The 72,089-nt window shown below is 39.4% G+C and overlaps 2 protein-coding genes across 3 annotated transcripts; one reads left to right on the top strand and one right to left on the bottom strand.

The window, feature by feature from the left end:
• The first annotated feature begins 38,101 nt into the window (after positions 1–38,101).
• On the top strand, positions 38,102–71,837 carry LOC120420014 (transcriptional regulator ovo-like). 2 transcript variants are annotated; one of them, XM_039583031.2, is made up of 5 exons: positions 38,102–39,369; positions 61,008–62,881; positions 66,053–66,426; positions 66,501–66,711; positions 70,934–71,837. In XM_039583031.2, exons 1-5 carry the CDS (start codon positions 39,189–39,191, stop codon positions 71,117–71,119), a joined length of 2,826 nt encoding a protein of 941 aa, XP_039438965.1. In that variant the 5' UTR covers positions 38,102–39,188; the 3' UTR covers positions 71,120–71,837. The 2 variants fall into 2 exon arrangements, with proteins under 2 accessions (XP_039438965.1, XP_039438885.1); XM_039582951.2 differs by having other exon boundaries at positions 38,104–39,369; positions 61,008–63,061.
• On the bottom strand, positions 53,983–55,646 carry LOC120420148 (RYamide receptor-like). The gene has a single exon (XM_039583144.2). The coding sequence runs from the start codon at positions 55,185–55,187 to the stop codon at positions 54,045–54,047; it is 1,143 nt and encodes a 380-aa protein (XP_039439078.1). The 5' UTR covers positions 55,188–55,646; the 3' UTR covers positions 53,983–54,044.
• Positions 71,838–72,089: the final 252 nt, after the last annotated feature.

Raw genomic sequence — 72,089 nt, 5'->3', positions numbered from 1 at the left:
CAAAACAAATATTTTTAGAAACGGTCACTCATGGTCACTATTTTTAAAAATTGAAAAACTGCAAATATTTCGCTAAAATCAAACTTTTGGTGGCTATATCTTGAAAACGGAGCCCTTTATCAAAAAATCTGTAAAGTACTTTTATATTGCAATTCTATTTTGCATTTAAAAATAATGTCAAACTTGTTTTTGCATGAAACTTCGATTTTTCCAAAAATTCATAACTCGGCGGCAGATTTTTTGACCATGTTTCTCTATGGCTCAAAAGTTGCGGTTTTTAGTCCCCTAAAACATATAAAAAAATCTCGAAAATCAAAAAATAAGTATTTTGGGAAATTGAGTTTTAGTGAAAAAAAAGTTGATTAAATAATCTGCAATTTTTTTTTCGTGTATCTATTTTTTTCTCAAAAGTCCTCAACAATACCTACAACTTTGCCGAAGACACCAAATTGATCAGAAAATTCCTTCAAAAGTAACAGCTGTTTGAATATTTACATACCATTTTTGTATGGACAGCAGCCAAAATTGTATGGAGACTTGTATGGGTGAACCAATGACGCAAAATAGCTTATTTGGTCATAGGGAAGGCCCCCATAAAGTTTGAGCCAAATAAAAAAATACAAATAAAATCCATTTCCGGTTTTGGTAGAGAATTGCTCATGTATTTTGTCAATAAATCGTTTAAATCAAATTTTTTTTGAAAAGTGTTACTTTTCAGCATTTATTTTGAAAACTGTTGCTATTCGTTTCTGTTATTTTTGGTACAGAAAAGAAGGCTATTTCGTCGGTCAAGAATGACAGGAAAAGTGAGAAGTTTCACGACGGAATTGCAAAAAAACGCTTTTTGAATTGAATTTATATGTCAAACATCCATGTGTTGAGTAAATTCAGTAACAACATTTCAAAAGGGCGAAACCTACAATCCTGCCGTTTCGGGAAAATCAACATTCAATATTTTGCAGTTTCGATCAATTCCCATTTCCTTTTGTGTTTTTTTTTCATTTTTCGGGTTTTTAAGGAAAAAAGTGGTTAGGGAGCGTTTTTTTATTACGTAACGCGAAAAATCGGACTTTTAGACCCCCTCCCCCCCCCCCTCATAACAAAATTTCCATACAAATTTTAAAAATTTTGTATGGAGCGTAACACGGCCTCCGACCCCCCCTCCCCCCCTACTGCGTTACGTAATAAAAGAACGCTCCCTTAAGCAGCTATTTTATCATTCTGAAACGTCACAGTCAGTGAAAAATGGGTCTAGAAAGCCTTCAGAACAGGGTAGATGAATTAGCACAGTGCAGTGCAAAAAACTAAGGGGCCGTGCTTTACTTAAATCATAGCACCCACATTTTTTAGTGTCTATGATGGAACACAGCACGCGATTCGTTTGGGGTGCTTGACATTTTCTTAAGCACGTCACATTACAAGCACTTCACTGCACGTGTGCTTATTTCCTTCCGGCCAAAACTCCAAGTTTGTTTTAATTGAATTAATAAGCGAAGCGAATTGAATATTTTTTTATCACTTCAACACTGCTTTTGGGTAGCATAACTATTGGATCCAAAACAACCAACGCTAATCATACACATAAATTTCCAAAAAGGGGTTGCATCCCGGCGAACTCAGGTTGTCTTATTTTTATTGGAAACAACCGCAACGGATGGACGGATTGGTGAAGGAAAAACATTCTTTTCAAATCCAGCTTTACTCTACGATCTATGTAAATCATTAATTCTCTATATCACAAAACCATTGCTTTCACACAACACCACCAGCTCTGCTTTCTTCACGGACCATTTTTTACGTTCTGGAACGAGAATCGAACCACAGCCAATTGCCAAATTTCTTGACGCGTAGTGGAGTCTTCTCCAGGAAATACTTGGCGGAGACTATCTCGCCGGGGGCCCTGTTGAACTTACACCGCTGCCCTAGGGAGAATCGCAAGGCGGGACTTGGCCACAATCTAATGCAGTGTGAAGATTTGCATCTCGACATGTGATGGGATCGGATTATTTTCCTCAGATGTAAATTTGCAGTTTTTTTTCCAAACGTGAAAACAGGTCAAATCAACACCGGTTGCTATAAGCACCAAAAATCAAGAGCACTGCGTGTAACTGACAAGCACCTGCACTGCACGCAAATTTTTCGCGTGCAGTACAATGTCAAAGAGCCCCCAAAATTTTTGGCTGTGCCTACTTGTCAACCCTGCTTCAGAAGGAGTCCGACTCAGGCCAAGAATCGTTGAGCAAGGATCACGGCTATGATACACAGTAAGTAGCAAGTTGGTTTGAGGATGCGATCTATATTGAAGTGACGTTCCTTGGGGTGTCCCGGCCGGAAGTGGGAGACATGGCAGCTGACGACTAGGCCACCCCGCGACACCATCCTGTCTTCTCAATCTTTGCATAGCTTCAATGGTTACGGAGGCGATGTACGGCATTCCTCCTAAACCTCCCTACGCTAGCTTTCTGTCCTGCAACTGCTCGACCCAGAATCCTCGGATGTCCCAAGAACCGGTAAATTATGGACCTTCTTGTCTAGATTGTGGGAACCAGACCAGATTTTAACATGTTATGTATTTGGGGTCATCAAATCTGTGTGTGTTGTGGAATTGTGGTCAGATACATCAGAAACATACATTCACTAAAATATCACGAAAATATAGTGTTTCTAAATGTACGTCGGAACTTGCAGAAAACACTACATCCGCCATCGTGATCAGGTGAAAACACAAGGGCGGAATCTCAATTTGGTTTGTTTTGATTGATGTTGTTGATTAGCCCTTTTGTTTTTTTGCTTGTAAAACTCGTATTTTCAGAATTTTCAGATGTTGGAGGGTGTTTTAGAATCAGTTTTGTTCGCTTTTCATGATTCTGATGAAAATTTGGTTTGTTTACATCTGAGGGTTTCGCCCTTTTGAAAAGATGTTACTGAATTAACCGTTAATAACAAAAAAATACTAAAAAATGTTACTTTTCCATACTGGTGCTGAAAGGTAAAACTATTGAATGTTGAGTGCATTGAGTCAATTGACTTAAGCCATTTCAATTAGAGTGCCACGAAAGCCGTTCCACTCAACGCGTCTCTCTTCGCCGAACAAATTGTTGCAATTTAGGGAAGCCACGCAGGCTCAATCCCACTTAAGCCGATCACATCACAAACCAACCATCACAAGAAGTTCAAAAAGCTGTGATAACTGTAATTTCGCTTACGACGTCTTATAAAGTCTGTACTTAGATCAAACCTCTGCTGAGCTTCTGGCTTGTTCCGCGCAAACGTGTATAAACACATGTTCAGATTACACGACAATTAAAAACTGCTCAGTCTTGGTCTCTTCGTCGTCGCCATCAAGCTTCTGCAGACTTCTGGCGGTCATTATCCGCCCGGGACGGGGACGTGCCGCAATTAAATGCGGCAGGAATTAATGATAATGTGATTTTCAGCTACAATTTCACATGTATTAAGAACATTTTTTTTCTGCCTGCCTCGCGGTTCGAGCTTCAGCCAAGTGATTTATTCGACAGCCGCGAAAAAATGCGCTCATGAAAAGGCAGTGCCTTCCCTTCTCCAGAATGGCCGGGGTTTGGCGGTTCCACCTGCTGCCGACCGGTGCCGTACTGTGAATTGTCGGCCCAATCTCGGAACGCACGGAACCAGAACCGCATGCACTGCACATATAGAGGGAGAGGTTCCTCCGGAGCTCATCATCATCATCAAAGGCAGCTGATGTATGGTGACTTAGAATGCAGGGTTGCCAGTTTTCAAGGATTTGTTAGTTTCTTTTCTGGTTGAATATCAAAATTTAAAATTTATTTATTCTTTTTTAAGATTGCTTTATGATTTGACAAATGATAGCATTCAACTAATTTCAAAATTTGATCAAAAACGGCAGCACTGCTTAGAACCACCACCAAGCCACGCACCTGCTGCTGCCAAGTCAAAGTCCCATCCCGTCGCGCGTCTTCCGGGGCTAAGGTAGATTACCCTCCTCGGTACGTCTTGCTCCACGCCGCGGCTTCACGGCTCAGAGCCCTCCACGGTACAGTAAATTAGTTTATTATTACTATTTTCTTCTCTAGCATGAAGAATTTTGCCCGACCGCCCCGTCGTTGCTTCTTCTCGTTTTTTCTTCTTTGTTTTCTGCTTTTTTTGCTGAAGTTCTGATGGAGAATCTAAGGTACTTACTTCCCCTCGTTTCCAAAACATAGACGTAGAACTTGTAATTTAGTTCCGCCGCGCGAAGAGCCAAGGTCTGGAACACGGCTGAGGCAGCGTTCTTCTTCAGCAATCTCAGCAATCCATGAAAGCATGTTCGACGTGGCGCGGCAGGCCTGCTAGCCGAACTGATCGAAGGAAGTTTGCTTTTTTTTTTTGGTAGGGAAAGCACAGCACAGCAAGCCACGTGGAATTCCTGAACAATACCACTCAAAGGGGGAAGCAATTTGTCACCACGTTTCTGGGACACATCGCCCATTCCCGCAAAGATTAACAAACCTCTATTATGCAACGAAGAACTGTTATCTAATGACATCGACGGTAGGCGACGAACCTGGTGACGATCCCCTCCAACCAGCAGGGAACAAACGTTAAAAAATACGAACTTCTGTTAGATCTGCTTCGAATGCAGTCCAATCAATGTTTAATCAGATGACATTTTATGTCCATGAGAAGCTCGAACTAGACGATTAAATTGAGATCGACTTTGAATAACTTGATTGGATTGAATCGGTATTAATCAACCTGTCTGATCTTCAACAATTTGGAAGCTGGGATTCCCATGTTTGATTTGGCCTAATTTAGGGTTACTGAACTGTGTCAACCCAACACAATAGCGTTAAAATTGAGAAAATTCTCAAAAACTTTCCCGAAGAATGTATTGTGCTATCTTGCTCCTGTCAAAAGTTATAGGGTGTTCAAAACTGAAATCTAGATAGCACCATACTTTCTTCGGGAAAGTTTTAGAGAATTTTCTAAATTTTAGCGCTAATGTGTTGGTTTGAAAAATTTAGTGTAAAATTAAGGCCGTTGCGAATATTTTTTGAAGTTTATGTCCCTCAACTCTGACCAAAGTCGAGGAGGGGGCAAAAAATTTTTAAAAATGTATATAAAAATTTAAATAACGAGCCATGGTTTCAACATTTTAATGAAAAAGTGGTGTAAAATGCATTATGCACCTGTCCAGCCGTTTTGTCATCATTAATTTCCAAAATATCTAAGCGTTGATGCGGTGCTGAACATTGGGATATCATAAAAATTCAAAACATTTTTAAACAAGCCCAAACATACTCAATATGATTATCAATGCAGCAAAATGCATTTTAGATTGTTTTCAGTTGATTAGACTACTATTTTCGTGGAAATTTTGAAGTTTTTTGGATTTTTTTGCCCCCTGATTTTTCAGACTAATTTTGAAAGGGGGGCGGGGCGACATAAACTTTGAAAAATATTTGCAACGGCCTAAATGATAAAAATCAAAATGTATAAAAGAGGGTTTTTCCATACTAATTCCCATACACAATTAAAATGCAATGCGCAAAGTGTGGACGCAACCAATCACTCCCAAATTTTAGGGTGTTGTTTTGAGGCCCATAAGGCATCAGAAAAACTTTGTTCTGGTTTGATTTGATCATATTTTTTTTAATTTTCCGTATAACGACGAGCCAGTCTAGTAAATCAACATTTTCGGATGTTTCAACAATGGAGAGTTGCTTGCTCACTTTTATTTGAGCTATTCATTACTTTGGAACAGTCAAAAACACTTTATGAAAGCTGTAATCCATGATCAAAGTGCTGATAGGCTGATAATAGAAATAGGCTGAGAAAGGGTATAGTTCCCCTATATATGTTGTTAAATAGTTGTATAGAAAGAAAATTTTTAATTGATATAAGGTGAAGCCGTTAACAGTTCAAGGGAAAATTCTTCATCGCTTTTAAATGATCTGTATCAGTTTAACAAATATACGAATCAAAAAGAATCAGCATAAGCCGGTTGTTTTCTTCTTAAAGCCACAGATGGAATTTCTGTTCTAAATCAAATGTGTCTCAAAATGTATATAAAAATATGATGCAATCATTGACTTCCTGGTTAACAGTCATTGATTGATGACGATTTCCATTACTTTACAACGAAAAAAGGCAAACTTATGGGAAATTGGACGAGCTTTCCGGTAAAAATATTTACAAGACTGAAAAACCAAGTCTGTCTATAGAAATTGCCAAAAACCACCAAAAAAACCATTTTTTCATCATTTTTATTTTTAAAACCGCTGTATCTTCCCAAGGATTGGACATAGGACAATGGTCAATATAGAGACTTTTATGTAAAATTGTCTGGGGAATCGATTCCCACTATGGGGTTTTTAAAATTTTGACGTTTAGACCACTTTTCAAAAAAAACAGTTTTAGTAAATGATTTTTGTATTTTTTTTAGGAGAGACATACCATCCTGTATTTTTCGTCAGTCTTTTGGTAACATCTTAGGCTATTTTCTCAAAAATTTTGAACGAAAAAAAATCGTAACAACACCTTTAAATTTAAGTTTTAGACCTAAAAATCAAAAAATCTCATAGAAGTGGCGTGTATTTTTGTTCCAGTGTATTTTTTTCAGAAAGCCCGTCCAATTTCCTACAAGTTTATCTTTGACCACTTTTGGATAAGACGCAATGGCTTCGAGATACAGTAATTTTTAAATTGCAAAATACAAAAATATTTAAATACCTTACGCCTTTCTCAAATGTTATTTTCGAATACTATTGGCTCCATATACACAAAAATGGCTTATATAGGCCTGGGATAACATGTCTAAAAAGTTTCATTGAAATCGGAGAGGGTCGGGTACAAAAGTATCAGAAAAATTCCTGATTTGAGCTCTATTGCTCTATGATGTAATTTTACATCAATTAAGACTGCAAAAGTGACATTACAGCAGTAAAGTGGTAAAATTACACATTTTCAGAGGTAAAATTACACATTTTTTGTGACATAAAAGTTGTACCCCTTCCCAGATGTAATATTATCATGATTTTTTTTAAGTGTATTATAAACAACTTCACAGCAAAAAAAAAACCGATGGTGAAATCGCATGCAAAAGCATGCACATCACCTTCGTCATAACAAACACTTAATATTACACACTGCATGTACATTTTTTGCAAACACAAAAAAAAAAGTTGCAACCGACGGGATTCAAACCCAGCACCAACAGTAAGGACTGGCGCCTCAGCCCACTCGGCTATCAGACTGATGAAAAGTTGTAAGGATTAACGCATATATGAGCAATTCTCTACCAAAACCGGAAATGGATTTTATTTATATTTTTTGATTTGGCTCAAACTTTGTGGGGGCCTTCCCTATACCCAAATATGCTATTTTGTGTCATTGGTTCACCCATACAAGTCTCCATACAATTTTGGCAGCTGTCCATACAAAAAAGGTATGTAAATAGTCAAACAGCTGTAACTTTTGAGTGAATTTTTTGATCAATTTGGTGTCTTCGGCAAAGTTGTAGGTATTGTTGAGGACTTTTGAGAAAAAAATAGATACACGAAAAAAAAATTGCAGATTATTTAATCAACTTTTTTTTCACTAAAACTCAATTTCCCAAAATACGTATTTTTTGATTTTCGAGATTTTTTGATATGTTTTAGGGGACAAAAATCCGCAACTTTTGAGCCATAGAGAAACATGGTCAAAAAATCTGCCGCCGAGTTATGAATTTTTGAAAAAATAGTGATTTTTGGAAAAAATCGAAGTTTCATGCAAAAACAAGTTTGACATTATTTTTTAATGCAAAATTGAATTTGCAATCGAAAAGTACTTTACATATTTTTTGATAAAGGGCTCCGTTTTCTAGATATAGCCACCGAAAGTTTGATTTTAGCGAAATATTTGCAGTTTTTCAATTTTTAAAAATAGTGACCATGAGTGACCATTTCTAAAAATATTTTTTTTAAAGTTCAGAAAATTTGCTATAAAATTGTCTAAGAGACATTGAAGATTGGACCTCTGGTTGCTGAGATACAGCGGCTTAAAGAAAAAGAAACACGAAAATTGAAGTTTTCTAAGTCTCACCCAAACAGCCCACCATTTTCTAATGACGATATCTCATTAATTAATGGTCCGATTTTCAATGTTAATACATGAAACAATCGTGAAATTTTCCGATCTCTTCTTCGAAAAAAATATTTTAAAAATTTTTAAATCAAGACTAACATTTTAAAAGGGCCAAACATTGAATATTACGCCCATTTAAAATGCTATTTCAAAAATTCATTTCAAAAATTCATAACTCGGTGGCAGATTTTTTGACCATGTTTCTCTATGGCTCAAAAGTTGCGGATTTTCGTCCCCTAAAACATATCAAAAAATCTCAAAAATCAAAAAAATACGTATTTTGGGAAATTGAGTTTTAGTGAAAAAAAAGTTGATAAAAAAATCCTCAAATTTTTTTTTCCGTGTACCTATTTTTTCTCAATAGGCCTCAACAATACCTACAACTTTGCCGAAGACACCAAATTGATCAGAAAATTCACTCAAAAGTTACAGCTGTTTGAATATTTACATACCTTTTTTGTATGGACAGCTGCCAAAATTGTATGGAGACTTGTATGGGTGAACCAATGACACAAAATAGCATATTTGGTCATAGGGAAGGCCCCCACAAAGTACAAAAAAAAATACAAAAAATAAAAATGGTCGAAATCGGCCGATTTCGTAGAGAGTTGCTCCTATGAGCTTGACATTTCGGTCAAGTAGGTTTCCCATACGGATGGACTACGTATTTCAGAGTGTAAAATCACATAACATTGCAAAAAATAATGCAATATTTATTTTACACCCAGGCATTTTAAACGCAGCTGGATTACTACTTTTTTAGCTATGTTGTAGAAGGAATTTGGTCAAGATATTGGCATGATGATAGTCATCACCTTATAACGACCTAAATTGTACCAGCAATACTGTTTAAACTTCCTAAATGTCTCACGTTCAATTTTATGCAAATAAAATATTGCTTTTAAAGTTTTTGTATCATCATTCTTTGAAGGTAACGAAATCAACTTTATATCTGGTTGCACAGATCAGAAAACCATGAAATAATGTTGAAATAAAAAATTGACAAAAATTTTACATGGAGTTGGCTGAGCAGAACAGCCAAAGAATAGATGATTTCTAACTTTTTTGTCCTTTTGCTATTTTCTTCATGATTTGTATATAATATAACAAAATTACTGTTATTGCGAAGCTGGTACAAATTTTAATCAATGTTTTTGCCACCAAAATGTTCTGAAAAGTTCTAATCATAACCTACTCCATGTCGATTGGAAAATCTCTTTTCAAGAAACAGATTTTCAAATACCGTCAGTGGGGGTGACTATGGGTCAAAAAACAATACACCTCTCATAATTTCTTAATAACAAAAACACTTTAAATAACATCGAAAATCTTACAACGTAGATATGTTATTAGATAGTTCACTAACATTATCCCATAATATGGTGGATTTTGATGAACACTACCTTAAATGCCAATAGTTTGAAAATTGACCCAATCTCACCCCTTAGAGGGGGTGACATTGGGTCAAATGATACTAAAATGATGCTCAAATACAATGATATGGTAAAAACAAGTCATCCAATAGTGTTTCTTGTTCGAGGGAACCGTATTGACATGCTACAATATTTGAAGTAGAGATTTTCAATCATTTGGGTAGTTTTCGAGCAAATCCAACAAAAATATTAGAAAAATGATTTTTCGAGAGGTCATTTTTGGCCAAAAACGTACCTCAACATTAGACAGCTGCCAAAATGACAGGATTCGTTCTAGGAACGAAATTTTTTCAGCGAAGTCATCTTAAGATGTCCCCTACACAACCCTTTTAACAGAATTTAGTTTCATTGAGAAGAACCTGAGAAATGGTAAAATCCGTACAAAATCACTTTGACCCAAAAACAAACCCGCAATGTTGTATGGAGCCTTGCATGGAAAAACTGATGATACAAAACGACATTGGGAATGCATAAAAAAGTTTTAGCCAACCCAATAATTTAAAAAACCATGAAAATTGCAAAAAATTATAGAATTACTCTTTTCATCTGAGGACATTTCAGCAATATAACAAACAAGAGCAAGCTACAAAAATCAAAAGCTACTCAAAATTTTATAAAATAGATTAAGCTAAAATTTGTTACATAAGAGATCGTACATTACAAGCACTGAGCAGCTCATCAAAATTTGTTGAAAACAACTTCATACAGTACCCACTAACATTAAAAAGTTCATGAAAAGCGTATGGCCATCACCAAGGTCGTCGGATTAATTGAATTCCCAGCCCTCGAACCCTACACGTGTTCCTGTTAGAACAGCCCCAACAGAAAATCCAATCAGTGCGGCTCATCACCACGTGGCTCACATTCTAAACCCACCCAAGACCTCCCCTTCAACTTCCTTCCTTCAATTCCCAGCGCCACACTCACTCACCGAAAACCGCGAGAAAACGTGGCGCGACCAAGCAAGTGAAGAACATAACCTATTCCTTCCTTCACCACCGCACAGTGGGAAAAAAGGGCCCAAAAAATTACCGCAACATGATTTCGCGCAAACCATCGATTGCTATACACCAAAAGCTTCGTTTTTGCACCAGGAACAATAATTCGATGAAAAATCGCACTGCACGGACCAGTGGCCGGAGTACAGGCCACCGGAAGATGCGAATTTCTGGAAAAAAGTGTCAGGTTATTCCAATTGAGAACTGATAAGCTTTCTTCTACCATGAATAGTCATGCAAAACAATCCTAGAATAATATTAAATACCATAGGACCCACCGGAACCGGTTCCACCGATCTCCGGTGGCCACATCCGGAACCGCATTAGGAAACAGTGTTAACCAGTCATGCGACGTATCAAACTTCTTGATTTTGGATGGGGACATGAGTTATACATTCCTCTCTTAAAAACATGAAGTTTGATATGTCGCAAGAGTGGTTTCAGGAATTTGCCAAATATGATCTTCGGATGTGGCCACCGTAGAACCTGGGAACCGGTCACCGGAGGTAAAAATACATTTTAAGGATACTCTCCATCCAAAATCAAGAAGTTTGATACGTCGCATGACTAGTTTACGCTGTTTCCTAATGCGGTTCCGGATGTGGCCACCGGAAATCGGTGGAACCGGGTCCGTTGGGTCCTATGATATTTCATATTATTCTAGGATTATTTTGCGTGACTATTCATGGTAGAATAAAGCTTATCAGTTCACAATTGGATAAATCTGACACTTTTTACAAAAATCCGGATCTTCCGGTGGCCTGTACTCCGGTCACCGGTCCGTGCAGTGCGATTTTTCATCGGATTATTGTTCCTGGTGCAAAAACGAAGCTTTTGGTGTATAGCAATCGATGGTTTGCGCGAAATCATGTTGCGGTAATTTTTTGGGCCCTTTTTTCCCACTGTGCACCGGCAGCCACTTCTTAAGCCAGCCAGCCAACAGCAGCCAACTTCAAACCAAGTACTTAAAACAATTAAATCCCGTTAGTTGATCGCTGGTTGCCTGCCGCAGTTCAGTGAGCGTTTTTCGCGCGATGCCTCAACAACCCTGCCTTGCGTTTCTATTCTCGTCTATGATTTTTCTTCCTCGTGATCATCGGCATCCAAGAAGGCCGTGTTGATGAACACCAACATCAACAACACATGGGCGCGCTTCGAGCAGCCAGCAGTCGCGGTTCAGAGCATGCTTGGATCATAGGAGCAGTTCTCTAGGATTTCGGTCATTCGATTTTTTTTGTATTTTTTAATCCGACTGAAACTTTTTTGGTGCCTTCGGTATGCCCAAAGAAGCCATTTTGCATCATTAGTTTGTCCATATAATTTTCCATACAAATTCGGCAGCTGTCCATACAAAAATGATGTATGAAAATTCAAAAATCTGTATCTTTTGAAGGAATTTTTTGATCGATTTGGTGTCTTCGGCAAAGTTGTAGGTATGGATACGGACTACACTGGAAAAAAATAATACACGGTAAAAAAAATTTGGTGATTTTTTTATTTAACTTTTTATCACTAAAACTTGATTTACAAAAAAACACTATTTTTAATTTTTTTTATTTTTTGATATGTTTTAGAAGGCATAAAATGCCAACTTTTCAGAAATTTCCAGGTTGTGCAAAAAATCACTGACCGAGTTATGAATTTTTTAATCAATACTGATTTTTTCAAAAAATCGAAATTTTGGTCGTAAAAATTTTTCAACTTCATTTTTCGATGTAAAATCAAATTTGCAATCAAAAAGTACTTTACTGAAATTTTGATAAAGTGCACCGTTTTCAAGTTATAGCCATATTTAAGTGACTTTTTTGAAAATAGTCGCAGTTTTTCATTTTTTTAAATTAGTGCACATGTTTGCCCAGTTTTGAAAAAAATATTTTTGAAAAGCTGAGAAAATTCTCTATATTTTGCTTATTTGGACTTTGTTGATACGACCTTTAGTTGCTGAGATATTGCAATGCAAAGGTTTAAAAACAGGAAAATTGATGTTTTCTAAGTTTCACCCAAACAACCCACCATTTTCTATCGTCAATATCTCAGCAACTAATGGTCCGATTTTCAATGTTAATATATGAAACATTTGTGAAATTTTCCGATCTCTTCGAAAAAAATATTTTTGGAATTTTCAAATCAAGACTAACATTTCACAAAGGCCAAACATTCAATATTACGCCCTTTTAAAATGTTTGTCTTGATTTGAAAATTCCAAAAATATTTTTTTCGAAAAGATCGGAAAATTTCACAAATGTTTCATATATTAACATTGAAAATCGGACCATTAGTTGCTGAGATATTGACGATAGAAAATGGTGGGTTGTTTGGGTGAAACTTAGAAAACATCAATTTTCCTGTTTTTAAACCTTTGCATTGCAATATCTCAGCAACTAAAGGTCGTATCAACAAAGTCCAAATAAGCAAAATATAGAGAATTTTCTCAGCTTTTCAAAAATATTTTTTTCAAAACTAGGCAAACATGTGCACTAATTTAAAAAAATGAAAAACTGCGACTATTTTCAAAAAAGTCACTTAAATATGGCTATAACTTGAAAACGGTGCACTTTATCAAAATTTTAGTAAAGTACTTTTTGATTGCAAATTTGATTTTACATCGAAAAATGAAGTTGAAAAATTTTTACGACCAAAATTTCGATTTTTTGAAAAAATCAGTATTGATTAAAAAATTCATAACTCGGTCAGTGATTTTTTGCACAACCTGGAAATTTCTGAAAAGTTGGCATTTTATGTCTTCTAAAACATATCAAAAAATAAAAAAAATTAAAAATAGTGTTTTTTTGTAAATCAAGTTTTAGTGATAAAAAGTTAAATAAAAAAATCACCAAATTTTTTTTTACCGTGTATTATTTTTTCCAGTGTAGTCCGTATCCATACCTACAACTTTGCCGAAGACACCAAATCGATCAAAAAATTCCTTCAAAAGATACAGATTTTTGAATTTTCATACATCATTTTTGTATGGACAGCTGCCGAATTTGTATGGAAAATTATATGGACAAACTAATGATGCAAAATGGCTTCTTTGGGCATACCGAAGGCACCAAAAAAGTTTCAGCCGGATTAAAAAATACAAAAATTAAAATTGAAGAAAAAAGACCGATTTCGTAGAGAATTGCTCATAGAGGAAAAACTCCTGCTTTGGGTGCTGCTGCTTATGATGATGATGATGAGCCTCACCTCACCTTTCTTGTGCTATCTCCCCCTTGGGTGGTTATTACCAAGCAAACCCATTCGGGGAGGTGCATGTTTGGGGCTGCCGGTGCTCTACCATCTGTTGACTCTGCGCTTTTTGGGCAGATGTGTTGTACGAGGTTTTTCCTATTCCGCGAAGGTGTTCTTCGTGCAGGCTTTTCTTTTACTGTTCTTGAGCGTGAAAGTGTTGTGTACAGGGAGCTATAAATTTTGAAAACGCGTTTCAATGCTTGATATGAATAAACAAAAACTATAATTACAAATGTATATGGTAGTCGGGCATGTACGTGTGTCAAACGAGTTCTTACCTGATATTAATTTGACCAGTATCTCGCACTTACAGCTATTTTCAAGGTCTGTTAAGATAGCACGACGAGATTAAAACTTCTTTTATATGAGGAGTGAGAACAATACACGGAGTTTTTTCCGTTTTTGTCAGCGGGTAGCGAAGAAGACGCCAGCTTGGGAGTTCAGAAAACAAACAATGAGAATCAGTATTATATATATTAGCATGGTTACACGAAGTGTGTTATCCTGGTTGAACTCAAAAGTCCCATGCAAATATGTAAAAGCAAACTGGAAAATGTGTAATGCCGATTCTCAGTGTAGGGGAGATGGGGGTAAGACGGCCACCCTAAGGGAGAAATCTCATAAAATTTACACAGCAGATTATTTTGATTCAAATTACTTACATATTGTTCTACAAGTAGTCTATTATAGAAATTACATAAATTAGTTGGTCTTAAAAACTATTTTAATACTTTTCAGCAATTTAAAAAAATAAGTTTGTTATAGAAAAATCGAAAAACTATGAGAAAAACTGCGATTGGCCAAAAAGTTGATTCCGTAGGCTTACACGGAGAAAAAAGAGTTCCCACAATCGTGAACAAGCGTTCATGAAAATGGGAACCTCGAACAAAGTGTTCAAATCCCATGGTACGATTTTGAAAAACGTACCATGAAATTTGAACACTTTGTTCGTGGTTCCCATTTTCATGAACGCTTGTTCAAGATTTTGGGAACTCTTTTTTCTCCGTGTATAGTCCATGAACTTTCCCTAACTTTTGACTTATAAGAGTAAAGCTAAGAGCAAGATTGTCCGTTCGACGCAGTGGTGAACGCAGAACGCTGTGCCAGTTCGATTTTTCCATCAACTGTCAGTCGAACAATCTGCAGGGGTTACTTTGTTCAATGGTCGATGACTGGCAGGCTATGATGACAGGCGCAAAATTTTGCGTTTGCGTTCAGTCCTGACAGACAATCTTGTTCTTACCTTAAGGGTGTTGGAGGCTGCTGCAAAAAGATATTGGGGTTTTAGAAAAGTCAATTTTTATCAGTAATTTGCAAAAGCTATGAGAAAAACTCAAACCAATCCTGGATGTCTATAGCGCATTTTGAAGGGCTTCAAAAGACCTTTTAAATGCAACTAAGTGAGTGGGAATTGGTGAAGTTTTACGGAAATGCGAGCAATTTTAATATTTTTTAATGTTTTTTGGACCTTGAACTTCTGCTGGTTTTACCCCACTTCCCTATGTCGTAGAGGGCTCATATTTGGCATGAGTTCATCTCATGTATAGACAAACAAACATCATAATAATTTTGGTTGAAAAAATCAAGTTTCAAATGTGAAAAAAATGCTGTTTAAAAAATTTCATGTTTTGGCTCAGTTGATTTCATATTATTGCGACCACATTTTTTAGGAAAAACTGTGAAGTTTTACTACAAAACAAACACAATTTGATGCAAAATAATTAGTTTGTGTATTTCGATTAGAATAATCAAAAATCAAAATTAAGTAAACAATTTTAAATAAGCCATTTTTTTTAAAGTTTGATAGGACTTTGAATGAGTTTTGCTATATCACAGTAAAGAATGTTGTCGAAACGGTAGTTAACAGAATTTTGATTAAAAATAAATAGTTTTATTGAAAATGCTTTTCCTTATCTACAAATATGTCTTAATAGTCAAAAAACCGTCAAAAATATATCAAATAAAATTTACAAATTACGGGTAGCCGTCTTACCTCCGGATGAGGTGGCCGTCTTCCCTCCAAATAAATTATTTTTTCAACATTTTTTGCAATTAGTTTTTTTTAACTTTTCCGAGGGACATAATCTAGGAAAAAAAACAATTTAACATGAAAAAATATTTGAAGACAGGAAAATATATTGTTATCTCACAAAAATGCCTAAGTTGTAATTCATGAAAATTACATCCAGCTTCAAGACCAAAAATTATTTCGTTATTTGGAGCTATTTTAATACTATTTCAAACAATATGTTTGGCAAATGTGACTCCACATGCATTATTTAGCATGAGGAACAGAATTGCTAAACATTTTAGTAATATTCATTAGTATACTTATTAAAACAGTGGGGTGGCCGTCTTACCCTCAGCTCCCTTACGGGCGCACTATTTTGTCGACCAAAAGAAAAAAGGTAAACAGAAAAATTACTTTTTTCGATATGAATTTTTAGGCTATATTTTGATGGAATCTACAAGAATATGATAGAATATGCCATCAGCAACACAATTCACTTGTTTTTTTTTCAGGAGTTTATCGTTTAAATTGCGGAAAATTTGAAAATCAAAAACCCAAACAATGATTTGTTATGGGCTACCGTTTGACAGTTGGCACTTTTGTTGTGGGCTCTCATTTGACAACCGTGCTAACGTCGACTGTAGGGTTGTCATCCCCCCGGTTTTTATTGAATATCTGTGAAGGTCAAATGGTGAGGTATTGTGAGCTGTAGAAAATGGTACTCTTAAATCAATTTTGCCCAAAATGCACGTATGGCAAGATAGCACAACAGCGACGATATGAAATATCGTCAAGTAGGAGACTGTTTTGTTACTCTTGCATGTACATTAGGGTGGTCCAAATCCGAGCTTCCTCGGGGCTACCCCTTGAAATCAAAGATGGGTCCATCACCAGGCTAAATTTCAAATTTGAGCTTATTCCGACCACTGGAACCCCTCATTCAAAGCCCTTGAAGTTTGTATGGAGAAAAGCAACTGTTTCAGTGGAAAGTACAGTATGTTCGAAATGTCATAAAAACTAGGGCATATAGATTAGATAAGGTACGACGATTTTTTTCAGCTGTTAAAAATAGTTTATTTTATATGGGGAATTTCAGGAAAGTATAATTATGACCATTTTGAGCTGAATGGCAAATCGCTTTTCGAACGGAAATATTTTTAAATAATTAAAATGTAACTTTTTGAAACGTGTCGCTATTTGTATTATTTGATCAAACAACTACAACGAAAATTTATAAAATTTACCAAGAAAGCTTTTCCTGCATCGCTAGCTGAACACTCTTGAAGGAAAAGAGAGAATGTCGGTATCAATTATTTTCACGGATCTTGATCGAGACGGTAATTAAATTCTTCCAGGTAAGCAGGATCTGGCCATAGACTGCAAACAGTGGAGAACAAATAAATAAAAACTCAAAATTGAGCTGATTGTTCGAACCATGTGCGTTCGTGAGTGTTTATATTTTTCCACAAATCTTTGAAGCAAAAAAAAGTATATTTTCAATGTTTATTTCAGATCTGGGCAGTGCTTACAGCCCGTTTCGTTCAATTGTTTTTTCATTGGATTTTAATTGCTAATAAAGATCGTTGTTCTCCACTTCTTTTAGAGAAGGGGAGAAAAGCTCAGGTGTTTTTCTTCAGCACGTTTGTGAGCTGGGAGCGCCACACTTGGGATTTCATAGACTCTACATACCAGCTATATGCATGATTTTGAGCACTATTGAAATGCTAATCAAAGCAACAAGTGGTGAAAGGAGGCAATATTCAAGAAGTAGGCACTGGGTTTGCGGAGAAGAACAATTGTAGAAACGATTTTCTACGGCATTAAAAAAAAACTGCGTATTTTTTCTTCCAAAAAATCTTAAGATACAAAGTGAGAAACCCTAATTAAGATGTGTGTTTATAAAAAAAAAGAATTTGAGATATTACCTGGAAGGCAATATCAATAAACCAATCATAGTAGTAACCTTCACGATATTTACTCTTTTTTTTGCAAATATTTGCAGACGCAATCCTTCCATATCATTAAAAAGAAACGCGTTTTCTCACAAATGTGGAACCCTTGCCAATAAAATCCTTTCCTATTTATGCACAAAAAATCCTTTTCAGAAATACAAAAGTCCATAAAGTCCATTTCTGCTATCCTCCAACAACCAACCAGTTGATAACTAAAAAATACTCGACAATTGCCACCATAAAAGTCGTCCGCCCCCAGATTAGGGCCGGCAACGAAATTCCGAAGAGAGTTGCAAATTTTTCTGCCGCCAAAGGGGGCCGGACCATGCACAATGAAATTCAATAAACTTTCAAATTATTTTCCAAAACAAAACGCCCACAAATGCTTTGTGCCGATTTTGGGGGTGAAAACTGTCGTCTGGTTGCCCGGATTTTTTGCGAACCGGGTAGAGCTTTGCCAATATACTTGAGGTAATTTGAGGGGGATTTGCTAAAAAAGTGATATTTTATGGTAGACCTAACTCGCTACACCCTTTTTGGCAAGTCATAAACGGTAAAAAACGGATTTTAGGTTTGCTAAAAAACGAACTTTTATGGATGGTATTATGAGTGCTGAAAATGGTAGAGTTTTTTAAAAAAAAGTATTCAAGTTTTTGCCTGACCCTAAGGATCGTATCGGATTTAGCCATCCTTCATTCAAAGCAAATCTTCGAAAACGATATTGAAATGGTTACCTGAAGAATAACGGGACAAGTACTACAATGTTAATCACTTGATGAGTAATAAAACTGTTTTTTCCTGGTGATCAATTCTTATCTCCACTTCAAAGGGGTCTCAAACGGGTTATGTTTATTGAGGATTGAAATAATATCACCCACATTTTCTTCCAAAAACTTAATCATATTTCCGTTCTCAGATCACCTCACAACTTCCGATTAAAGTCTCAATTTACACGTGTACACAAAGTCCTGAGAAATCGAACATTTTCCCATGCCCTGCAATAGAAGATCAAAGCACGAAAGCAAATATCATTCGAACCAGAAAAAAAATCAGTTCCGCAAAACGTGTGGCAGGTAATTCCTGCTCAAACTCTACAAATTTTCTCACACATGACTCGTGAGTTTTTGCAGATTTGCTCGAAATTTTTGCCCATATTTCATCCCTATTAGCGATTGTTTAGGCCGCTACTCACAGTAGGCTGGCAGAAATAGAGTAGCAGAAAAAAGATTTGAAAATCATGCATCCGTATCCCACACTCCAGAACCAGAATAGAATCTCCAATTTCTGAGGATCCGAACGGGCAGAAGGTGCGTTGAAAGAACGAGTGATGGACGATTTCATGGGAAACGAAGAGTTCCTTCTCGTTGATTTTGAGTCTGAACAGCTGTGCGGATGTTTGGACAATTTTGCTTGTGATGATTTTTAAGAAAAAAAAAATGCAGAGAATGTCAAATTTACAAACTTATCAATGTCATCTAGTCAAAAATTAATGATGTTTTTAATAGAAAAATATGCAGCGATTGTCCAGCGTTAAGGAGGTATTAGACTATAACAAACAAACTTTTTCGTGTTTGACAGTTTGACAAACTTGCGACAAACTCGCAAACAAAGCAAAAAGTATGCAGGCTGACATTTCTGCAAACAAATGCAGTCAAACAAACAAAGCAACTAAACTGACAAACTGTCAAAAAATGCGAGTTTGCTCGTTTGTTTATCATACCTTCTTTATACCGTGTATTTTGAATTGGTCTTCAAATTTTCAAGTTTTTTCAAAACAAATTTAAATTTAAAAAAAAAACTAACTTAATCCACCTATGTGGCTGGTGCCTTCCTCACTATTTACAAACAGTGGGTGACATGATGGGACACACACATTTGAACACAAATTTCATCTATTTTTTTAGATCCGGAATAAAAAAGTACACAAATATCACTGAAGTGGTCATAACTTGAGACAGGGTTGCCAGATCATCAATGTTTTGGACTCGTTGGAAAGGTCTTTCGATTACCTAACCAACGATGGGTCGGATAATGGATCCGGACATAGTTTACATACATTTAAGTGAGATCCGGCTTCAAACAACCACATAAATATTACTTAAGTGGTCATAACTCGAGACAAGGTTGCCAGATCATCAATGTTTCAATGCGGTTTCAAAAACACCCAAAAAGCAAAAACTGGAAATTTGGTTTATTGGACCTTTTCTAAAAAAAGCTCCAGACTGTGAACACTGCCAAAGCAAAAGTGCCAAACCTTCTTCAAATCCCAAATCAAAGGACACCTCATCGAGACCATTTCGCACGGTAGCTACGACCAACAATGCAAAGGTACTCACCGTGAATCCCAACAGAACGAGAAAACAAAAAGAAGGATCAGCAAAGGTCACGATCAACCTCGATCGGAAAGGGGGAGTGAGAGATGTGTGCCAAAGGAAGTGATTACGATCGGAACGGGAGAGGAGCTCGCTCACAGGGTGTGGGTGATCGAATATCATAAATTTATTATTTATCGATGGGAACCGATCTGGTTGCTGGCTTGAGAACGGGAAGATATGACAAATGTTTTTTTGTTGAAAATGTACCATTTAGGATACGATTGAAATCGATGGGAAAAGGGATTATCCAAATAATAAAAGCTGAAATCAATAGGATTGTTGGTTTTTCTGAAGAGAGGTAGCGTGGGAATCGATTGATTTTTTTTGCGTGCTGAAATTTATGTTTTGAATCGATTAAAGAATGGTTCAACGAGGAAGGAATAGTTATAAACCACGTGAACCTTTTTTTTTTGTTTGAAAATCTTTATATCACCCTAATCAGTTAATCTCAGATCGCTATGCGCTCTTTGACAAAGCTGTTAAGTTTAACAGCATTAATATTGTTCTGTAGAAAATGGCTTGAACAGCTTGCTATATGCAATTTCAAAAAAACAACTGTCGACACGCCATTGAAATTCCTAGAAAACAAACAAATTATCCACTCACGTCACTTTGTGTCAAAAGCAGAGCAAAATGTAAATATTGCCGTTCTTTGTTTTATTTCTGACGACAGTGCCTTCACGGCGGCTTAATTTTTGCAAGTTTAGTATGCAGCTTTACAAACACACACATTTTATTACATATATTTTGCCGTCATGCAGCTCAATTTTATTCGCCATCCAAGCAACCGTTTAACTATAGTATAATCTACTTCTTCCCATTCAGCGACAAGCCCTTCTTCTAAAAGGCACTTGTTGCCATGGCTTGGCTTGCTGCGTTTCCGCTCGCGAATACAAAGTCAGAAGAAAACCAAAACAATTTAGCATGTTGGTGGTGGTTTGTCGTACCGATGAAGAAGAAAAACTCCTCGCACCCCACCGCCACAAACTGTTCCTTCAAGGCTAAGGTTACCACGCCGGTTCGCGACTTCAAGTTTGACGTCTGCACTGGCTGGTGGCTGCTGTTGCTCGCGAGAGAGTCACCTGTCCACTTAGTGTGGAGCGCAGGTCGCGGGAAGGCACTGTAAGAAGATAACCAAGATTTGTTTGAAAATACTTTTTTTCTAAGTTGGATTTGTGTAAATTTATCCTTTATATTTTGAAATGTATAGTCATGAACAACATTCCCAAAAGAACATTAGATAATTTCAGCCCTTGAATCTAAAACGAACAAAAAAAATTTCAAGAAATTTTGCACTTTTGACACTAAAAAAGAAATTTGAAAAGCCTGCTTAAATATTTGGGTGTTTCAACCAAACAAAAAAGTTCTCAAATTACGGCAAACCGAGGTTCCCCTTGTAGAGGATACCCATAGCCCATAGCCTGGGCCATAGGGACTCTCATGCCAAATATCAACCCATTTGGTTGAGAATTGGCCTGTCCCCCGACCTGTAGAAACGATTGAACGAAAAGCACAAAAGTTCCATAGTTATTTCCATGTAAACATTAAACCGCTGGGGACAGGCCAATTCTCGCTCTTTCTACACGAAATCGGAAAAAAAATTCCCCAACACCTATTCGATTTCGTGAAAGTTCGCTCTAAGGGGTAATTATGTTCCCTTGTGTCGACGGTTTTGTTCGAACACGAATCAGTTCAAAACGGAGCGTCGGATTTAGGTGCTCTTAGTTGCGTTGGGTTCGTATAAATCCAAGGAAGGTTCTTACGCCAAAAAGTGCCAACTTTGGCCACTCAGGAATCGATTCCGGAAAATCTGCGCATTGTATGAGAAAAGTTATGTAATATCAAAGTGGTCACAGGAGGCTGAATAAGCAAACAAGCAAAAAACGTCAAGAAACTTGTCAAGAAACGAAAAAAAAAACACGACGAAGTTTGTCGAGTTTATCTTGATTTCTATATAAACGGTGGGAGGTACCACACTTTTTTACGGGATTTCACTAAATTCACAGCTTTTTTCCCGTCACTTAACTGTTAAAAATGGGAGATACCTGTCATTTTATAAGAAAAATTATTTTATTTCCCAAAAACGTCATTTTTCATTAAACCCTGTTAGGCCTGAATTTTGAAAAAAAATAAAAGCAAAATAATGCGTAACAAAGCTGGCGATGGCCCAAAAAAGCTAAGGAGGTTCCTTGGCCTAAATAATAAGACACGCATTTTTTTATTTGGATATTAGGGCGATCCTAGCCAAAAATCTAATCTAATCTAACTCTAGCACAGCCACCTTTTCGGAAGCATTCAGGAAAATGTCGGGACGATTACTTCCAACATTCTTCTTACATTAGGGTGGTCCTAGCTAAGTCAAAGTAATTTTAAAAATTTCTATTTTGGACATTTTTTTTGCCGTGAAAGTTGGTGGTGTTTTGCGACGATTTGGTCGCTTCTCTGCTGATCGCAGCTCCTTATTTGATTCGACATAATCTGTCTTGGACGCAAATTGAAGTTTACCAGAGCTTTCTAATCTAATCTAACCCTAGCGCAGCCAGTCTTTCGAGGGCATCCTGGAAAATGCCTTAGGTTGATTAACGCCTAGCATCCTCTTGTCATTATTAACAATTGCAGTGCCCAATGCAATAAATTGCTTTGAAACATCACAAACGTTAAAGCGGCCAGGCCAACTGCGTAAAGTTTACCGCAAAGATGATTCTTTGAATTGGATTGAGTTTGAAAACGAATGTTCAAACAACAACACATTTCTAAATCGACAGGGGAGGAAGAAACGTGGGGATCCCCCGCTCACGTTCCTGTTTGTAGGAGCAATAAATCGTTGGGAGCCACCAGCTAAGAAGTTTTGGTGCTCCGGGACCCTCGAGGATGGGACACTGTATTTCCACAAATGCCCTGGACACTATTTGCCGTGGTTATAGCGCCACAACTCGCTCACTGTTGGTGACAGAAAGAACATTAATAAAACTCTTATAAACACAAGATTTCAATTGATGGGATGACAAGATCATCTCACAAAGACCCAGTGCATATTAAATATGAAATGGTTTATTTTGATTAGGATACATTATCGGATTGATCTCACCAAATTAAATCAGCCCTCTGAGAAATGTAACGCCTCGATCAGTCTGATGGCTGATTAAAAAAAGGCTGATGTAATGTCGATCAGGGCGTTAAATTTCTCAGTGGAAGCTGCCGCATCTCAAAAAATTAATCACGAAAAAAACAGGACTGCGCGTCCCAAGAAGCACTGCACTTTTGATGGCATTATTCAATTATTATGCCCAATCGCCCCATGCACACAAAGAGCGACACAAAAGAGACGAAAATTATCACGAAAAAACAGGACTGCGCGTCCCAAGAAGCACTGCACTTTTTCGCAAATTGAAGTTTACCAGAGCTTTTAAGAAAAAATCGTTTGATGAGGATTAAAAACGCAAAAGCCTCTTTGAAGGTGTGAGAGAGAGTAAGTCTCAAAATATTTTTATTGGATTCTCTGAAAAATTACACAAAACATTATTCAATAATTGGAAAAGTTTAAAAAGTTAGTTGACTATAATTAAGAAAGTGTTGATGAATAGGATTATTTTATTTTTCTCAAAGTGTCATGATTTTCTCAATGAACATGATTTTAAATCGAAAAACGGAATGCATTTTCGGATTCTTTGGACAATTTTGACTAGGAGAAAATAAAACAAGTTTGTAAAAAATATTCAAAAAAATCTAAAAATCAAACCATCCACATTAATGACCCCCGGGTCTTTTGTGGTCTCTATTGCAAGTTTCTGCTCGAACCTAGGAGTCTGGCGAGAGCACCCAAAACTCTTTTTACTCCAAGGAACCTTCCACCCCAGTGTTTGAACTGACGACCTTTGGATTGCGAGTCCAACCGCCGCCAGCGATTCCACCGGAGTAGGCTTGGTTTGGTGTGTTGTTTGTACTTATGGCATGGAGACGACTCCTACACCTGGAATAACTTAACGGCCTAACAACAACCAAGGCCGGGACCGACGTTTTACTTTCTCATCCGATGGAAGGTTGAAGCAGATGGGAATCGAACCCAGAATCATCCGCTTACAAAGCGGACAGCGTAACCATTCGGCCACGCACTGCCAAAAAATATTATGTGATTTTGAAACATAAAATTGAAAAATCTCCAAATTTATAGCCATTTTCAATAAACAAATTTCATATAAAATGTGAAAACTAATAATTCGTACTTCCAATTCAGTTTAAAATGAAAAATGAATCAATAATTTTATAATCAAATCAAGTTTCAACGAAATTCGTGCAAATTCCTACCTTTTTATTAACTTTACCTAAAATTTATTTGTATTTTTTTTAAAAGCTTATAAACTATACAAAGATTGTATTCTCAAAAACTATCAAATTATTCGCTCTACAGGATTGCCTTTGCGTTCTCGATTGCGAGATTCCTACTCGACACTAGGTGTCCGAAGGCTTGATTGTTGAGGCAACTGCAAACCTCTTTTTACTCCTAAGCTTCCATCCACCCCGGGATTCGAACTGACGACCTTTGGATTGTTAGTCCAACTGCCTACCAGCGACTCCACCGAGACAGGACCCAGGGAGACGACTCCTGCACCTGGACTGAGCTAACGACCTAACCACTAGGTTAGACCGGGATCAACATTTACTTCCCTGTCCGACGGAAGGCGTGATCAGACAAATCTCGTCTCAAAAAATGCCACCCCTGAATTCAAAATAAGATTTTGCAATGCAACTTTTTTTTAAACACTTTGAAATTTTTTTTTTCTTCAAAAATAGAGCATGAACCTTGTGTGGCCTACCTCAGCATATGTATTAAAAACGAAAGTCTTGAGAAAAACCTTACGAGTTGGAAAATATGCCAAAAATAAATTGAAATCCTCTCAGTGGCACCCCGTTTTATGGTACTATTTTTCCTAAAAGTTTATACAATTTTACATAAGAATGATGATGCATAAAGGTGATTTTGAGACGTTTGTATAAAAAGCTAATTATTTAGCGAGATTAAAGAAATAAAGGGTAAACACAAAACATACAGAAAATAAAATGTAGCGGTTGACTTGACCAAAAAACTACCTGAAAAAAATAAAAAGATAAAAGCATGCAAATTTAAATTTGGATGACTAAACCCACAAATACCGTAAAATAAAAAAAAATAAGAAAAAAATACAAAAATAGGGATTTTATAATACAAATTACAATTTTGGAGTTTAACATAAATCGTAAACTGGGAGTGTCTTTATAGGATTTCAATTTATTTTTCAACTATATTTCAAATGGTAACACTTTTGGAGCATTGCTATTTTTAAAATATGTACTGTAGTTTTTTTTTAAATAGTGGTTTTAAAAATAGTTTCGATAAAAATTGATAGTCACTGTGTTTATGATCGTGTGAGCAGCAATGCCGGGGAGATGGATTATTGTGTCGTTCTTTTTGTGCTGTGTCCGTATTCGTATTCAAATCATGCAAACGGTGGGGGGAGGGGTCATCAGTGCGGTGCCTGTGGGGACGCGGAGTCCCGGGGTTTCGTGTTATTTTCGTCTCTTTTGTGTCGCTGTTTGTGTGCATGGGATGATTAGTCTTCTTCTTCTTCTTTTTTCATTTTTTTTAGTTCGCGCGTTCGTTGGCCGAAGAGTTTTATTTTATTCTCTTTATATAGTTTTCGATAAAAACGATCCGTTTTCTTTTTTTTTTTTTTTTTGAGACAAGCAAGTCGTATTGCTGGATTAAGTCCTTTCTATATCATCGATGATCGGAAGGCACGCCGACGAATATGTTTTAAGGCTTATGATATAAAATCATTATAACGAATGAAGCCCTTCCTACACTACCGTTGATCGGAAGGCACGCCGACGGAGAATTTCTGGAGAATCGCGGTCGAATTAATACTATATTTAAATCCCTAGATAAGTATCTTTCCGCAGCCGGCTGCCTAAGATTTTTAAAATTTCAACCGATAAACAAATTGCTCATGGTCGCATCACCTACCACAGTGAATCCTGACCTTATACCCATCTTACTAACCCCTCAAAACCCATGTGATACTTTGTCGGAGACGCAGCCGATTTAACGGTCCCATCACTCAAGTATCGGCTAACTTTCCCATCCACTTACCCGTGTTTTACCACTGGTCGTGGCCGGCGTCGGTATTGATCCACATGAAAATTGAAAATTGCTTGGTTCCTACTTTTCATTTGTGGTCCACGGAGCAATGTTTTGGGGTCCTGGTCAATAACGAAGTAGCAGTAGCAGTAGCAGTAGCAGCAGAACTCGTAATCGTGAATTGAGTTCACGAATGTGAGAACCACGAAGGAATTTATTCATGAGTATGGTGCATTTGCACCATAAACGTGAATATATTCCTTTGTGGTTCTCGCATTCGTGAATTTAATTCACGATTTCGAGAATTGGGTTTTTTCAGTGTATGCTAAATTGATAGTCACTGTGTTTATTACAATTTTTTGCCTAATGTTCTTTTTTTGTTTTATTAGAAAAAATAATAAATAGATGTTTGTTAAACTAAGTTGATTCACTCTTAATGAAATCTAGATAAATTTCAGCTTAAGATAATAATGAGTTCCAAGTTCTACCCAAATTCATTAGACATTCTCATTAAGCTAATAATTGTAATATTACATCTGGTCCTCATCAAGCCAAAAATGCAAATATACAAAACATTTTCAACAGTGCCCTAAACATCTGACTACTTCACCTCTGCAAAGTGTTGAATGGATGTGCGTAATACGAAGCGCAGTCACCGGGCAGGAGTCGTGGTGGGTACAATTTAAATACGTGTTGCCCATAAAAATTAAACACTGCATGCTTCTATTTGCACTCGACCAGCTTTACCTAGCAAGAGTGTATAAAGTTTGCTTCTTTTTTAATGCTCCTGGGAGGTTTTTTTTTTGAGTGTGCACATTTTGGAACGCCACATGTCTTGATAGGTCCAGTTTGACAAATTGCATGAACTAATTGGACAGCCAAACTGAACAGTTGATGAGTTAGCGAAAGAAGTTTGTTTTAAATTAATCATCATAAATCAACGAGAATCCTCAAGCTCGTCCGCATAATTGAACCCTAAAAGCAAACAACTGCCAATAATTGACCTATTTCGGGAGCTGTCTAATGGCTGAACGCCGAAACCTCTGCTGTGACAAAGTTATTTGCAAATGATGGTCACGCAAATTTTGTGGTTCCGCGGACGTGTTCGCCACACACACACCTTTTAGCACCTGCCTTTTGCTTTGTGTTCTTGTTGCACCTTTAGAGTTGTTGCATGTTTTGATAGCAGCTTGCTGGAGTTTCAAACCAGGGGAGGCATAAATTAGAAAAAAAAAGTTTGTGATAAGGGACTACACGGTGGTCCTAAGGTGCACGAAAATTTGAATAATTTTCAAGTCAAATAATTTTCACACAAAAAAATTGATCACTCATCAAATTGATATCAATCTGAAATAATATTTAAGAATAACGTAATTTTTATAGGTCAATTTTTAATGCAAGGTTATTTTCATTGATCGTGTACAAGTCAAGCTTGAAAAGATTGCAGGTCGGTTTGATAATAATTTTGCCTTTTTGGTTGCTCTTGAAACGCTTCTGCTATATATTAACCATATCCTCAACAGTATACATTAGCTAATTTGCATATTAATCTGCCCCGAAAAGCGCAAGTATTGTGGGCACAATTGCCCATAAACAAAACCTCTGACTGTGCCATAATTTTGCATATTATGCAAAATGATCAGTCGTCGTCGCGATGGCGGTCAATTTCAGGTTGTTTTTGCGGAGGCAACCGGAACCCGTATCGAGTTGTCGTTTTTTTTTTCTTCTCTCTGTTGGTTAAGGGTCCACGTGTAAATTTACTTGAACAGCAGTGAACCGCTGATAAAATGCTGCGATAGCGATGTTTAAGTCGCGCGCGTTCATGACGTTTATGATGACATTCGTCACCAGGTGAAGGTTTCTTTCTGGTGTAGGTACGTCATGAAACTGATGCTTACGCCGCGAAACGTGCATTTTCGATGGTTCAAGGTGGAATTTTACACTTTTCGTGGGGTGAAAAAGTGGAGCAATGGTTTTGATGGGCTGGAATCGTTCAATGCTCCAGCGAAAAAAGCGTATTTCTGGAATGTTAGACAAAAAATGACTTATTCGAAATGTCTTTATCCTACTCGGTAATTTTGGTCAAGAATCCGAGGTATATTTTGCGATATCCCGTGACGGAGAGGCGGTACGACCCCTTTCATTTTAAAAAAATCGAAAATGGGAAGTTTTTCTATTATTTGCTTCCTGAAGTGGTGATGATTTGGAATTTAATACAAACGTAGTTTTAAAACCTCTGCCTCTTTTCGTTAATCAACTGTAAAAAAAATGTGGAATCTGTAATTTTATGGGAAGTTTAATGTACTTTTCGGTTCTTTTTTTCATTTACTACGAAAAATTTCATTTGAAATTTTCTTGATATTTGTATTATTGCTGAATCATTTTCTAGAGTGTTATCATGTTCTGTAAAAATTAAAGAGCAGATAGTTTTAAAACAAATTATAAACAAAAGGGATTTGCTTGTAATCATCATGAATCTTTTGTCTTTTGATTGCCTATCCAACGATAAGTCGCATGATAGATCCGGACAACGTTTTCATCGAAATATATGAGATCCGGCCTCTAAAAAGTCCATAAATAACACTTAAGTGCTTATAACTTTTGATAGGGTTGTCAGATCCTCAATCTTTTGAACTCGTTGAAAAGGTTTTTTATATACCTTTCTAAAAATGTATAACATGACGAGGTTTCTTACAAAAACCACCCTTTTTACAATCTTCCGGACTTTTGTTAAATTCGTTTTTTTAACATAACTTTTGATGTACTTAACTAAACTTTATCATTTTCAATTGCGACTTATGGAACACCAAGACGGATCAAATGAGACCAAAACGGTCCAAATCGGGTCAGCCAGTGCCGAGATAACTCAGTGCAAATTTTTTTGATCAACATCCCACAACACACACAGACATTTGCTCAAAATTTGATTCTGAGTCGATATGTATACATGAAGGTGGGTCTAGGAGGTCAAATTAAGAATTTCGTTTTTCAAGTGATTTTATAGCCTTTCTTCAGTAAGGTGAGGAAGTCAAAAAGGATTCGTAATCAGGAATCAAAAGCACCCCTTAGGGCAAAGTTCACCCAAATCGTCTGGGTATGGGCAACTTTTTTTTTTTATTTCATTTGAGTTGGTAGAGAATAACTCACCTGTCAAATTTTCCAAATTTTACGATATTGACTTAAGTTTGGACTTACGTTACCTTTAACCCTCTACTGCCCTAATTTTTTTTCGAAAATTTTTATTTTTCCCGTGTTCCGGAGGTCGAAAAACTTTACTTCTCTTGTTTTATGTTTTTCTTGTTTCATTTTTAGTATTTAAATTTGCATTTATCTTGTTTAGTTTATGTTTGTTTTTGGTAGTATTTGGCCTACTCTACTACCTCCTATCATTACATTTTGCCTATCTAATTTTTTCATGTTTTTACAGTAACTTTTTCAATTTTTTGCATGTTTTTCACATTTTCTGCTATAAAATGGAACCATTATCATTTAAATTGTAAATAAATGCGTGGAGGCATAGTCTGGGGCACTAGAAAAATTACTGCATACTTCTTTTTACTTAAAATATAGGAAATGTTAGTAAAAACAGCCAAAGTTGACCCCTAAAAAAATGACATTTTTAAAAACATTGGCAAAGTCACATAAAACAAGTCAAACTTCCAACCCTAAAATTTTCCAAAATTTCAAAAGTTCTTCTTTCCAATGCTTTTTGAAGATCAAAAATTGGTTGAAAAATGGATTTTTGGCGATTTTTTAAATCGAAGCCCGTCTAGAGGCGGGGTTGGGTTGTAGAGGGTTAACAAGAATTACTTCATGAGTAATTCTTTGGAGCTTCACACTGTCAAGATTACAGTTCAGAATCGACAATCCAAAGTTTCGAGTCTCTGAAGGTTTTATATGACTTTTAATAATCGAATCACGAACAAAAATAATGTTTTCTTACTTTTTTTTGTTTGCTTATTCTGAACATCAAAATCGAGTTTTGTGACTTAATTTATGTCCAATTTGAATGGTTGATTGCCTATTAATTACCCAAAAACATTTTCTCAATATTTTATCATCGCCATTTTGGCGCCATCTTGGATATAAAAAATCCCTATTTTGCTTCATATTAAAAACTACAGTCGACTCCCTGGTTGTCAATATCCAAGGGACCCTCGAGGAAAAGAAGCATCAGTTTACAGAACGCTGCAAAATGAAGACTCGATTGAAATTAGTTTTTTCTTGCTAACCAGGAGAGAATCATGGCAACGTCCGGCACAAAAACAAAGAAATGTCAAACTCCCTTCAAAGCTTCGTTTTTCAAAAAAAAATGTCTACGCAAGCCATGAGAAAGTGAAATTATTGACAACCGAAATAGATGTTTAAAGCAAATTGAATCCAAGGGACCGTCGAGGAAGAGATCCTTCAAGCAAGAGAAAATATCGAGGAATAAAGACAATCGAAGTATGCAGTTTGAAGGGACTGAAGAATTAATCGGTACATGGAGCAATATTGATATCGAGAAGATCGGCAGCCAGAGAGTCGACTGTAGTTTATTTTTTTCTTATATTTTAGTTTTTAAACAATAGAAAGCAAATATAATAATATTTAGAAAACTTTTTTTTTATATAAGATCAAATTTGAAATAAAAATATTTGCTTATTTTTTATACAGAGCTGGGTGCTGAATAGTGGTCCGCAAAACGGCCTCAATTTTGAACTGTCAAAGTGGAACCAATTTACTGTTCGTAAAAAGTAGAGAGTATTGTTACCGATCATCAAAAATTGTGTGTGTTTTTTTTTGCGAGAGCGAAAATTGTGTGGCTTTAAAGGACCTGGAGTTGAAGTCAAGAAATCTTTAAAAAGTTGAAGGCGGGATCTTCATTTTTCATATTTATGAATGGATGTTGTTTATGAAGTCGATGCGTTTGTATCCATCCAGAAACTGTTTTTATTGTTTGATTCAATTTGCAAACCTACTGGTTTAGTTCACTGTTTATTGGATCAGCTTCGCTAGAATTAGCGAAGTTTTTTCCCTGGACCAAGAGTAGCTGCAGGATTCCAAAATCAGCCAGGGAATTTATCCACGACTTTGCAGAATGACACTCTCGCCGCAGTTCTTTGCCACCCGTAAAAAAAAAGCCTCTTCAAACAGATTAAAACTTAAAAACACACAAAATAAAACAAATACTACTGATTATAAAACAGTTGATTTACCAGTAAGAAAAAAGTCATGCTTGTGCTTGAACAGCCTCCTACTTTGTAGATGTAAACAAAGTGGGATCATTCGAAAATCACGTTACGCATTCTCTCTATTCATCACCCAGATACAGAGTACCGTTTTTAAATTAAAGACATTTTGATGTTGACATTTTCTAAACAATATTATTAGTTACTGAACTCAAATTTCACGACGGGGCGTTTCAGGACATTTCTATCTGTTTGACTGTGTGGATCAATCAAACCTCTGTCAAAGCATAGTGATTTGGGTTTCTCTCGCAAAAAATCTGTTGCGCCGCAAATGTAGTGGTTTGTCGTTAGCGTGTAGCTTTGACAGGTTGCGCTCGTATTTTGATTTTTGTCTGCTTTTACAATAAGAGTAGTGAACTGTTTTGGAGCTCTCAGCATTGATTTCACTCTACAAACTAAAAACAGTGGTAAGTTCATAACAGGATAATATTTGCAAAAATTCCAACTTCGTGAAAAGACGCCACCAACAAAACAAACTGGTGATCAGGGTAGGTAAACCATCACCATCGCACTATCATTGATGCATATTTCGGTGCGTTCCTCGTCTTTTTAAATTTCTCTTCTCTTTCGCAGCCGAGTGATGGTCGGCTTGCTATCGCGAATATCGAAAGCCCAACGAACCGACGAGAAATACCGTATCGCTGGCTCCGATGGAACTATCGTTCCATCCGGAGAGACACGCACACGAAATTGCTGTATACATACACTGGAGCTCACGCACACAAATGAACTCATTTCTACAGAGCTTACGGGCGAGAGAATTTCACGATTGCTCTTTCTCTTGCTTTTTGAGCGAGGGGACTGGCCGTGTGAGAGATTTTTTTCCGTCTTACGCATCGGTTTGTTCGTTGCTCGCTATTTCATCGGCGTCGTTTTCGCTTCGCTCTCTTGATGCAGTTTTGGGAGAGCGCCGAAAATTTGATGATTTGAGCGAGGGACGATATTTAAAAGCCCTCGCCCTCGGCGAGGAAACGAGAAAATACCATCCCTGCTGGTGATATAACCCAGTGCAAAGTATCATCGACGTTGAAACAAGTAATATCTCGTCTCTAAGATTGCCATCAGTACGAAACTGCAATAGCCATTGATTCTTCTAAAGGATCTAGACTTATAGACCATCTGGGAGAACATCACTCTTACTTTGTATCACAAGTCAGCATACTCCTGAAAATGACCGAAGACTCGTGGAAACTTTCCCGAAAGAATCTTGGATTTTACTGGTGTTCAAATGAAACCCTCGTTATGACAATGCATATGATACCGTTGAGGAAGGTTTCTGAAATCATGGACGGGGCGAAAATACATTGCGATTCAAGCATCGAACGCAAATTGACAAGCTTTCGATATTTCGTATTGTCTGTTTTACGAAGATGCATAGTAATGCAAGTACGGAGTACATGACGAAGCCCACCGATTTTTGGAAAACTTACTAGTATCATTTCGATAGTTACGGATGTTCCACAGTTATATGGTAATGTAGAAGACAAGCTTGTGGTTTAAGCATGTGAAGTCCGTATTAGAAAAGGCGAAGTTGAACTCTTGGGCTGACCTTGTCTGTAATCTTTTATAAGTTTTCTTAAGGCTCTGGAAGGCATCATCCCCAATCGGCCATTTGGCGGCCATGTTTGTTTTAGAAAAACATTCAAATCTTGATTCAGAATGTTTCAATCAAAAAACGGTTTTCTTTGTGTTGTTTGTAGAAGCATTTTACATATAGTGATTATTTTCAATTTACTATTTCTGGACCCTGAATTCAGAACCATCATTGACAGTCATTGCCCCAAAATTGAAGGACACCATTTACCACCGTAAGGAACAGCTGAACATTATAAGTGACCGCAGCAGTTTCTTTTTTCTGTGAAGGTCACAAAAACAAATCTCAATGTTTCACTCCCATTGACTAATCCAATTTACCTAATCCGGACTGTACTAGGACAGTTCAAAGGAATTCGAAAGGAACAACACCGCACTCGAAATACCGTAATAACTCCGGGTAGGACAATAAAAACCGCACCGTTTGCCGTGTTGTTAGTGCCGTGATAATGTGTGTCCAGCCCTCAATTCCACTTCTTCGCTTCGCTCCTGTCCGGTAATGATCATTAGCCTTCTTTTTCTTCTTCCTCCTCTGTCTTTACGATGTTCCGAAATCCCTCTACCTTGATATTCTGGCCCAATATTCCTGTCCTGACCCCGTCCGTTCCGTCCTCACCGGTGTGTGATGGCTTTTGCTTTTTTTTATTATTGTTCAAGCGATCATCCTGACGGACGACGACGAACGCGGACGACAACAAAACCAAAAGAAGATTCCCTCCTTCATTGTTCTTTGTGTCTTCGCCGATCTCGTTCCCGAAGATCCCGATCCCAGTCGGCTACGCCGAACACAAGCGCAAAGCTGTGTGCGTGTGTGTTGTACACACAACGCAGTAGGCGAAAAAGAAAGAAGAAGCTTTTACCTTATTTTTATTCCTCCAACCGAACAAAAGAAGACGATCCGCGAAGAAACGGTGCTTGAGCATACCTGGTGCGGTGTGATGATCGCGGCACCAACACCAGCAACACAAGAGATCGCAGAGGTGTGGTGGTAGAACAATAAAAAAGTGACGATCGTGTATTCCCCGGACACAAACGATCGCCGACGACGACGACGAAAAGAAAAGCAAATCACAGGGTCAAGAGCGTGTGAGAGGTGAGCGGAAGAGAATCGTAGAGAGCGAGAGAGATGAAGGGAGGCGATCCGCCGTTCTGTGCTGTTTGATATACATAACAGGTTTGCCTGCTGTGCTTTTTCGGTGACTGGCACACACCTCCAACAGTGAACACACACATCCATACGATCGCAAGTTGATCGAAGCAGACTTTATTGATGTGTGCTTTCTTCTTCTGAAGTTTTCTGAGCTTGGTGCTTACTTCGATATCAAGTGATTTATGATATTTTTTAATTTTTTTTTCATAATTAAAATGATAAAACACTTCAAAAACAATCCAACACAGCCCATTGATTTAGCATCACCCATCGCCTTAACATGTGTGTGTGTGTGTGGGTTTAAAAGCTTCTCCAAAAAGCCGCACCGCGAATACCAAGCAAAAAAAAAAGCTCGCTCGTATTCTTTGCCAGAGAGTGTGTGAGTGTTTGCATCCGTTCCGTACACTGCTGCTGCTGTTGCTTGCAAGCCCATTTCTCACCTGTGCCGTTGTCGACGACGACGCGATCGATCGGAGAACTGCCGGTGATCTGAAAAGGTAGAGGGCAGTGTTGGCAGACTGAGTTCTAGCTTTTTATAATGTTTATGAAAATATTGAAATTATTAAGCTTATTTTTTGCAAATATAACGATGAAATTTTGTTTACAATAAACGATGAATATTAATCAATTTTTAAGTTGTATTATTCTCTTTTTTTCTTGTTTCCAGAATGTATCACAAGATTGAATTTAAATATGATGAGGTTGAGTCGAAAACAATATTTGACGTTTTTTTTAAATTTTTGAATAATTTGACGTTTTGCGGAACAATATCGACTGTAGTGAGCTGCTGGAAGAGGTACACATCCGTGTGCCGTCGAGAGAGCTTCGTAACTACCAGCTACTTTCTATACCGAGACACACGACCAACTATGGACATCACAACCCTCTTGACGCCTGTTGTAGGAAGTTTAATCATCCGAGTATTTTAGAACATTTTGACTTTAATTTGTGCAGTAAGTCTGTGTTTAGAAGTAAAATATTGTTACTTAGTTAGTAAGATAAAATCAAGTCTGAAAAAACGGCAAATAAATAAATAAAGCTAAAAGTATTTTTCCCCAATTTTTGAGAAGAACATCCTCGAATCATATCGGGGTCGTAATTTCCAAGATAGATTTAGTAGCTTCAATTTAGTCTTGAATTCTTGAAATATCGTCATCTAGGGCGAATCGGGACTACAGTTTGAATATGGACAGCAGGTTATAGAGCACTTAAAAGTTTGAAATTTAGAACTCGATGCACTATTTGTGTTAATCTGGAACTGTTCCATCCGAAAAAACCAAACATATCCAAATATTGTGAAGTAAAAAAGCTAAAACAGCTGTCCCAATTCACCCCATGTGTCCCGATTAACCCCAGATGACGGTTTGTTGAATTTGCATTATGAATCATCTTAGGGATTTGTATTTGACGTTTTGGTTTCTATTCAACGAGCAAATATGTAGCGTGAAGTTTAAACGGGGGATGATTTTTTTTTAATTTGTTGAAAAGCAGTGATTCTGCTAGGTTAATCAACATAAACTAGAATTCTTCATGTTTTTAACGTTAAATTGGCTCGTTCGTTGCCATCATCGGTTTTTGAAAAAAGCTGTTTTTAGCACCTATTTTACATTTCCAGACGTTAAAACGCAGGCTTTTATAAAAAGGGAGGTTTCCTTACGTTACGTCCTTACGCAAATTAACCCTATTTTCAGGATCAGTCAAAAAATTATTCATGTCCACCGGACATTTCCGAAAGTTTTTTTGAGGTGCTTTTCTGCTAAATGAGGTACTTGAATACATGATATTTTTAAATTAGTAATCGTTAGGCTTAGTGATTTTTCACGCTCGAAAATTGCAAATTTCACGGGGACCACAATTTCAAAACATAAAATTTCACGCAAATTTCACGGATCTTGAAAAATGTTAGAATAACTCTGAAAATTCTATGTTTAAATCACAGAAACTACTTTTTATGCATCATCATATATTATTCTTCGATAAACTAACAAAAATCTTCACTAAATTTGAATGCGACTCAAAAAACATCCTCCTGGTTTATGGATGGGCTCTATTTATATTTTGAAACAAAATGTAGGGCACGCGTATTTTCATTTGCTGTTCTTTTAATATTCGACTAATAAAGCTATTTTTTCACTAATTTGCTTCTGTTCTGTTTTTCGAGACGAGATTTGTCTGACCACGCCTTCCGTCGGGTGGGAAAGTAAATGATGGCCCCGGTCTAACCTTAAGGGTTAGGTCGATAGCTCAGTCCAGGTGTAGGAGTCGTCTCCCTGGGTCCTGCCTCGGTGGAGTCGCTGGTAGGCAGTTGGACTCACAATCCAAAGGTCGTCAGTTTGAATCCCGGGGTGGATGGAAGCTAAGGTGTAAAAAGGAATCTCGCAATTGAGAACGCAAAGGCAATGCTGTAGAGCGAATAATTTGATTTTTTGATATCAAAGCAAAAATAAACAATTTTGTCTGCCAAAATGAATATAATAAATTGAATTTTCTGCGACATTCAGCCAATTGAACATATTTTTAAGGGTTTTATCTCACTTTTCAAAAACTAAATTTAAAATCAATTAGCAAAAAATAATATAATTTTCAACAAAATCATTTTTTTTAATTCTAAATGAGAAAAGAAAACAAAAAATGTAGTATTTTTTTTACTTTCACGGGAATCATCCACCCAAATAAACAAATATAGCTCGAATTAAACATGCCCAAAACAAATGTGATGCTTTTAAAATAAGATTCCAAAAATAAAAAATACTTATCATTTAGTTTTGAATAAAACAAAGGTTTATTCTTTTAATTTCTTTCAAAACTATACCTTTCAAATAAAATAGCAGTAAAATGTAAAATGTTTAACTCACCGAATGAAAATATTACTGAATTTGGCTAGTTTCTAAAAAACTCATATCAACTTGACATACATATTTATTGAAGCTGTTAAATTGAAAACCAATAAAATTTAATTAAATAGCTTTTGTGATGAAATAATAGAGACCACAAAAGACCCGGGGGTCGTTAATGTGGATGGTATGATTTTTTTTTTGATTTTTTTGTGATGAAATATGTATTAAGTTGTTATTTAAAAAAAATGATTTGAGGAAATTGATAAATTTCACGAATTTCACGCCTTTCACAAAATCGTCAAAAATCACTAATTATCACTAACTAATTAAATTAGTTCATAAGATTATTTTTTATTCTTTTTTGAGTTTGATAAATTATTTTGAGAAAAAGTATTACATTTTCACACAAACAATAAATTTCACGGGATTTCGCGGAAAAAGCCAAATTTCGGGGATTTCACGCTGTCCGTGAAATTGTAAATACGTGTGTATAATGCATTTTCCAATTTTTAATAATTTTTTTTATTAAAATGTTGAAATTCTGATTTGTTAATCTTTTTTGCCTTTTTTCCCACGACCTCGGCCAGAGTAGAGGGACAAAAACTGTTTAAACTTTTAGCACACCGAACACCTGGTATTAATTTTTATTGTTTTTGAATGGAGCTCAAGTTAGGATGTAACAGCATTCTAGAATAAGAGAATAGTATTAATGATTGTGAATTTATTTCAGGTTAACCACAAATTTGGTGGGGTTTTACAACCATCATACAATTCCAAAATTGCAAAAATCCAAAATCGTCATCCAATCCAATAAGAAGACGTTGAAGGGCGATTCGAGACATAGTTTTAAAAATTTGGACTTAAAATCGTTTGGCCAACCTTTTTCCTGATCTGAAAATGTGTTGTCGGTGTTAAAGACTCCACAGTCCTGAATTTTAGTATCATATTAGCGTGTTACCGAACAAGCTTTCTTTTTCATTAAAAACGAATTATACCAGGTTACTGACATTTAATTTATTTATTTTGAAGTTTTAAAGCATCGAATTGATTGAATCCCTCCAACCCGTTCACATCCAAAAAGCTCTCCTGATCATCAACATCACAACCGAAACCGCTACCTCGCCAAGTTTGGCAACCCTTGCTTCGTACTCGTACTTTTGTTTTGTGTGTGTCCGTCCCTCTATCCCGTTTCACGATTGCTCCATCTCCTTCTCCCCCAAAGTTCTGTCCTCCCTCTCGCTCACTCTCCCACACACTGACACACTCTCACCTTCGTCGTCGGCGCTAAGCGCCCGTGACTTAAGTCGGGCTTTCTACATCTGTGTGTGCGTGTTACGTTAAAGCTGAGAATGTATGCGCTCGGGGCCCGCTCAGCTAGCTGTAATTCTGTGTGTTGTTTCTTTTCTTCTTCTGCGTTGCGTTGAGTTCCAAGCAGCGGACCCGGGCTTCGGAACTGCTGCGGGAACTGTGCTGGAACTTGCGAGTACAGTAAGTGAAAGAACGCCGACAAGAACGGAACGGTCGTCCCAGGTTGTTGCGCGCGCTCGCGGTCGATTGCCAGAGAATCCGCTACACCTAGATTGAGATAGAGAGGAGTGAGTGTGCAAGAGGACGGTTCTGCCCGGAATCGCGTGTGAAAATTTCGTTTCGTTTTGGGAATCGGTAAAGGCGGAAGTGACTTCCGGAACAACTCGGCCGGAAGTGTCCAACCTGGTCTTCTAGAGAGACAGGTGTTTTCTAAGTGGCAATGTGAATGTGTGGCCACTTTTTGAGTGAAACTGGAGAAAAAATAGTTTAAGAAATACACAAAAAATACTAATCAAAGTGCAATATTTTCTAAGATATTAGTGAGTTAAGTCAGGATTAAGTGATCTGAAAGGAAGAACCAACGGCAAACCAGATCTCGCTGCGACCCTAAGTGATCAACAAGTTACACAAGTGTCGCAACAAAGCAAGGCCTGTCCCAACTGTCAAAACAGACCTGCTCCCGCAAGTGGATTACCAAACAAAGGAGCTGTCAAAACGAGAAAAAAAAACAAGTGTCAACAGCAAGTGTTTCTGTGCGGGGTAGTGCTATGACCCTTAAGTGACCCCCGACTACTAGATTGGATTATTTTCGTCGTAACAGTAGCAGAAGCTAAACCGGAAGCAAGATGCCGAAGATCAAACACTGGTTCCGGCAGCACTGGAACAACCAGCAGCAGCAGCTGGTCGAGTCGGCCGATCCGACCGGCGCCGATGGCAGCGTCGACGGCGATTCCGGCGGCGAGGGCGGCCTGAACGAGCCGCTGTCGCTGGTGTCCCGCAAGAAGCAGGTCGGCAAGGAGGCGACAGGTATGTGGAACTCTCTAGATCTTCGAATATCTAAGAAAGCTATTTTTGAAATTTGCTTGACATTCAAACATAAAAAAAACATCAAAAATTTATAATAACTATTTTCCAAAATTTAACATTTCAACTGAAAAAATTGTATAGTATTGCAAAATGACTATATGCAATATTAACTCTTCCAATTTGGAAAACTTATTCAAGATCTGGCAACCGTGCTCAAAGATATGAGCACTTAAATAGAATTCTGTAAATTTAATTTTTTATAAACCATTTTACATTACTTTTATACTATAAATGTCAGTACTAAATAAAATAGACAAAAATCTTATCGCTTAGAACTTTTAAAATCAAATATTACTCAATTTTTAGTATCTGACAACCCTGCCCTGGGACATGAGTACTTAAGTAAAATCCTCAAACTTGTATAAAAATAACTTCCGGAAGTTGTTATTGTTTGTTCGATTTGTGTTTGAAATACCTTTTTGAGCAGTCATATCAATTGTTGAACTGGCAACTGTTTTGTGAGATATTTACACTTAGGTTAAATTTGTGAACAAATCTTTTTAAGGTCTGATGTATGAAATGGCATTAAAAGGATATTTTTTTTTTTTTACTAAACGTAAAAAAACTTTTCTTTCATACAGAAAAAAGGCCTTAGATTTTGGCAAAGTACTGAAGATCTAGCATGCCTTAAATTGTATGCATTTATATGAAAGTTAAATAACTTTTCAAAGCTAAATATTTCAAAAAATGCAATAAAAAAACAATCCTGAACTGAACATCGTTTGGATTTTTTTTTGTAGAACCTTTCGACATAATATTCGAAAATCTGGCAACCTTGTCACGTTATTTCTGTACTTAGGTGTAATTTTTAGTCCTTGTTAACTATTATAGAAATATCTTTTTCTATTTTTCAAGTGTCGTCTTTCAATTATGAAACGAATCGAAGGTTCAATATTTGAGTTTTTTTCACATAAATACAAATGGTTTTTTTTGTTTTGTTTTCTTTTTTCCAAATTTGGTTTCGCGTAGGTTCTTAAGATGTTCAGTTCGAGAGTTTTTTTTTTTGAAAAGGTCCAATAAACCAAATTTTCAGTTTTTGCTTTTTGAGTGTTTTTTAATACCCCTGACTCAAGGCGGTCTCAAAAACACCCAAAAAGCAAAAACTGGAGTTTTGGTTTATTGGACCTTTTAAAAAAAAACTCCAGAGTTTTATTTTTTAATTTGAAGCTAAAAACTGTTAGTTGTTTTGTTTACAAAACATTCCGATTTTTATTTTTTTTCAACGTTATTTCTAGTCAACTTTTGCTTCAAATTATGTTTTACAAATATTTTAAAAATAAATTCCGTTTATTTTTTATTTAAAATACGAATCAAGTCATCCTTTTATCAAAATTCATTGACCTTTATAACAATATAACAAAAATAATGTGGGAAAGTAACGTTCAACTAGGAATGCATTTGATAAATTTTAATGTTAGGAAAAACTACTCAAATTGCGAAAATAATTCCTAAAGCTTAACTTGAACTTGACCTGAACTAAACTTGAAATTCATCACCATATTTTTTGAGTATGCATTTTATAAAACTGGATTTATATCTTTAAATTTAAACCTCAAGATGCACAAGAAGTGTCTAACTCTTTTGATTTCATTGCTTAAAATTTAAAACCAGCTTTTTTATTTAATAATTTTGACAAAATTTGACAGATTTGACAGCATTGACAGATTTGACAGAATTGTACTTACCTGAGATTAATCACCAACTATTTCACTTTCACAAACACATCACTTTCCTCAAGCCAACCCGAGCTTAAGGTGCACCTTGAAGTCCGTAATCGGGAAATCTTCCAGCATTGCTCGACGAAACGCAGCAAACCCCGTTGAGCTCAAACTCCTGAAATATTCCACGTTTACCGGTCACACTCCTGGCTTCGCTTCGCCGCATAGAATTTTCTCCACTTTCCATTAAACTTTAATCGCCACAGGCAACGCCGCTTTAAGATGCATTGAGGCCACCGTGGATCAAATCTCCAATCTAAACCAGTACATCTGGCGGCGGTGACCTACGGAGAATCACAAAACGCTTTCAATTATTCATTTGTTTGTTTGTTTGTTGACGCGGCGAGTTCGCTAGAACTCAAACTCGCACAGACATGCTAATCAGCGGAACAGTTAGTTCAAGTCTTGAGCGATTACGAAATCGCCGGAACATCCGACGAAAAACCAACCAAATTTGAATACACGTGGCTGGTTGGCCTCGGAAGAGAGTTCGACCACTTCGACCAGCTCTGCACTCTTGTTTTTTTTTTCGCGAACAGTCTCGACTGCATAATCACTGCATCCCCCATCTTCCCGGAGGGGGGGGTAAAGTGCATCGACGGGGGTCGTCCCCGGGTTATGCAACTGCGCGAGTGTGCCGTTTCCAGAAGGTGCCTTTCAGCTCCCGGATCAGACTTGCAAACCGAGATGCGCGCCGCCGCCGCCGCCACATTTGATCGGAATTTGAATTTCAGGACGATCGTTACCCGGCGACGATTCTACTCTACCTGCCCCGTGAGCCCCCCCTCCACAAAAGTGACAGAATCAGCGCGAAACAAGGGAGCTATAGAGTGCGCGGAATGGAAAAACACCAAAGTTTGAATACGCAATTTGTTGTGTTTGATTGCGGTGGCGTTTCCATTTTCATTGCAAATTTAAGCTGGTGGCAGCCCCAAAAACGCCCCGGCAAGTGACACGAGCGGCGCGATTAGATATGCGCATTCTAATGTGGCGGGAATTGGGCGATTTGAGGCCCGAAACAGGCCCCGGAAGTGCATTCGAGCAGTTTTCGAGCAGTTGGGAAAAAGGTCCGTAGTCATGCTGGAAGCATAACTTGACCATTCTAGAATGTTTGACTCCTTCAAAACACGAAAAAGGCATCATTCGAGCAGTTTTTGAACACCTGTTAGCGAAATTTGCTCCCACACACACACATGGTCAAGGTGGCGATCGCGACCCAGATCAGTTCGGCCAAGAACAAATCTCCAGCCCTAGGAGATGCGCGCGCAGCACTAATTAAGTCGCGATCTCAGACAAACTCACATGGCCGCCATGGTATTGGTGTACCGTTAGTGGGCAAACATCGCGTTGAGCACGTCAACGGCTACTACGATTCCGAGAGAGCGCTTAGCACATCATCATCGCCCCGTTTCTGTGACTCAAGGTGCGAGTTCTGACCCACCGTCAAGGTGTCGTGAGGGGTGATCATGGTGGGAATGTTTGTTAATCAAAGCAAAACTGCTCGATTAACAAAAATTTTCTACAAGTTGACAGATGTTGACAGAATTGACAGATTTGTACTTACTTGAATTCACTGGATTACTTACCTGCGTTTACACCAACTTTACACTTCAACCAACTTAGCTCAGTTCGAGCTTAAGTGCAACCTGAAGTCCGTAATTGAGAAGCAATAACAATAATCATGAAATAGTGACCACCTCTACCCAAATCATCTTGGTCACAGTTTAGAACTGCCGGCACAGCCGGTCTGTTTGTATTCGCGCGCCATACCCCTCCGTGGTTGAGCTTGAGCTTAGCCTTAAGTCTTGTTTCCTCACCTTGGCCCTGTGTATGTGTTTTTTTTCGCTACCACCGCTTCTTCTACCTCCTCTTCTTCGTCGCGTCGTTTTCAGCACCGTCTACACCTCTCTGGCAATCACGAAATTTGACACTGTCGCGCGCGTTTTGCATGCCAACCAACTCAATAAAAAAGCCCCAACCTAAACAGCAAGGTATGCACAAACCGGCTGAACGAAGACGAACGCGCGACGTTTTCGCGCAGGTGAAACAATTTGAGCTGGGCGACTTTAGCTTTTGCTAGCCGGTGCGATTTTACCAACCCTATTGCGCGTAAAATTGTCGATCAATCAGAACTCCGAGGACGCGTCGCGTCAAACTGCTCGAATTACGGCAGCAGCACTTGTGCTGTCAGAAAGGGAATTGGCGCGCCACCTGACGTCACCGCGCAAGCCACGATCTAGCCTTCGGGATTGGACACCCTTTCACGTATTGTCGACTTTGTCGATTTGGTCGCAGCAGGCCGGTCACGTCGCCCGTTGCCATGATCTTAGCCTACGACGCGCGCGCGGCATTGAGACCTCCTTTTATTGTTGTCGAAGTGGTGGCCGCACATATGCGGCGGTCCGCCGTGGGTGGACCCTAGCTTGGACTTGACCCAGATTCCGCCAGTTCCGAAACCGGTATTTTGCGCGAACGCTTTCTTGCGAACCTCTCTCGAGAAGAGAGTCGGGGCAGCTTCCGAAGGATACGATCGACCACAATTATCACACCGCAAAGTACCGATGCAAGAAAGAAAAATATTCGCAGCAAATCGCGTCCAGTTGCGCGACGCGCGGGCACTTGGTGTCCATATATGACGCCGCTTGAAGTTACCGAGTCGGCGACATGTCGTCAACCCTGACCCAAAAGCTTTATTTACCCCCCTCGAGACGACGACGACGGTTGAGCACAGGTCGCGCAAGGGGTTCTGCACCGCGCTGTTATCTTGCGGTTACGGGGTGAGATCTGAGAATGATTGACGCAACGGGGCGCCCAGAATGGTGGGTTAGAGTGGCGTGAAGCTGATGGAGTGACGGAATTTGAGGTATTTTTAGATGAGATATCGTTGAGATGAAACATTTAGCGATTTGTATGCTTTTTTGAATCAAATTGAGCGATTCGAGCAGTTTTCGCGCACTATTCGAGTAGTTTCTGGAAGCGAGGAAATGACGTCCGGCAGACGCATATTTGTCAGCAATTCCTTGGAAATTGTATTTTGCACCAATATAGAAGTTAGAGCAGTTTCAAGCATTATTCGAGTAGTTATTGTTCCAGCTCATTTATATTGACAGATTTGTACTTACCTAAGATGATTCACCTACTTGTTTCACTTGTACTTACCTCAGCACTTTTGGTAAGACACATAACGCTTAAGTACATCGAATGACTCCAATGCCTTCTCAATTACAGACTTCAAGTTGTACTTAAGCGTGAAGTGTTTTGCAAACGGTGCTGAGGTAAGTACAAGTGCAACAACTGGGTGAATCATCTCAGGTAAGTACAAGTCTGTCAAGCTCTGTCAATTCTGTCAAACTAAGTCTAGGGATACCTCAACGGTTCAGCAAGTGAACCGTTGTGGCATCCCTAGCCAGCGTCCAGCGCCGCATCGTACGTAACTGTCCCAATCAGTTAGTACGCGGAGTTGGAGGTTGGACCATTAATCAACTAGCCCGCGGCACTAGTCGCAGCGTGATTGTCGTTTACTCTGCCTCAAACTACCTTACGTAGTAGCAGCACAGCATCCGACCCTCCGCGGGAGTACTACCCAGAGTCTACTTCCACTCTCAACACACACCGTTCGCTGCAAAAGGAAAATGTATGCCAAGACCAAGGTTGGCAACTCCGATCAAGCGCTCCAAACCGCACATGATCGGACGCTTTGCCTCGACCGAGACTTCGGCGCGCTGAAGTCGTCGTCGTCGCCGCAAACAAAGATCAAGGGTAACGTCGGCGGCAATCTCGCTGTGTGTGGATGCTGTGCGCGGTAAGGTGAGCAAGTCGCGTCTAGGAACTGCCGTTTTGCGGCGCATTTGGCGGTCAGCCAGATTTTCTCCGACTCTCTCTCTCTCGCGTGTGAGCGGTGAAACGAAGGATGTTTCCGCAAGTTGACTAATGGCGCGGTTTTCTCCGCAGCGAAAGGGGAAGTGGACACCTCAAGGATTCGCGAAAGCGAACAATTTCACTACCCCTGAAGAAGGCCGACCGAAACGTCATCCCTTTAACTCCATCGGAAAAGTTTTATGGTTTTATTGCTCGACCTTCGACAGAGCCGCTTTTATGGCTGAAAATGATGATTTAATAGGCTCGGGCCTGCCTCCGGCGAGGGTTCTTGAGGGTCGTAAAAAAGTAAGAGAGAGAAAAAAACCCTTCCCTTCTGCAGAGTTCTAGGAGTTGGGTTGTTCGTTCGTTTTTTGCCAGGCTGTCGAAGAAGGTAGGCACGAAAAACGAAGACTAGAGCATAACGAGCAAGTTTATGCTTCGATGCCTTTCGAACGTTCGAATGGATGTTACTTTTTTTCTTTTGTTCTTGGGAACGGACAGTTTTTCGCTTTTGTGCAGAGGTGTGGGTGTTGTACTTGATGTTGAGGAAAAAAACTGGGAAACGAGACGTTGAAAATGCGTTTAAGTTTAGATTCTTGTAGATCTCTTGTCGTACGAGATACCTAGCTTGAAAATATTCAATTTAGACGTCAATTCGAAAATTCGAGCACTTTTCGAGCAGTATTCGAGCAGTTTTTAAAAGTTGGAAATTGACGACAACAACATGTAGAATCGTTTAAGATATACTTAAAGTTTTGTTACGCTTTGATTTGATGATTCTGAGCACTATTTGTTAAACCTTTCGAATTTTTGAAACAAAGTCAATGAATGAATTCGACTTTTCAAGCTTCAAAATCTTGGCAAAGTCAATCCATTAGCTATGCACGACCTAATCCGCTGATCCCAAAGAAGACAAAAAGCTTTAATCCGAGAACCTGCACCAACAACAGATTCATTCTGCACAAGTGCAGATCACACACATGCTGCTGATATTGCCAGAAGAAACTGGGTAAACAAAACAGAGAGAGAAGAAAAAAAAGGACATCAGGTAATGGAATCTCACCGGGAGGGCGTCTGACTACCTGCGATTGAAAGGAGAGAGAGAAAAATAGTGGGAAAAAGGACATCTGATCGAATTAAAAAGGGGAAAGGAACAATCAGAAGAAATACTGCAAAAAGATGGATAAAGCGACATAATGTTTTGGATACAGGGTGACACTCGTGTCTAAAAAATGGTCCAGAAATGTCACCTAAAAAGGTTGAAAACAGGAAATTTTAGAATTGGAAAACTCATTTAATAAAAAAATGATTCTATAAAATGCAGTTACGAGGTGCCTGAAATATTGTAAAATTTAGAAAAATGAAATTTTATATTTTATTCGATTTTGATTTTTTTTCTAAGCAACTATAAGGATCACCCTTTTCAACCTGTATTCTTCCTTTCCAAATTGAAAAGGACCTTTTTCGAATCGCAATCGTGGGAGAATTCTGCGCAGGGCAACGCCAGTTGGAATACGACGACAGCAGAAAAGGAAGTCGTACCTTTTCGAACATTAAGGATCTCCCTTTGTTTGATCCTGTTGGGATTCTCTGCCTCCAGATGACTATCAAATTTCTCGGGACAAACGTTCTGTGATTTCACCCACCCCGTTCAGGACCTTCACGCTGAAATAAATCAAACATTTCGAGGGGTGAATTTGAATTGTAGGCTTCCTGTGTAACTTAAGGGCGGATCTACGGGTTTGCGTTGGCGTCAGGTGTCCTGCGCGTTAGCCTGCGAGGACGACTTCCTGAGCAAACCCAATTAAGAGCCCCAGAACAGGCGGCGATTGCTCCAAATCGATTCGTCGAAGATGGGCCGCGGCAAAAAAAGACGACGCCAAAGCGAATCGCTGATAATTTATTTTTGAGACCAATCAGCAGCTTGACCATCGTGACTTCGTGGAACGCACCCGACAAAGAAGCGCGTAGTCAGATCAGAATAACCGTTCGCAGAACGAGAACCGCGAATCCTAGCTGTACCAGCGACTTACGAGGGAGAGCCTCCAAGCGCTCCCCAGTCTCGAACGCGTTCAACGCAAGGTCAATATCTTCTAAAAGTTTGACCTTGATAAAACCTGATTTCGCCGCGAGCTCGGGACTCTTCAGAGACTCGCTGCTGAACGTCGACGAAGAACGGGGCAGAAGGCGAAGCAACACAACAAGCGAGAGAGATAGCAGGAAATTATAAAAGCACCGGTTGTTGTTGTACACGGTTCTTTACCGGAGGGGTGGTGTGTGGAGAGCGGAGGGGGGAAGGTTCGGACGAGACCCACTATTATAATGGCGAGCAGCAGCGGACGCTCCTCATCATTATGTATTATGCCGCGCCGAACCATTCCTGTTTTTATTTCTTCTCTGAGGCACTGTATAAAAAGGCTTTCGTGAGCGACTTGGCGACTTGGCAGCTTTGATATGGTGAAATTAGCCTATTTTAACCCCAAAATGACGATTCGAGCAGTTTTCGAGCACTATTCGAGCAGTTTTTAAAAGTGACAAAATGACGTCCGAAAGGTGTAGAATCATGTGCAATGCACTGGAAGTTGCATTACGCATCGAAATTGTGTTTAGAGCGCATTCGAGCACATTTAACTGAGTTTTTTCATAGTGTCCAACCCCCCTTCCCATTGCTAGAGCCAGCTCAACCAGAACATGGCGGCGAGGCCAAGTCGTCTTCAGCGCAAACTCAGTGTTGCAGGGAAGAATGGGACGTCGTCGTCGTCTTCTGGTCGAGCGTTCAAGTCTTTTGTTTTGCAACGACGACGACGAACGGCTTCATGCTCCATCATGGGAAACGGATTCGATTCGATTCTTCTAGGGCTGTAAAGAGGCAGTCTCTTACGGCGCTTCCCGTCGCTAGGTGCACTGAAAAAAATGTTTGATTGAAAATTTGTTTAAATTTTTACGCAGATTTCACAGAATTTAATTTATTTATGGCGAAATTTCAATAATCTGTGAAACAGAAAAATTCTAATTTTTTAATCTTTTTTTCTCAGTGCAAAGTGAAGCATTAATAGGCTAGAACACGGTTCCTCCGGGCTGGGAAATTGAAGGTTTTTTGCGCGCAATTACCACAGCAATGGGATTCTTGCGCGTTGCTTGTTGAGCGAAGTCGGGAACGACATGACCGGGCAGAATAGAGCAGCAGCAGCCAGGGCTTGAAACGTTATATTATGTGAAGGTTTAGAGTTTTTTGCTATGTGCAGAAAAAAGAACGACGCGTCACAATGACGAGAGCGGGAGGCATTGTACTGGGAAGATGTTTTCTAAGATGCTTGATGTGGAGTTGGTGGAAGGATTTGCATAGAAGTTTTTTTTTTAGTTAAGAGCTAAAAGTTGCACTAACCGTTTGAAGATCTCGTTTTAGCAAGTGAAATTTGTATGCCTATTTATTTGCTTACTTCTTTTTTTTAATCTCCAAACTTGTAAATTAAATTAGTGTTCTTTCATCAGTGTATCTAATGACAGGGTTGCCCTTTTGCGACTTGGCAGCTTCCAATTGAGTATATATGTGTGTTACAACATTTACAGATTGATAAAATATAGAAATTTGTCTATTTCAACCCAAATTTAACGATTCGAGCACTTTTCGAGCACTTTTCGAGCAGTTTCTAAAAGTGGGAAAATGACGTCTGGAAGGTGTTAAATCATTGTAAATGCACTAGAAGTTTCTTTATTCATCAATTTGGCTATTGGAAAACATTCGAGCACATTTTACTATTTTTTTATAGAAAATTTTATTTTTCATGAGGTGAATGAATAATGTTTTTTTTTCTTTTCATTAATTAGTTTTGAAAAATATTTATTCTGTAGTTCTAATTTTGGACTCAATTTTAATGATTCGAGCTCTTTTCGACTTAAGAAATGCATTATTGAAGATTTTTGATCGTGTTAAAACTAACTCTGTTTATTTTCTAACATTTGTTTTCTCTTCTATTTTCAGGTAAGAATCTTAACCTCAACAATTCAGACATAGCTTATGGCAACAGAGATAAGTAAGTGGCCAATAGCTACCAATAAAGGTTTGAAAATTCAATTTTCAGAAAACCTTCGCGCCAATCAACCTACCTATAAAAAAGGTCGTCCAATCAGCATAAAAAAGCGCATCTTCTTTTCGAAAAAAGCTTTCTCACCGGTCCGTCCGAGCCTCTAATTACGGTTATCTTTGCCGCGGCCGCGGCCAGAACCTCTGCCGGCAACAGGAAGCAATAAAAAGTCATCGGATGCCACCTTGGCGGCGGCCTTCTCGAGCTCATCTTCTCAATAGAAGAAGAGAAATTGCCTAGTAGAACATCTCACCCGGCAACCAATTTGAGAGAAAGTTCATCAACCCTGTGCAAAGATCTCCGGGGTGGCCTGCCAAGATCATGTCGTCGCAGACGACGACTCTCCAAATTGACCTCCCCAAGCCCCAACTCATCAACAGCAGAAAAAAACAAGAGCGTTCTAATTTAATTTCTCATTTCCTTTCTCCGCCATTTTAAATCGCCGAGCGCGAAGCGCTACCGCGTGTACGTGTGTGTGCGCGGTAGCAACTTCAAGTCCAAGATCAACCTGAGCCAACCAACCAAACCAAACAAGCAGACATTCGCCACGAGACTCGCTCACGGTCACGGCTCTCTTGAGTGTCATGATCAAAGTCACGGTGAAATGGTGGCTTCTATGCTCGGGCCCCCCAAGACAACACTAAGACTTGGCGACCACCTTAAGAAACTCACACCAGCGCGCGCGCGCGCGCTTCTAAAACCAACTTAGAAGACTTGGGTCGCCCCAAAACTTCAGGGGGAGGTGAATGAAGGTGAAGAACGCCGACTCAGCGCGCACCAATACCAAGTCGGCGACGACGTCGTCGCAGTAGGCATAGCAGAGCGTCGAGTCAGCGCTAACTGTACTTCTGCTGGGCAGGTTGGATCGCGGCCTACCGCGATGGTATTGGTGATCGCGGAGCGATCGCGCGCGCGCTTGTCGTAGTAGATTAACTAACATCAGCGAGATTACATCACGTTGATGGTGGTACTTGCGTACCTGTGGTGACTACCAACACAGGTACGATCGGCAATAAAGTGGAAGACTTTACGCCGCGCAGCGGCTCGTAAAGAACCTGGGGAAAAGGTCTCTTGCCGCGGAGCGGCGATCGTTCATCAACGCGTTCAAATTGGAAAATCGGCGCACTTCCTTCTAAACAAAAAGAGTTGATTAAATTTCGGGGGGTTTTTACGATCTAATCCCAACTTCAAGTAACGGGAACTTGTAATGAAAGCGGCATGCGCTTTTGTTACAGTGTCGGGCCACATTACGCAAGGTTGGTGCGTTCTGCTGGACGTGGCATGGCCCTTTATGTTTTGAGCGTTTTCTCAAAACTTTCCAGCGCGTTGTGGTTTCGGCAGAGTCATAATAGCGCATTCCACCGCGCGACGGTTGTTCTGTTGTTGTTTTGGGACGGCCTAGAACTTGCAGCGGAGTTGTCAACAACACGCAGCTAGGGTTGGTGAAGTTCAACAGACGAGATAAGTTGCCCCAAAAAAGGGTTCTTTGAGTTTTTTACGGTGGTAGATCATCAGATCTTCACTTTAAAGTGCCCTAAATTGATCCAGAGCATCGCATATCGTCTGCAATTTACTCTAATACCGATTCGGAAGCTTTCTGGACATGATCTACAATCAAAAACCAACTACCTCTAGTTTTTTACGACGGTAGGTCATCAGATCTTCGCTTTAAAGAGTTTCAAATTGGACCTGAACCTTTCATTTCGTGCACGATCAACTAAGTTGACTTCTTTGAAGCATTCTGGACATGACCTTCATTCGGAAACCGCCTACCTATAGGTTTCTACGGCGGTAGATCACCAGATCTTCACCTCAAAGAGTTCCAAATTGTCCCAAAACATTTCATTCCGTGCACGATCAACAAAGTTGATTTCACTGAAGCTTTGTGGACATGATCTATACCCAAAAACCACCTATTTCTAGCTTGTTACGGCGGTAGATCACCAGATCTTCAAATCAAAGAGTTCCAAATTGCCCCAGAACATTTCATTTCGTGCACGATCAACTCAGTTGACTTCACTGAAGCTTTGTGGACATGATCTATAGGCAAAAACCACCTACCTCTAGCTTGTTACGGCGGTAGATCACCAGATCTTCACTTCACAGAGTTCTCAATTGTCCCAGAACATTTCATATCGTGCACGAATAACCCAGTTGACTTCACTGAAGCTTTCTAGACATGATCTTCAGTCGGAAACCACCTACCTCTAGCTTGCTTCGGTGGTAGATCACCAGATCTTCAACTCAAAGAGTTCCAAATTAGACCAGAACATTTCATTTCGTGCACAATCAACTCAGTTGACTTCACCGAAGCTTTGTGGACATGATCTACAGTCAGAAACCACCTACCTCAGACTTGTTACGGCGATAGATCAACAGATCTTCACTTCACAGAGTTCTCAATTGTCCCAGAACATTTCATATCGTGCACGAATAACCCAGTTGACTTCACTGAAGCTTTCTAGACATGATCTACAATCGGAAACCGTCTACCTCAGACTTGTTACGGCGATAGATCACCAGATCTTCAACTCAAAGAGTTCCAAATTAGACCAGAACATTTCATTTCGTACACAATCAACTCAGTTGACTTCACTGAAGCTTTGTGGACATGATCTATAGCCAAAAACCACCTACCTCTAGCTTGTTACGGCGGTAGATCACCAGATCTTCACTTCACAGAGTTCTCAATTGTCCCAGAACATTTCATATCGTGCACGAATAACCCAGTTGACTTCACTGAAGCTTTCTAGACATGATCTACAATCGGAAACCGTCTACCTCAGACTTGTTACGGCGATAGATCACCAGATCTTCAACTCAAAGAGTTCCAAATTAGACCAGAACATTTCATTTCGTACACAATCAACTCAGTTGACTTCACTGAAGCTTTGTGGACATGATCTATAGCCAAAAACTACCTACCTCTAGCTTGTTACGGCGCTAGATCAACAGATCTTCACTTCAAAGAGTTCTCAATTGTCCCAGAACATTTCATATCGTGCACGAATAACCCAGTTGACTTCACTGAAGCTTTCTAGACATGATCTACAGTCGGAAACCACCTACCTCTAGCTTGTTTCGGTGGTAGATCACCAGATCTTCAACTCAAAGAGTTCCAAATTAGACCAGAACATATCATTTCGTGCACAATCAACTCAGTTGACTTCACTGAAGCTTTCTAGGCATGATCTACAATCGGAAACCGCCTACCTCAGACTTGTTACGGCGATAGATCACCAGATCTTCACTATAAGACGTTCCAGGTAGACTTAGAACATCTGACATAGGTGTCAATATATCCAGCAATGCTACCCAAAGATCTCCGGATATCATCCGGGGTTGACAACCGCCTTTCGATAGCTCGTTACGTCGGTAGACCTTAGGCCTTAGCTCCAAAGAGCCCCAAGATGACCGCGATCGCCCAACAATGTGTCCCTCTGAAGCTCTTCCCCGTTACGTCGGTAGATCTTCACAGCAATATCCCGCCATCAAACGCAACGCCTTTCGTCACCGCGCTATTCACCGACAGCGCTAGTGTGCACCGCACCGTCTGTTGAACCGCTCCGGAATGTGACGCCCTGTCCCAAAGTCCATTGTTTCGCGCACTCCCCACCCCCTCCGAGTCCCGCCGTTGTTGTTTTTTGCGCGTCATTTGAATCACTAAGCAGCACCTGTTTTGTGTGTGCGCGATCAAACTCGACCGGCACAATTGACTGTTAATTCAGCGGATAGCCGGGGCACGGTTCGTTGAACAGCCTGAATGAATGCTGTCGAGTCGAGTACGCGCGCGTTACGAGCGGTTAATGAATCCCACTCCGCGGAGATCAAGCGATCATCTCTCCGCGGGTTGATTTGCATGTAATACTAAGTCCGAAAATGGATCTGGTCCGCGTAGAGTCGTCGGACTACCGGCCCTAAAGGTTCATTCATTCTCACGTTGCGTCCAAATTCGGATGTAAGTTCTGGACGGCGGGACTAGCTTGCTAGCTTTTAATGAATCCGAAACACGCAGAATCGCATTAACATTTTAACGAGGGCCCGGCCATTTCCCGACGACGACGACCCGGGGCTCGAACCTATTCTGCGCCGCTGAATGTGCTGCGTTCTGCTTTTGGGGAACGCGTCGCTGCTGCCAATTAGTATTCTCTTTGTCTTGGACACAGCGCTGGTGCTGGTGAAACGCAGTGGTTTCATGCAAATTCACGAAATTTCGTCATATCCACTGTGGTACACATTGTAGTCGCGGGCTGAATGGCGATGACACCTGATTAGAATATGAATTGGGAGGAATGTGCCCCACAGAACTGTAATTTTTGGAACGACTGGTTGTGCGTACTTCCTTTTCTGATCATCAGTCGTCGAAACTGTTATGGCTGAAAACCAAAAAAGTCTTCAAAATAATTACAAAAAAACGTAGTCCTACGTCAATCTTAGCTCTTTTAGGAGCCATAATCAGTTTTAGAACCGAAACTAAACTCACAGCTTCTTGGAACTCATCTTAGAATAACCACAGAATCGTAATCCTACGTCAAACTTAAAATGACTTTAGGAAGTCATCAAACAAACGTAGTCTTACGTCAAATGTATAAGAACTCATAGATACTCATTAAAACCCATTGAAAAGCGATTGCCTGTTCAGACATTGACAAGTACTCATTTTTGACAGTTGCCTATTTTTGAAGTGAGTTCCACATCTTTGGAACTCATCTTGAACTCATCAGTTGAAAGTCAAAGCTCTTTGGAATTCAACTCCCTAATCAACTTAGAGTTCATACCGAAACCTGTCAACACTAAAGTTAAGAATTTTTTGGAACTCATCAAAAAATAACTCAAACAGACTCAATGGATCTCACGATTTGTGCTGAGTTACCAAGCTTTAGGGACTTCCTTCAAAATCAAAACAACGCGTTCTTCGCCAAAAACCTGTTTTCATCCAAGTAACTGTCACTTTTCACACCCACGCCTTACCGCCCCACTCCCGACTCCCCCCGATCGTACTTATCATCGTGCTCGGGTACAGATGACTCAACTCGGTGCTGGTGCTAACATCACTTCGCTTCCGGTTGTCCCTCAACCTTGCACCTCCCCCCACCACCGCACCCAGCCTCGCCTTCCCCGTCCGAACCAACAATCTGAATCCCTGCCGGAACTTTTCGTTCATGTAGCAGTAGATGATCGGGTTGTAGCAGCTGTGGGACATCGCGAGCCAGTGAAACAGGAACCACAGGTAGGGTAGTGGGGGCCACTCCGGATCCAGGTGGGGGACCAGCATGAACACGTTGAACGGCAGCCAGCAGCCGGTGAAGACCGCCACGACGGTGATCATCATCTTGATCATCTTGCGTTTGGACTGCAGGAGGCGGAGGTCGCGCTGCTTGACGGACTCGCCGGGTGGGGCCTTCGCCCAAACCTTGAGCGCAATTCGGACGTAGGTGAAGATGAGGACCACGAGGGGCAGGACGAACTGGAGCGTCATCAGGGTGACGGAGTAGCTGTGGTCGGAGTCCGGATCGGGCCACACCTCGGTGCAGATCGACAGGTCACACTGGTCGTAGTACTCGATCGGTTGAACTAGGGATGAGAACAGCGGGATCGGGGCTGCGGTCAGCAGGGCACCGCTCCAAACGAGCGCGATCAAGATCTTGGTGGTCCGCTTGGTGAGCCGCGGCTTCAGCGGCCACATGATCGCCAGGTACCGATCGGCGCTGATCGCGATCATCGTGTACGCGGAGATCAGCACCGAAATCGCCTGCGAGTAGTTGACGATGCGGCAGATCAGCGCGCCGAACGGCCAGTACTGCAGCACGAAGATCGAGATGAACGAGAACGGAATGCAGAAGATGGTCATGAGGATGTCGCCGGTGGCGAGGTTTGCGATCAGCAGGTTCGTGACGGTGTTCATGCGCGGCTGCAGGTGCACCACCAGGAAGACCGCCGTATTGCCGACGATCGACACCAGGAAGATGGTGGTGTACGCCAGGCAGATCAGGACCTGGAAGCGCAGCGAGGCGATCCCCTCGGGGACGATCGAGGACGCGTCGCAGTCGAAGGACGCGTTGGCGGTGAAGTTTTGGTCGAGCAGGGTGAGGTTCATCCTGGAACGGTTCGTCGCGAACGCCGGTTGAAGTGCAACTGGGCTTGTTTTGGTGTTCTAGAGTGAGATGTCACGCGAGGTATTGCATATCGGTGTCAACAGATCTCGGCTAGTTAGCATAGACGGTTGAAAAGAAGGGACGCGTTCGGGAAGTGACTTGCGGTTGCTGTTTTTCGAATGGTAATGAGTTTGTTGAACTTAGCGCGGCGAAAATCTTAGGAACCACACAGTCTCGGGATCCCTTAAGGTACGTATATTTAATACCTCATTGACTTCGTCGAACCATGTCATCCAAGAACTTCTCGGAGTGAAGATCTGATGGTCACCGCCGTAACAAGCTAGAGGTAGGTGGTTTTTGACTATAGATCATGTCCAGCAAGCTACAGGAAAGTCAACTAAGTTATTCTTCCAACCGGACGTGACTTGGCGCAATTCCGGTACCGATCAACTTCAACTCATTGTGACATCTAGTGACGAGTAGATGCTCTTTATCGCTAAACTGCTTTGTTATCTAGACCTCAACCAGGAGTTCAGAGACCTTGGTGTTGATTGGTTCGAAGCTTCCAAAACAAACCTGGTGGCGAATAGTGTAAAGCTTACAGCAGAATAACATTTAGGGCGACACCTAGTGACAAATAGCAAAACCCAACCATTTTTTCCCCTAGAAGAAAGCTACCCATCGCTAGTCCAGCATGCCAAGTCAGAGAGTTCAAGAACGGGACGTCGCCGTCGCCGCGAACTCTGCAGCAAATTGGCGGTCATGAACGTGGGATCGAAAGGCAAAATTAGAGTCAAGAACCATGATTGAGACGCTCCAGACATGCAATTTAGCGCTGAGTGAGAAAGCAGAGCGAGGGCGTCCGGATGATGAGCCATTGTGTTGAGCTTGGCGAGCTCATGTGAGTTTAGCATTTTATAAATTGTTAATAGCCGACGCGGAGAGAGAGATGCGTGCTTCTTGTCAAGTTTTTTTTTTGTTCTCGCAGAACCGAGCAGGTCAGCCTTTCCCAGAATTGTGTAGCGCGTGTGAGATCGGAGCTTCTGATCTGATTTTACCCCCCGTCCGTAACGTAACCCAACCCTAGCAATTAGTGCTAATTCTAATTTTTAAAAGCCATTTTTCGTCCACGCTACGGTAGAGCTTTTACGGACTCAAGGATTCGGCGCAGCGACACAACGGACCGCGTAACATTGAAATAACTCGCCACCTCCTGTTGCCTCACGTGCGCGCATGGGATTGAGAACGGTCTGAGGACCGGATCACCTTGTTCGCGCAAGTCGCGCGCGCGATCGGATATTGGCGAGGAGGCGGTTTTGTTCCGTTCGATCGCGGGTCACATGAGCAGGTCGAGAATGGTAATCAAGTTGGCGAACGTAACCTAGAAATTGCGGCGCAAATGTCAATTTGACGTTTGACGAGGCTTTGTTTACATCGAATTTTTGAGGTTATGTCCTAAAAGCTCCCCGGTACTAATCGTAAAACCTTGATCGCCAAGCTACAAAACGACACGAAAACGGGTTGAAAAAAGAAAACCGAGAACCCTTTTATTTCCGAAGGTTCGCCGCTTCTAGCAGCCCAAGTCTCCACCGCTACCCGGCGAAGCTTTCAAGGAAAGAAATTTCTTAAAATTTATTATTCTCCTCAGATTGCCCCCTCTCGCTGTGTTATTCCGAAGAACCGGTTTCCGACTGACCAGTTTTTTTTTTCTTCAACTGCACTGTGCTCTCTTTCACGTTCTTCTCCGGGCACAACATCATTCCGGACATCTTTACGATCCCCGCTCTATAGTTATTTATATTAGCCGAGATAGACACATTCTTGTCCCGTTTCGAGCTGCGCGGGATTCGACTGCCACTTAGAACTTGATCTTTCCGCCTGCGGCGGCGACAAAGTCGCTTCTCGCGGGTGACTTAGCTTAAGTTATTCAAGCTATTGAGAGGAGGGGGATAAACCGAAGGACTACGTGTTCTGAGATGGCTCGACCTACATATTATCTTGTGGCTCTCGCTGTACTTAGTCTTGGCAAGGTTGGAGCCATTTTGAGTAAAACAAGAAAACATAACCAAACCTCCTTGGAAATGAAAAAAAACCCCTCAAGAAGGTCACCAAAAGGTTCGAAACGTTGGATTTCTGAAGAAACTAAGCATTTTTTGTAGACAAATCACCCTTAAGGTGTTTACAAACAACATAGATGCAGTGTTGTCAAATTAAACAACTGTCAAAGTTACGAAGAGAAATCTGTAAACATAACCAAACTTTTCAGGAAACTGACAATAACTGTCAACAGAATCCTGAGGAAGATCATCATTAAAATCGAAACAGTTGTTGTGATTTCTGCAAAATATTTGCATTGTTTGCTAACAAATCAATTTTCGTTTGTTCACAAACAACACAGATGCAGTGTTGTCAAATTAAACAACTGTCAAAGTTACGATGAGAAATCTGTAAACATAACCAAACTTTTCAGGAAACTGACAATAACTGTCAACAGAATCCTGAGGAAGATCATCATTAAAATCGAAACAGTTGTTGTGATTTCTGCAAAATATTTGCATTGTTTGCTAACAAATCAATTTTCGTTTGTTCACAAACAACACAGATGCAGTGTTGTCAAATTAAACAACTGTCAAAGTTACGAAGAGAAATCTGTAAACATAACCAAACTTTTCAGGAAACTGACAATAACTGTCAACAGAATCCTGAGGAAGATCATCATTAAAATCGAAACAGTTGTTCTGATTTCTGCAAAATATTTGCATTGTTTGCTAACAAATCAACTTTTGTTTGTTCACAAACAACACAGACTGTCAAAGTTCCGTTCAAATGTTCCTAAAATTAATACATTTCCAAGAGTCTTTACCATGCATTGTTTGTAAACAAATCACCTCAAGTTTGTTTACAGACAACACTGATACCGTGTTGCCAAAAAGCAACATTTGTCAAAGTCACGCCGAGGGGTCCTACAGACTATTCAAAATTATCGCAATCAAAGTACTCAAACCATTCATTGTTTGTAAAACAAATCACACTCAGTTTGTTTACAAACAACATCGATGCAGTGTTGCCAAAGCGCACAACTGTCACAGTCCCGTCGCGGGGTCCGCCAAACTACTTCTATTTCTTCAATTCCAACGTCTAACGTCTAAACGCCTCGCAATCAACGGTAGCCTAACCTAACCTCAAAACGTTGACAGTTCCGTTCGCGCTTGCTGCGCTTGTATTAGTGTTGCATAAGGCGCGCGCGAAAATCATTCCAAGATCTTGGACGTTTTCAGTGTCAATACCGCGCGCGCGCGGCCTACCTTGTTTACCTTCACCGCGAACAAGTCGCCCTGTGTTTGGTCCAGTCATCTCCGCGGCGCAGACTACTTGGGTCGTGTAATGTGCGCCATTTTGCAGTGGCAGAGAACCACTTTTAACGCCTTGAGACGGACCCCTCGCCGTGTGTGTGTAGGTTAGGTTTGTTCCGTTTTATTTATTTGCTGTTTTTTCTTCGTGTTTGGCGTTGTTGTTGTTTTTATCGCTGTCATGATGACCGAAGCGGGTTTGCGCTCGTGTACCGGATGGTTCCAGTTTTTTTTTTATATTCGATGCATGTTTCAGAGTGGAAGCAAGATTTAGCGAAGGTCGAGGGGTGTGCCGATGGATTCGGAAGTAGAGTGTCACGTGTTGGAGGTGGAGGGGGCCGTTGAGGGACATGAGTGCGGTAATTTATGTTCCGTTCGGGACAGAAGTTGTTTCCTTTTAATTATAGTCGCGAGCTGGATATAGGTTGAGGTAACCTTCAACGGAGCGGCTTTTGATCATGCTGTTTGTACCTTTAATTAATGTAAATCCACAGATTAAAAGACTTGAATTTCATTTAATCAAAAAATCCAACCTTTTGGCAACACTGCCCACATATTTGGGATTCACGCAAAGCTGCTGTCAAAAAATACAAACACACTCACCAACCCATAAGAAATCCGTCAATTTTTTGCTTGTCGGGCCGACATAACCTAAAATTTGCACGATATTGGACCAATTTATGTTTTTTGACGTTTTTCTTTTCATTGAACTGTCCAATGAATTCAAAACAACAAAAGGCTTCATCGCGAAGCGACGAACCTGACAAATTGAACAACTCTTTCAAAAAAAAAAAAGAGATAAAATTCCAGCTTCGAACAATGCAACCGAAATGAACCCGCTGTTTTCTTGCGGAACATGTGTCGGCAATTTGCTTCCCGAAGAAAGCCCGATGTATGCGAGTACGCAAATGACCAAAATGACCTCATTTCCCGTTCGCGGTGAATCGACCGCTGCTGCGCAGCCGTGAACCGTTTTATTCGATGATTTCGTAACACGAAGAACTCGCTCCGTCCAAATTGGTCAATTATCCCTACACGGCGCAAGGATCTCGCGCGACGAACCCCAACGGCGAAAGAGAAGAGGAAAAACCCTTTCTTTGGACAAATTGCCTCCACATATGACTCCGCTTCGAGTTTGAAAGAAAGTCATGAAATCGAGAACGCCTTCTGGCTTGTTGATTGACCCCCCCGTTGAGGTGAAGAAAGCCGAAACGCTGAAAGAACATGTTGGCTTGAAGGTTGCAACAAGTGCTCAACCATATGCTGAGTTAATTACGCCGCGATCGGAACGCAGCAGTTCCTGGAGTTCTTTTGAGGCAACTCTTCCCCTTTTCTTGTAGGGTGAACAAAAGTTTGAATTGAGCCATCTTGTTGGCATTATTCATGACCCTAGCAGTTAGTTTCTGCTATTCGCCACTAGATGCCACCCAGGGTTGACAAGTAGGCACAGCCAAAAATTTTGGGGGCTCTTTGACATTGTACTGCACGCGAAAAATTTGCGTGCAGTGCAGGTGCTTGTCAGTTACACGCAGTGCTCTTGATTTTTGGTGCTTATAGCAACCGGTGTTGATTTGACCTGTTTTCACGTTTGGAAAAAAAACTGCAAATTTACATCTGAGGAAAATAATCCGATCCCATCACATGTCGAGATGCAAATCTTCACACTGCATTAGATTGTGGCCAAGTCCCGCCTTGCGATTCTCCCTAGGGCAGCGGTGTAAGTTCAACAGGGCCCCCGGCGAGATAGTCTCCGCCAAGTATTTCCTGGAGAAGACTCCACTACGCGTCAAGAAATTTGGCAATTGGCTGTGGTTCGATTCTCGTTCCAGAACGTAAAAAATGGTCCGTGAAGAAAGCAGAGCTGGTGGTGTTGTGTGAAAGCAATGGTTTTGTGATATAGAGAATTAATGATTTACATAGATCGTAGAGTAAAGCTGGATTTGAAAAGAATGTTTTTCCTTCACCAATCCGTCCATCCGTTGCGGTTGTTTCCAATAAAAATAAGACAACCTGAGTTCGCCGGGATGCAACCCCTTTTTGGAAATTTATGTGTATGATTAGCGTTGGTTGTTTTGGATCCAATAGTTATGCTACCCAAAAGCAGTGTTGAAGTGATAAAAAAATATTCAATTCGCTTCGCTTATTAATTCAATTAAAACAAACTTGGAGTTTTGGCCGGAAGGAAATAAGCACACGTGCAGTGAAGTGCTTGTAATGTGACGTGCTTAAGAAAATGTCAAGCACCCCAAACGAATCGCGTGCTGTGTTCCATCATAGACACTAAAAAATGTGGGTGCTATGATTTAAGTAAAGCACGGCCCCTTAGTTTTTTGCACTGCACTGTGCTAATTCATCTACCCTGATGCCACCCTCAACGAAATCTCTGTTGCCAAACTTCAAACTACTCACCACTAGATGCCACTCCCCAATATTCTACTAAAACAACCTTTTTTCTCTCTCCCTCCCCAACAGTCCGCGACATCTTCGGCGACGAGAACCGCCTGAGCCCACCGTGCCGCGAGTCGTCCGCCTCGCCCTCGATCTTCTCCTCGGCCATCCGGGCCGCCCACAGCAGCTCATCCTCCCCGTCCCTCCTGTGCTCCTCTCAGTCCAGCCGCAGCAGCAATGGCAACTCACCAGCACCCACACAATCGTCGCCGCTCTTCCTGCAGCGCACAATCGCCCAGATCGCCAAAGAACAGCAGCCGGAAGTGACGACGGCCACAAGCCGCCGATTGCTGACCCCGGCCGAACGGAAGGACTATGCGGCGGTTGCGCCGCCGCAGGCGGACAAGAAAGAGATTTTGCGGGAGGAACGGAACGTGATTACGGAGGAGCGGGAGGTGGTGCGGGTTGGACCTCCGCGGACACCGCCGCCGTCGATTCCGGTGGTGCGGTGTTCGGTTATACGGAGGGCGCCGACGGCGCCGCAGACCGTGCAGAGCCCCGAGAGCAGTCCCAAGGCGGTAGATTTGAAGGTGCGGGCACCGGAGGTTGAGCCGGAGCAGGAGCAGCCGATTGACTGTCGGGTGCCGAAGCGGACGGAGGAGAAGGATGGGAAGAAGGAGGATGAGGAGAAGGAGAAGCGGATGAGGGATGCCCGGAAGGCGGTCATGTGGCGGCGGCATTTGCTGGCGATGCATGCGTACCAGCATCGGTTGAAGGTCAACGGGATCGTGCAGGCCGCGGCGGGCCATGGAAGGTCTTCGAGCGGAGGAGCTCAGGCTGGTGGCGGTCACAGCAGTGGAGGTGGTAGCATCAGCTTTTCCGGGGGTTCCGGAGGAAGTAGCGGAGGAAGTGGTGGAGCTATTGGAGGTGGAGGTGGTGCCGGAGGTGGCATGGGAGGTGGTCGCGATGGACGGTCCAATTACGGGCCGAACAGTCCTCCGACGGGATCGCTGCCGCCGTTCTACGAGAGCTTGAAGGGAGGAAACGCGGGTGGCCTGAACGGGTACAACGCCAACGGAGGCTTCCTGAACAGCGCCTGGAACAACATGGACTGCGACACGACCCAGGATCTCACCAGCATCGGCGGAGGCTACACGACGGACGCCAACGGGAACTCCGCCTCCGGCGGCGGAGCCACGTCCAAACAATACTCAATGCTGCACAACTCCACGTACGGGCTAGCCCTCAAGGACGAAGCGGACCTCGACTACGACTCCAAGATCGACTCGCTGTCGAACCTGTACGGCACGTACGACGTCAACGACTCCATGATGGTCGACATGAACGGGGTCGGCGTAGACCCGCTCCAGTTCACCGCAACGCTGACCTTCTCCTCACCCGGCGATAGCAACCTGCTGGACAGCCTCACCGACGCCGTCGACCTGAGCCACTTCCTGAACCGGCTCCCGTCCGACGACCACTCCAGCAACTGCAACGACCTCGAACTCACCTCAACGCCCTCCCTCACCCCGGACTCCGTCTCAACGTCGCTGCACCACGACGGGCTCGACCAGTACCAGGATCACATGCTCCTCTCCCGAACCTACAACTCCTTCAACAACAACAACAACACCCACAAATACATGCAGAACCACAACCAGCAGCACCACGAAAACCCACCCAGCTACGCGACCTCCCACCACCAGTTCCACTCCCTCAGCAGCTTCGACCTCGACTCGCACAGCAATCTCTCCCTCCCCTCCCCCACCAGCCACTCCCTCCAATCCCCATCCTCATCCTCCTCACCTCCCTCCTCATCCTCCTCGTCAGCGGCCGCGGCCGCCGCCGCCGCAGCAGCCGCTGCCATCGCCGCCGGAATGCCCCATCACGCGGGTTCCCTGAACGGACCCGCCGTCACCGCGCCTCCCCCGGCCGTCGTCGCATCAACCATCCAAAACGTAAGTCGAACCGCTCAGCTCAGCTACCACATTTCGATGCTGTCCGCGCCCAACTCCGCGTCCTGTTCGCCGTCGCCGTCCGAGGAGCTGGTCAAGACGACCCACTCCTCGCCTCCGCTGTCCACCATTCCCCTGTCCCCGATTGTGGCCGATGTGAAATTGAACGTTTTACAGCAAAGGGTAAGAGCAGTGTCGTGGATGGATGACTCTCTCTCACGAAAAACTCACATGTGTACAAAATAAGCAAAAAAACGCATAACAGAACAATAGGGGAACGAGTTGGAAGGTATTTGGGACAACTATGCTTCATTCGTGCCGCTATTTTATGTCATTTTTTGTTTTGTTTTTAAAACAGACTTTGTGACATCAACTTGGAGAGTTTTCTTCAGTTTATTTCGATTTGTTTTACCATTTTTTTATTTTTACCGTATTTTCAACTGTTGAACTACCAAATTCGGTAAAATCTAACCGAACTTCAGTAGTTCAACCGATTTTCGGTAAAATTAAGTTCATTTTGACAGGTGATTTACCGATCTCAATTTTTCCGAACATTCAACTACCGAATTCGGTAAAGAAATCTTTAACACATTTAAAAAAAAATAAAAAATTTCATAAAATTCTAAAATTTCTCAATTTTTTTTTTTTAATTCTCAATTCTCAAAACTCTCAAAATTTTCAAAATTTTCAAAATTCACAAAATTTTAAAAGTTTTCAAATTTTTAAAAGTTCTCAAAATTTTAAAAATTCTCAAAATTTTCTAAATTTACAAAATTCTTAAGATTCTCAATATTCTCAACATTCTCAAAATTCTCAAAGTTTGCAAAATTCGCAAAATTCGCAAAATTCTCAAAATTCTCAAAATTCTCAAAATTCTCAAAATTCTCAAAATTTTCAAAGTTCTCAAAATTCTAAAATTTCTCAAAATTCTCAAAATTTTAAAATTCTTAAAATTTTCTAAATTCGAAAACTTTGCAAAATTCTCAAAATTCGCAACATTCTTAAAAATTTTAAAATTTTCTAACTCTCAAAATTCTCAAAATTATCATTATTCTCAATATTCTCAAAATTCTCAAAATTTTAAAAATTCTCAAAATTCTCAAAGCTCTCAAAATTTTCAAAATTCTCAACTTTTTCAAAATTTTTAAACAAAATTGTCAAAATTGTCAAAATTGTCAAATTTCTGAAATTTCTCAAAATCCTCAAAGTTCTCAAATATTTTAAAATTCTCAAAATTATAAACATTCTCAAAATTCTCAAAGTTTGCAAAATTTTCAAAATTCGCAAAATTCTCAAAATTCTCAACATTCTCAAAATTCACAAAATTCGCAAAATGCTAAAAATTCTCAAACTTCTCAAAATTCTAAAATTTCTCAAGATTCTCAAAATTCTCAAAATTCTCAAAATTTTCTAAATTTTCTAAATTCTCAATTTTTTTTAAATTCGAAAAATTCGCAAAATTCTCAAAATTTGCAACATTCTTAAAATTTTCAAAATTTTCTAACTTTCAAAATTCTCCAAATTCTCAAAATTATCATAATTCTCAATATTCTTAAAATTCTCAAATTTTAAAAATTCTCAAAATTCTCAACATATTCATAATTCTCAAAACTCTCAAAACTAAAAAAAATCAAAATTCTCAACTTTTTCAAAATTCTCAAACAAAATTGTCAAAATTCTCAAAATTCAAAAAAATTTCTGAAATTGCTCAAAATTCTCAAATATTTGAAAATTTTCAAAATTATAAACATTCTCAAAATTCTCAAAATTCTCAAAATCCTCAAAATTCTCAAAATTTTCAAAATTCTCAGCATTCTCAAAATTCTCATTATTCTCAAAATTCTCAAAATTTTCAAATTCCTCAAAATTCTCAAAATGCTAAAAAAAATCAAAATTCTTAAATTATTCAATTCTCAAGTTCTTGAATATTTTATATTTTCTATTTCGTGTTTTTGGAGTGAAATTTTGGCGAGGACTTTGGATAATCAATTACGAACAGTTTTTTAATTTGTAAAATCCCTTAATCTTGCAACTTTTTTTTAATTTTTGATTATCATTTAAATTTTCGAATTAGCAATTTTTGAATTTAAGATTTTTGTTTTTTTATTTTTTTAAATTTTTGATTTTCTTAATTTCAGAATTTCTCAACCTGCTGAATTCTGCTTTTGGGTATTTCAAATTAAAAAGGGACTCAAATATCTGATATGAAGAATTTGACTTCAGAAACTGAATAAATATCATATTTACTTTATTTAAATTTCCTAATACAATCAATAAATTTATTTGAGCTGAGCTCAATGAACAGTCCAGACTCATTTTTCCGAAATTCTGTTATCTTTAGGTCTTCAGAGAAATTTGAAAGTATCGATTCATGAGCGTGCGAAATTTATTATTTTTTATTAAATTTGCTTTTTGCATACTTCAATACCCAAAACTTTCAAAGATGTCAAAAATACCCTCCAACTCGTTCCCAATCACATAAACATCACTCACACACAAACACTTTGACCCATTTGAACCAAGTGAACTAGTAGTAGAGTTGGCTGCTTTTTCTGTAAATTGTCGTACTAGCGTGGTTATTATGTTTTAACTGAAATTTTACCAACAAACAAACAAAAATAACTGCGCCGCAATCCCTCTCTGTTGTATAAATGATTGATTTTCACTTCGCGTTACTGATCTGCTCCTCTTCTTTTTTCTTCTTCTTCTATCTATCTCTTTTGTTTTGTTTTTTGACATCTTGGTGTGGGAAATCTGCAACGCTGACTTGCCCCTCGGTTTTAACAGTCGCGTGACGTTGTCCTTTGTTATTGTCGTTTTAACCTCACTTTTCCTTGCCTGCAGCAAACGTCAAACTCAAAACAAAAACTTTGGTGCTGAATCTTTTTCTAGAATTTGCTGCCGGATCTTTTCTGGAAGAGATTTGACGTTTGCTGGGGAAGCTGAAAAGTTTGGTTATGTTACTGCTTGCCACAAAACAATCGAGTTGACCTTTTCTAAGAGGAATGTAATGTGAGGTTAGGACAACATTTTTTTGACAGCCGAGGGGAAAGTCATCGTTGCAACTCTCTTTCTGTTTGGGGGAAAAACCGTAGACTCTAGTTCTGCCCTAGAGAGAACCAACCCCTCCAAGTTTTCCTCTAAAACTAACCAACTTCTTCCTCCTCTCTCCAGCTCGGTCTCCCCGCCGAGGTCCAGCTCGAGTTCGTCAACGGTGGCCACGGCATCAAAAACCCACTCGCGGTGGAAAACGTGCCCGGCCGGCTTCGCGACAGCTCCGAAGAGAAGCACCACGGCAAACTGCTCTCGCACCAACAGCAACAGCAACAACAGCAACAGCAGCAGCAGCAACTTCACCAGCAATCCCAGCTCCAGCAGCACCAGGCGGACCTGCTCGGCGACGAGAACGGATGCACCAGTTCCGGGTCCGGCTCCGGTGCCGACTCGGGCAGTGGCAGCACCAGCGGAAGCAGCAAGTTCTGCTGCCGGATATGCCAGAAGACGTTCACGCTGCAGCGGCTGCTGAACCGGCACATGAAGTGCCACAGGTAAGTGGACCTCCAATCAACCGCAATTTCAGTGTAATAACAATCTTCTTTTTTTTTATTCCGTTCTCTCCCAGTGACGTGAAGCGCTACCTGTGCACGTTCTGCGGCAAGGGCTTCAACGACACGTTCGACCTGAAGCGCCACACGCGCACCCACACCGGCGTCCGGCCGTACAAGTGCAACCTGTGCGAGAAGTCGTTCACGCAGCGGTGCTCGCTCGAGTCGCACTGCCTCAAAGTGCACGGCGTGCAGCACCAGTACGCGTACAAGGAGCGCCGCACGAAGGTGAGTTTAATAATTGGTGACATTGTTTTAAGTGGACCCTGAAGATGGACTGCGAGGAAGGGGAAACGTTGGAATACTTTACTTTGTCTTGGAGGGATCAGAATCAGTTGGAGTTTCGATTTGTTTCGGGTTGATCAATTTCTCAATTTACATTTTTATTCTATTTAGGAAAAAAATCTTGAAGATCTGGCAACTCTGTCAAAATGTATGTGTACTTGAGTAAACTTAATCTATTCAGAGCAAGATGTTGTAAAAGTCGAAAAATGTGATTTAAATATTCATCTCTTTGTTTAATTTGATCTCTTTGTTGTATTTGATAGAACTATCGGATGAGTTATTAAATTAAAAAATCTGGCAACCCTGTGGTAAAATATCATTTTTTAAAGCTTTTTTTTATCAAAAAATGCAGCACTTTTTATGACTAAGGATTTTAAAACCTTCTCTTAAAACATAATATGGTGCGCATTAGAAAGATCATGCGACGAATTTGATAAATTGAAGAATTGGCAACCCTGTTGTGAAATAGCAGAGATTTCGCCATTTTGTGTTTATGGATCTTTAAAGAGTGACAAATTTTTAAGTTACAGTAAAATGCATTTTTTTTCGAGAAAAACACAGTTCTTTTGACATTTGAGAATTGAACACGAAAAAGTATCAACCAATACTAATAGTACATAAATAGTTTTAAGTAGGTTTTTAAATTTGCTATTGCAATTTAAAAAAAAAACAAAGTTTTTAAATTTTATCGAAAATTTAAAAAAAGAACTGAGGTTTTCTGTAGCTTTTTTGTTATTTGAAATCAACTTTTTAAATATTTGTTTATCTTTTAAATTCAGTATTGTACCCAAGTAACCACAAGCATTAAATCAAAACTCTAAATTCACTCTAACATAGCATTCCCGGTACTCTATATCCACCCTTAACGTCGCCACTTTTGACTTTATTTCCACTCTACAAGGGGATATAGAGTTATGCAACTGTATATAACTTACTTTATATTTTGATATAGAGTAGATTAAAAGTTAAGTTTTAGTGTCCCGCGGTTACTTGGGTAGCGATCGCGGTTGCTAATGATGAGGTTATCAAAAAACTATTTTGCATTATTTTGAATGTATTTTAAGTACATAACTGAAATAAGTGTTAAGTACTCTAAATACTCAAACACAAAATATTGTATTTTAAACTGCAGAAATTTTCGCTTCAATTGTATTTTTCTAAAAAAAAATGTTTTTTAAGATACATTTTTTTGAAACTTGAATACTAAAATTTTCCTACTCTGCATTAAAAAAAATATATAAATAGTAGTTTATGCAACAAGTAGCAAAAAAAGGATTTTTTCAGCATGAGTCTTACATTCATCCAACGAGGTTCACCGAGTTGGATAAATACGAAGAGTGCTGAAAAAATCAAGTTTTGCAACGAGTTCCATACAACATTTTTTGCAATTCCGAAAAACACCCATTGAGTGAAATTTTAAGTCAAATTTTCATGTATTTTCTCAATAAATCGTTTAAATCAAAAAAATGTTGAAAAGTGTTAATTTTCGAAACAAGTGCTGAAAAGTTCAACTTTTCAGCACCCATTTCAGTGCTGAAAAGTAGAACTTTTCAGCATTTATTTTGAAAAGTGTTACTATTCGATTCTGTTATTTTTGGTACAGAAAAGTAGGCTATTTCGTCGTTCAAGAATGACAGGAAAAGTAAGTAGTTTCACGACGGAATTGCAAAAAAGTATTTTTTGTTCGATTTTCGTTTTTTTCAAAACTAGAACTAAAAATTTGGTATCGAAAAATTAACAAAACTTTGTATTTTTTATGTTTTATTTTTTGAATAACCCTGATTTTTCAACATTTTATATAATTCTGGTAATCATAAAAAAAAACACTTTTTGAGCATAAATAGTCTTCCTACTAAAATTAAAAAATAAAGAATTGACAATATTTGAAAACTTATTTCTGTTAAACAAAAAAAACAAGTAAAATCGGATAAATTTTTGTTTTTTTAAACAAAATATTCAAACAATTTTTTTCGAACATGATCCATGTTTGGACGATTTTTTTTTTTTTTTGCTTTCTATAATACATTTTATAAACGATTATCCAAAGCTTTATTATCAAAATTTGAATAATCTAATAATATTTTCTTTCACTTTTTTGATTTTCTGAATTGTTTAGTTAAAATCAAGAATATAGAAACCCCAAATTGATCAACTACATTTCAGAGATTACTGATAATTACAAATATTTTCAGAAATTACATTTTTTTTTTTAGAAATCATGATTTGCAATTTAAGTCTCAAACGACGCGAATTTTTTTTTTGTAGTGTAAAACTTTTCCAACATATATGTTTTCATAAATAAAAAAAAATCAAATTTACAAAATTGTGCGTCGCATTAAATGTAAAAAAAAACTTTTCTTTAAAAAAAATCGATATTTCGAAGAAAAAAAATCAGTGAAATCGTCCTACAACTTTTGAGTAGTATAAATTATTAAATTTTCTGTTTCTTTTAAAACTCAAAAAGTGTGGAAATAAATACAAAATTTAAATTGTTCTTCGAATTTGGCACATTGGGAGAAACTCGAATATGTTGAAAAAAAAATATTATATTCTATTTTTGAGTAAGATTTTTTTTTATATTTTTTTAGTTTATGATGGGATAATGATTTTATAACCATACGACAATTTTAGGCTCGCTTTTGAAGTTTTGATTTTTGGGTCATTACGACCCATCAAGCCTTCATAAAATAAAACAAAAAGCCCTGAATCCAAAAAATAAAATTTGGTTTATTGGACCTTCAATGATGTTCAAACATTTCCATGCAAGAATCTGCGTCGTATGTTTAAAATTATGAAAATTTGACTTTTTCAAAAAATCTGTGTTTTGAAATAAAAAAAAAGTCAAACTATAAATTTATTTTGACGGTATTTACTGAAAAATCTAGTATTTTACACTCAAACCAAAAAGTTGCGGAAATATATTCAAAAAAATACGTTTTTTTATGCCAATTTATCAAATTAAAAAAAACTGTTTTGAAAAAAATACGGCAATTTGTATATTTTTAATAAAGTCTATTTCTTTTATAATTTTAACATTAAAAAAACTGTTATCGTGCATATTTTTACAACAGATTTCAAAGATACCTCTTTTTTTAGAAATTTTACATGAAAAAAATGTGCAGAAACTGATGAATATTTATCTAGTTCAATATTATCATATTATTTTTTCGGTGAGCCAATTTTTTTCAATTTTCTATAATTTTGCATATTGAAATTTCATAAAAGAAAATTTTCAGTAATTAAAAACATGAAAAAAATACACAAATAAAAAACAAATTATTTCGACCGAAAAACCCATTGCAAATTGTTCATTTCTATATTTTTCATTATTACTAATAATAAAAAATCAACAAAAATATAATGTGGCCAAATAATATGCAATGTTTATAAAATGATAATACATTTCAGTTATCATTCTTTAATGTTCTTTTCAAACTGATGAAAATAGATTCAAAGATACACAGCAAAAAAAAGGATTAATACAGCTGCGTGTTAAATAAATTTTGCATTATATTATGAAATTCTATGTAATATTACTCCCTAAATTATGTAGCCCCTCAATATGTGAAACCTACTTGACATAAATGTCAAGCTGTTATATGCGTTTCCATTCTTCATCGGTCTGATGGCCGAGCGAGCTAAGGCGCCAGTCCGTACTGTTAGTGATGGGTTTGAATCCCGGCGGTTGTGTTTTTTTTTTTGTATTTACAAAAATTGTACATGCAGTTTGTAATATTAAGTGTCAATTGTGACGAAGGTGATGTGCATGCTTTAGCATGCGATTTTACCATTAGCGGTGTAGTTTTTAAATTGCACAATGTCTTTCCCTGCAAAAGTCCCGAAAAAGGAAATAGAAAAACTTGCATGCAAATCCAAACATTGTACAGAATGCCACCTACTAGCTAGTAGGGAAAACTTATTTCCTTTGATAAACTTCGCTGCGCATTTGAAGTAGTATAGAGTTAATTAAAATTGACAAATTGCTTCGTGCAAAACAAGAACTACAAAAACAAGATCACCCTTAGCAAAACGTTTCCGATTTCCGCACTTTCCGCACAGTTCAACGTCCGCACCCAAGTTCCTTGACCTCAACCGATGCAACGTCGCAATCAAACAACTAATTACATCATTCTTCTCCCCCTCTCCCTCTCCCTCATTTGTTTAGATGTACGTGTGCGAGGAGTGCGGCCACACGACGAACGAGCCGGAAGTGCACTACCTGCACCTGAAGGAGAAGCACCCGTACTCGCCGGCCCTGCTCAAGTTCTACGACAAGCGCCACTTCAAGTTCACCAACTCGCAGTTTGCAAACAACCTGCTCGGCTCGTTCCCGATGCCGGTGCAGAATTAGACGGCGAGAGCGAGATGGCGATACGCGACCCCCTCCCCCCCTTGCGGGGGGTTCCTCTCTGTTGAAATGAGATAAGTAGCATGTAGAAAAAAAACGAAAACGAAAAGTTTAGTGAAAAGAAGAGGAGAAGTAATCAAAGTAGGCGATAACATGTTAAACGTTTAAACACTAACAATTATTTATTTGCTGCAATATTATTTTATATTACTACTAATCGCGTAGACATGTAAGGCAACACACACACACGAAGGAGAGTGAAAGAGAGAGAGAGAGAGAACCAACTTTTTTGCTGGAGACAAAAAAGGGGTCGCGTATCGGAGAAAAAATCAGCAGCTAAGGCTTTTTATGTGTAATTTTTTTTTAGATTTTTTTTTAGTTTCAGTTTAGTAGAAGAGAGAAAGATACACACAAATCAAAAAAGGACACTCAAACACAAGCAAGTTAGCAGGCAAGCAAGAGAGAGAACAAAAGAATTGATTAATGAAGAAGCGAAGAAGAAGATGCCGGCCGGGTCAGCATCGATCGACTCGTCGTCGTCGTCGCCAACTGCGATTGTTTTTTTTTTCGTTGTTTTGTTTTTGCTGATAGGATGGAAAGTTGGAATAAATGTGTGAGCAAAATTTGCAGCGGCCGCTGCAAAGTGGTTAAATTTTGTTGTTTTAGAAACAAATGTGTCGATTATAATTTCTTATACTCATTAAAGCTTTTTAAAAATTTATCTGCTTGAAGTTATCTTTTTTTTCTTCTTCTATAAAATCACAGTTGCTAATTAATACTCCTGAAATGATGTTTGATAATGTTTTAAAATGTTTGAAATTTCGTATTTTTAACCTCATTTCCATTTTGCAAAACATAAAAAAAAACACTTTGAATCATAAATAGTCTTCATACTCATTTAAAATAAAAAAAGGAATTGACAATATCTGAAAACTGCTGCTGTTAAAAATACATGTAAAATCTGATAAATTTT

Source organism: Culex pipiens, chromosome 1, assembly GCF_016801865.2.
Source record: "Culex pipiens pallens isolate TS chromosome 1, TS_CPP_V2, whole genome shotgun sequence".
Taxonomy (NCBI): domain Eukaryota; kingdom Metazoa; phylum Arthropoda; class Insecta; order Diptera; family Culicidae; genus Culex; species Culex pipiens.
Note: the sequence above shows the minus strand (reverse complement) of the source record. Positions and strands in the feature narration are given on the sequence as shown.

What these genes read in the sequence shown, in the direction of transcription:
- LOC120420014 (XM_039582951.2), top strand. Translation starts at nt 39,189, where the DNA reads ATGCCGAAGATCAAACACTGGTTCCGGCAGCACTGGAACAACCAGCAG. An exon ending in CGGCACATGAAGTGCCACAG is followed by an intron (nt 66,427 to 66,500) that starts GTAAGTGGACCT and finishes GTTCTCTCCCAG; the next exon opens with TGACGTGAAGCGCTACCTGT. An exon ending in ACAAGGAGCGCCGCACGAAG is followed by an intron (nt 66,712 to 70,933) that starts GTGAGTTTAATA and finishes TCATTTGTTTAG; the next exon opens with ATGTACGTGTGCGAGGAGTG.
- LOC120420148 (XM_039583144.2), bottom strand. Translation starts at nt 55,187, where the DNA reads ATGAACCTCACCCTGCTCGACCAAAACTTCACCGCCAACGCGTCCTTC.